General features: G+C 37.1%; 4 protein-coding genes and 1 non-coding gene across 6 annotated transcripts; 3 read left to right on the forward strand and 2 right to left on the reverse strand.

Annotated features, from left to right (window-relative positions):
• The first annotated feature begins 22,968 nt into the window (after positions 1 to 22,968).
• LOC110867012 lies at positions 22,969 to 23,604 on the forward strand. Its single transcript, XM_022116160.1, has one exon. It carries the CDS (start codon positions 22,969 to 22,971, stop codon positions 23,602 to 23,604), a length of 636 nt encoding a protein of 211 aa, XP_021971852.1.
• Positions 23,605 to 28,576: 4,972 nt separating this feature from the next.
• On the forward strand, positions 28,577 to 30,902 carry LOC110868768. Its single transcript, XM_022118023.2, has 3 exons — positions 28,577 to 28,773; positions 30,271 to 30,610; positions 30,692 to 30,902. Exons 1-3 carry the CDS (start codon positions 28,628 to 28,630, stop codon positions 30,755 to 30,757), a joined length of 552 nt encoding a protein of 183 aa, XP_021973715.1. The 5' UTR covers positions 28,577 to 28,627; the 3' UTR covers positions 30,758 to 30,902.
• A 2,744-nt stretch (positions 30,903 to 33,646) lies between these two features.
• Positions 33,647 to 34,121, reverse strand: LOC110867383 (low temperature-induced protein lt101.2). The gene is made up of 2 exons (XM_022116438.2): positions 33,955 to 34,121; positions 33,647 to 33,860 (listed from the first exon to the last, which is right to left on the reverse strand). The coding sequence occupies exons 1-2, from the start codon at positions 34,033 to 34,035 to the stop codon at positions 33,777 to 33,779; spliced, it is 165 nt and encodes a 54-aa protein (XP_021972130.1). The 5' UTR covers positions 34,036 to 34,121; the 3' UTR covers positions 33,647 to 33,776.
• Positions 34,122 to 42,924: 8,803 nt separating this feature from the next.
• LOC110868769 (probable RNA-binding protein ARP1) lies at positions 42,925 to 46,180 on the reverse strand. 2 transcript variants are annotated; one of them, XM_022118024.2, is made up of 5 exons: positions 45,826 to 46,180; positions 45,551 to 45,716; positions 44,901 to 45,091; positions 44,582 to 44,795; positions 42,925 to 43,226 (listed from the first exon to the last, which is right to left on the reverse strand). In XM_022118024.2, the coding sequence occupies exons 1-5, from the start codon at positions 46,015 to 46,017 to the stop codon at positions 43,180 to 43,182; spliced, it is 810 nt and encodes a 269-aa protein (XP_021973716.1). In that variant the 5' UTR covers positions 46,018 to 46,180; the 3' UTR covers positions 42,925 to 43,179. The 2 variants fall into 2 exon arrangements, with proteins under 2 accessions (XP_021973716.1, XP_021973717.1); XM_022118025.2 differs by having other exon boundaries at positions 42,925 to 43,250; positions 45,826 to 46,178.
• An 11,375-nt stretch (positions 46,181 to 57,555) lies between these two features.
• Positions 57,556 to 57,661, forward strand: LOC118480700. The gene has a single exon (XR_004863678.1). It is a non-coding gene; the product is annotated as a small nucleolar RNA R71 (small nucleolar RNA).
• Positions 57,662 to 72,089: the final 14,428 nt, after the last annotated feature.

Raw genomic sequence — 72,089 nt, forward strand, 5'->3', positions numbered from 1 at the left:
GATGAGAAATCCAGTTGACCTAGCTCGTTTAACAGGTGTCCCCTTAATCAACTTTCGTTTCTTCACTCGAGTTATCGATTCTGGTTATGATTGTGTTTATGGTTACGCAATTAAAACACTTAATTTACCAATTTCAAAACATTTGATATTGATGGTAAATTGTGATGCGGCAGGTTCGAAAAGGTTTAGGGTTTTGAAAACCCTTGACGCTGTTCAATTTATGAATTGCGGTTTAGAACTGGCTGCTAATTGGAATGCTAATTTGAGGTCCAACACGATTTGGGGTGGCTTGTATTTTCATATTAGTTGGGGGTTGTTGTGGAAGTTGTAGGCTGTAGGGGCAGGTTGGTGGTAGAAAGTGGTGTTTGTGGGTGGTAGAACGTGGTGCTTGTGATGGTGGTGGAAATCATCTTAGAGAGAGAGATATTGAGAGAGAGAGAGAGATGATAAATGGAGTTTTATATTATAACCGAGGGTAACAGAGAGTGGGTGGTTGTCGCCGGTGAACAAGAAGTATAAAGGGTTGTAAGGGTGCCGTTTGTCGGAGAAGATAGCCGGAGCTCCGATCTCCGGTCACCGGTGTGTACTCAAGAGAAAACAGAGAGTGGGTTTGTGTGCGGCTGTAAGTTTGGAGATGAGATTTAGAACTTTTAGGTTTTTATAAGGGTAAAGAAGAAGATACAGGGGTATTTTAGTCTTTTAATAGAAAACTAACAGAAAATATGGATGGTGTTAGAAATTTGGACTCAAATGGTTAAGGAAAATGCTTATAGGGACTCAGGTCGTTAAACTTTTTGCTTTTGGACTCAACTAGTTAAAACACATAAAACACAGGGACTCAAAAAGTAATTTACCCTATTTTAAGAAAGTAATTGCATACTTAATAATTTCTTTTTTTTTATTTTTCGTTTACAGTTACAATAATTTTCCTTTTGAATTTTTGTTTACAACTAGGGGTGAGCAAAAATAGGGCCGACCCGAAAATACCCGAGAACCGACCCTATTATTACCCGAAACCGACCCTATTATACTTATGTAGGTTCTTTTTCGGTTCTTAGAATTTATGGTTTTCGGGTATCGGGTCGGTTCCGGGTCGGACCACATAAGAACCGAGATGTACCTACTTTGGACCGAAATTAATAAGTACTACAACGAAACTGGGCCAAAGCCCAGCAGCTATAATTAATAAGTACTACAATGAAATTCAGTATGTGGCTGCCTACAATGTAAATCGAATGAAATGGAGGGGTTGCTCAAATATGTTGGAATCTTGAATCTAAATGCATCTCAAAAACACCAGCAGATTCAATTTTTTTATAATAAAAAGCATGATTAGCCAATAATTAAGCACAAATTGGAGGGCATTTTCGTCAACCCAAATCTCATATCAGACACAATTTAACCGTGAAGATAAAAAAAACAGCATACACAATTACGCATAATCCTTTTTTTCATGATTTCAACTTCTTTATTTTGAAAATACTCATTCAGGACTGGCTGAGCATTTGACAGTAAATCAGATTGTGATTTACTCTGAAATCAGATTGACACTTGAGAAGCACCAAAATAGATAGCAGTAACTCTGAAATGGAATGGATGTAACTGTGATTTATCGGTTTCGGATATTACCTAGGAACCGAGAACACCGAACATGGTAGGAACCGAGACCCGACTATCATCTAGGGTACTATATTCGGTTCCAGTTTTATGCTGAAATCGGGTATCGGGTCGGGTCGGTTAATTCACGGGTCGGTCCGGTTCCTGTCAGATGCTCAGCCCTATTTACAACTTTTCCCTATATGATTTTTTTTATTTATGGTATAATTCATTTGTATATTTGAAATTTAGATTGTAATCGAATTTTTTTAATTAAATTCACAATTATACTTTCCTTTATTCCTATACAAACGATTACATACCAATTAAGCAAAATGTATATATAATAGATTCAAAATTAAAACCAAAATTGTTAATCAAAATATATAGTTTCTTGTAGATGTAGTTGGAAGAATAATATGGGGAGAAAGAGTAGCTAAAAAAATTATTTAGATTATTACTACAGGATTTTACGTAAGTCAACATTTCTTTAACATAAACAACAATTGTTTCCGCATAATTTTTTATTACATCTCCATCATATTAAATTATTACGTATACTATCACTTAAACTTTACTTTGTAGTGAACATGTGATAGAAATGGAGTTGTATGACATGAAAATATGGCTACATATCTACTCTGTTGAATATTGAAAAGAAGACTATTATATATGCGGCACGTGTAAAGTTGGTTAATTGGAATTCAAGTAAGTTGTTGTTAGCTTTACTGGTTTACATAAATTATTTATTAGTTTTCTAACAATTATATCTTGTATCTTACATAATTAAACTTTTATATTATGTAGGAAACATTTTAAAGTCAACATATTTGACTAGCATCGTATACCACCCTAATATCTCTGAAGCACACATTATTGTTTTTAAAATTCTTTCATGCATTCCATGTCATTGTATTCTAACATAATTATCACATTTGTTCTTCCTTTATTATTTGATTTTTTAATTAAACGTTATCTTCAATCAATATTCAATATATGTTTATGTAAACATTTTTTTAACTATTTTAATATTCTAATAGTTATAAATTTTAAAATTATATATACAATTGTTTTGGTATGTATCTAGCCATAATCAACTCTAAAAAAATTATTTAAATAATAAAGCAATAATCACATTCCAAAAAAAAAATATACCTTGAAAGGTACAATAATTTTCGACAATTTGAATTTCAAATCAATAACTTGAAATGAAAGTATTAAAAATTCATAATCAAGGCAACCATTTAAGTTCTTTATTTATGTTTCTCACATGATTTCTTGATATTTATCATCTTTAGTATCTATGAATAACTTTATTTTAAAGATACAAATTGTTTGTTTGCCTAACATGTTTTTTTAAGTACTCTTTTTTGGGGGGGGGGGGTCGTTTTCTATGTCACTAATTACTGTGTGGTACATATTTTTTTACGAATTCTATAACCTATTTTAATGAAATATTAAATGATAAATTATTGTATAAATGATTCCATGTATCTAATCTCATAAGTAATTAAATAAATTAAAAAAATAAGTGTGTAAACATCAATAAAGATTTATATCATACCAAATTACTAATTTTTTTTAAAAAATAAGTGTGGAAATTGCATTTGTTTCATAGATGGCTGGATTAATTTTGTGTATAAACTTAAGTTGGCCTTTTGTGATACTTTCTGTTTTACAAATGTAAAATAAGACATTTTTTAAAACTGCAATTTTTAATAAAGATGATTGTGGAATATTATTGAGGAAATCAACCCCAGATGTCATTGATCTTGAGCATACCTATGACCCATACAACTTCACTGAGCTTCCTAATGATTCAAAGTATCATATTTTTAAAAGTTGTATGGTCGATACATTGGTAAATGACTCTATTGTATTAATATTTTTTGTACTGTTTTTATTAACTTTTTAACAATTTACATTCTAATATTACTAACAAATTGTTCTTATTTTGTAGTGGCTACCTGAACACATCGGAATTTTCGTTGGTTTACACAATAATTCCAAAATAATTATAAAGATGACTGGTGGATCTAAATAGAAATTGAAAATATCTACAGAAGAAGGGTTTTTCGAAACTACGAAGTTTATAATCTATTTATAATATATACTACATTTGTTTTTTTTATTTTCATATCTACATTTATTAATTGTTGTTTGTTATAGGTATAATGTTGTCAGTTGAAATGTTTTAATAAAATCTAGGAAGTTCCATGGGGCAATATGTGTATTTTCAAATGGTCAACGAGCCAAGGAAAGCTTTTGCTTGCAACAAATCAGGACCTTTAATATTTCATAAAATCATGTTTATCAAAATCATATTCGCATAACATTGTTTTTTAATATTCAGTTTGTTTATTTGTTGGTTGAAATATTTGAACATTATCATATGTCTTTTTTTTTTATCATAAGTCATTAATACGATTTTAACATTGTGCTACATGTTCAAAAACTCATGTTTAATTATACCAAAACTTTAAAATTCGTTTATAGATAACTTATTGTATTATTTTAAACACGATGTTACTCATAAAAAATTTTCTCGAACCCGGGAAACAGTCTCAGGTGATAACCTAGTATGTAAATAAACAAACATACACAATTATTCTTGTTCTTTGTGTTTCTAAAGTTCTTCAGGCTCATCATCTTCTTCGTGTTCTTTATGTTGAATGTGTTTCTTCGTGTTCATGAATATAAATAAAAAAAATGTGTGCAAACATATTGAAGAAACACATAACACCCTTTCAACATGCATCACATATAATTGAACTTGGAGTGAATTGTGAGAAACAATCGAAAAGTTTTTTTCAAAACTGAAATATAAAAAAATTGGAATAAACTTTGTAATCGCTGCAAACTGATGAAGAAACTAATAAAAATAAAAATAAAAAAATATTACGAGTTGAATAAACCGTATTGTGTGAATAAGATGAAAATTCGACTATCATATTTTGAAAATAAAACCAATAAAAAGGGGAGAAAAATCAAGAACATATCCAATAACCGCAAAGATTATGGTGTTGACAATGTTACATATGTAATAAGAAAATGTTAATTTTAAGTTATGTGATTGATAGTTATTTATGTTTGAAACAATATTTTCTCTTAATGCCTTATTTTTGTACACAAAAAGAAAGTGAATATGTAAAGCATGTCTTCGAATTATTCTTGCTGATTTGATGAACAGCAAAAGATAGAATAAAAGAAAAACAAAAGTTACTACAATCCAACGTGATATGTACGTTAACTTCTTGACACAGACGAGACTCTTGTCACCTCGGAATCAATCATAATGATTTGTGAATGAATAAAAGTGGATACAGGAAAAAGATAAAGTGTGGATAATAAAATTCTATACATAATGGGATTTATAAAAAAAAACATTGTAAATTATAAAACAATGATCAAAATATATTTGTTTTTTTTTTTCATCTTTACGAATTGGGCTGCAAATGAATCAAATGGTTCACGATATTTGTTTTTTTCATCTTTACGAATAGGGCTGCAAATGAACCAAAGGTTCGGCGAACAGTTCGTGAACCATTTGATGGAAAGTTCGTTTGTGCTCGTTCGTATAATAACAAACAAACACGAACAAGAAATTTCATCCGTTTAGTTAAACGAACGAACATGAACAGAGGCCACGTTCGTTCATTTATGTTCGTGAACATTCGATAACGTGTTCTTTTGTCTTCAATAGTTCATTAGTGTTTTTAGTTTTTACATTTTATTTATATAGACTTTAAAATTCCGACAAATAAAATACTTAATAAGTGTTTGTGTATTATATATTTTGTTCATGAATGCTTGTTTGTGTTCATTTATTTGCTTTTGTATTCATGAACATTAGTTTGTACCCGTTTGTGTGCATCAACGCTCGTTTTCATTCGTTGCCTAAAATTAACAAATACAAACGAATACGAACAAGTTCATTTCCTTAACAAACGAACACAAACAGAAAATCTCGTTCGGTAATTGTTTATAAACAGTTCGTGAACACATTTATTTCTTAACAAATGAACCCGAACAAGGATTTGTTCGTGTTCGTTCGGTTTGTTTGCAGCCCTATTTACAAATGCTATTGCCAGTTAAGGCCCTAAAACCGTATTAAAAAGTAGAGCTGGCAAAACAATACTTATCATGTGTAACAGGATAAAGATGAATACAACTTGTTTAAATATTTTGTATTTCATGTTTATAACACACTTATATGTTTTATATACCAAAAAGGAGAAATAATGGAGCCTAGCCTCGTAGTTATAATTATTTCATAAAATTATGTACATAGTGTACTTTTTTTTAAACATGTCATTGTGTCTTAAACAGTTAAGAAATATTCAGCCCTATTAAAACGGTTGTTGATCCCGAATATAAGTTAAATCATACTTGTAACATATGGATACGTCTTTATGTATGTATAGTTTCAGAAGAGATACAACTGTTTTGACACATCTATAAAAATTCGAAGTTAGGAATTCGATTTCACTTAAAAACTAACAAGCTTATAAACTTTTGAGGATGCGGTTTTTGATTTTAAAGTTGTTATTTCATGGAGAATTAGTAACCCTGGTAACGATATCTATCCCAACGAAAAAAGAACTTGATACATAGTTTTAATATTGGGGTAATTTCATATATGTATCCATGCAAAATTATAATTATCATATATAATCTTACAGAGTAGTTGAAATAACATATATACCTAATTCATTAACAATTTAATAAATGACAATTTTACAATTATTTTTCTAAAACTTTAAAATCTCATATATGACATTTAACTTCAAATATTATATTTACTGATTTTTAGCTTAATTATTTAGCTTAAATATTGTATATGGAGATAATACTATTGCTTATGGGAAAAAAATAAAAATAAAAATAGTAAAAATAAATTTAAGCCTAAAATGTGTTACATAAAAACATGAAGTTAAAAGATGGACATATTGGGTAAGATGATTATTTATTAGATTGTATTTGAAGTTAAAACAATAAGGGTAAAATGATTATTTATTAGATTGTATTTAATAAATTATTTAACAGCTTTGTAAAAGTATATATGAAAATGAAATTAATCCTAATATTATAGAGTTTGTATCTTAGTAGTATAAATTGGTGTTCCTCCAAAAGCAACTAAGAGTTCTAGTCTAATGTGAATAAAAATATAGATAAAGGGGTAGGATTGGTGCTTGGATGAGTTATTTGTTCTAATATATATGTATATGTATATATACACGTACACAGTTGTAATACTTACTTTTATTATTTATAATACGTTTGAAAAAATCTCCAAATAATGCAAATGCAATTATGATATGAATGAAATATATGTATTTCTTTTTCTTTAAGTGACAAGAAATAAAGATGATGTGAGAGTGATGCTCAATAAACCACACACACGTAACGTACGTAAGTCAGCAGCCATCCATGTCGCAACCTGTCCAGCATTCCAATTTTGTTTATCATCTTATCACACGGTTTCTGAAACATTTTTTTCTTAATTGATTGGACAACATTTTTTATATGCTATTGGTTTAAGATATTATATTATGACAACTCATTTGATTCATCAAAATGGGCGAGTCGGATCGAGTTGGTTGGGTGTCGAGTCGGAACTGGTTCGGGTTATTTGTATTGTATCAAGTTGGGTGGCTGGACGGAATGGGTTTGATTTATACTTTGTTCTCGTCAGAATGGGTAGATTTAAAAAGTTTCACTTTGGTTTGGGTAGGGTTCCGACTATAATTTAGCTTGGGTTGAAATGAGTTGTTTCAAAGAAAAAATAAAGGCATCAAAATAGGTTCACCAACTATAGTTATATTTATGGCGGCTAGTGACGACGGGTATCGGCGGCGGCGAAAACCCTAGCGCAGTGTTGGCCCAAGCCCAAGCCAAATGAGGCTAGGGCCTTAGGCCCCAAAATATATAGGGCCTCAATTTTCCAAAAAAAAAGTTATAAGTGTAACAATGGGCTGTTGTACGAGGTTTGTGAATTGTGATATACTTTTCCACTTGTGATATAGTAAGCTAAAAGGCCTTAACTGAAATTAATTTGCTAGTTGATTAATCCAGAGAAAGTGTAACATTATATTCGACTGCAAGTCTACAAAAGGTTTGTGTGGTTTTTTTTTTAATCCAGAGAAAGGGCCCGAATTTGTAACAAGCTTCGGGCCACCAAAATGGTTGAGCCGGCCCTGCCCTAGCGGTGGAGGTGGCAGCGACAGTGGTTGTGATCTTAGTGCCGGTAGTGGTGTCGGAAAGGTAGAAGTGGTGGGGTGGTGGTGCCGATGAAGGGAAATTTTGATTTGAGTTTTAAATGATCATGGGTGGTGTTCGCCCATTTGAACCTTTTTAAGTTACCATGTGCTTTAATATCGAACAACCCATTTTGCCCGTTGTTTAATTTGTGTCAACCTAAATTGACTCGTTATATATAATTTGAGCAGACTCAAATTAACACGAATGTAATTTTTCCATGATTGACATGCTAAATTTTTATGATAAGATCATGTAGTGTTGGGTGAAGTAGACTTGTCATCACGAAGTCGAAAATAACCAAACTTTAAAATTTGCACTATGAAAACATTTTTGGTCAGCCTCCATGTGTAATGGTTTCTAGCTTTTTTATCGTTTGGAGGCTGACCAAAACAAGCATTCTGCGCAACCTTGGTAGGACATACCACGGCTCGGCCGGTCTGGTAGGTCTTTGTTTTCTTCTTCATGGATCATATTTTCAATTTTCAAATGTATATAAGGGTTGGATGGCACTTCTCCTACCCCAACTCAAAATGTCTGGCCTTCTTATTTCAAAGTTGTATCTACAGTATGAACTTTAAGATTTGATTTAAACTATAAGAGATAGCTACTTTCATATATTCTATAGGTTTTATTTGTTTATACAATTTTCATCTTGATAACTTTATATATTACTACATTAAATGATAGGACCCACAAGGTAGGATCCACAAGATAGGACCCAAATTTTCTAATATTGTTTCATAGAAAGATACTGGGTACGAAAATGTTTTATTATTAAGAGTTGACATTAGCTAGAAATACAAAGAAAGTAGGTGTTGTTTGTCTTGACTACTTCTAGATTCCATTGGTTAATTAAGATAAGGTAAATAAACATTCTGAGTACCAATAGTTTATTTTCCTTCTTTTTTTCTGCTTACATTGTATTATAAAAATCAAATTAAACTATGTCATTTTTGTGCATACTTTGAATGGCGACTATTCTACTAGAATCATGAGATGTAGAGGGATCAAAACACAAAAGGCTACATTTGTCACTGGTTTAATGACAGAAAACATCTAAGATCATGTGTAGTGGGTAATGTGATCGGGCGTGAAGTGGCAAAGATCACGCCTCATAATGCCCCGTACACTGCTTCCTGGGCGTGATTTTCAGAAAATTGGTGTTGGTGTGATTGTGAAAACGTCAGTGAAGAAAAATGAGGGACTTAATCTTGAAGGAAGTGTCTTGATGTCACATGTCATATAACCCTCATATGAGAGACATTATCATAATGACCACGCAACATATAGAGGCAATTACCAATATGCATGCATGATATGAAGAGATTTAAGCGCGAAGAGGTTTTTTAAGGGTTGGTTTGGAAAAGTAAGCTCAACACATGGTGTAACTCTACCTCTAGTATAGTGGATTCGAAAAAATCGTAACATGTACATTTTAAGAGAAAGCTTGAAACAGAAGTATTAAGTCTTTTTGGCTCTGCTACCATAATGTGTCATACAAATAATACAATGAACAGTAAAAATATAAAGAAACGAAACCAACCTATATCTCTAGCACCATTAGGATAACATGATAAACTGGTCCCAATTCCTTGCCTACATGGCAGGGACCACACCTCCCTTTTGATCATACATGGCGCTTACATCAGCAAAGTAATCCATAAGCTTCTAAAGCTTCTGGAAGATGTCAAGGTGGCACCAAAGATGCTCTATCCGACAAGAAGGACAACACGTGTCACCAGTCGCAGAGTGCCACATAGGCCTGCGACAAATCAGGGGACAGAGCTGACAACACCAGTACGATGTTTCCAGCATGGACAAACGTAAGCGCGCCACGTGTACCACTACACCGGCTATGGCAGAGGAGACCAAGAGGATATTCCCCTTGGTCGGACAGCTGGCGCGCAACCACAGCTGGCACAGCTGCTCCTCCCTTCTTCACCATCCGGCTATAAATAGGACCCTTCATCATTCAGGTTAAAGGATCTTGCCCTCCTTATTCACAGACTCAACACACACTGTTTATTCTCCCTCAGAACAGTACTTATTCTCACGCCGGAGCCTGGTTAAGAGGGAAACCCCAATATTCCCCTCTTAACGAGACTAACGGTGTTGCTGTTTTGCAGGATTTAGGTCATTTCAGCGAGTAAGAAAGGAGATTGAACCCACTAGAGAAACAACCCTGCAGTATAACCTTGGTGTTATCCTGTGTTTCATCATTGGCGCCATCCGCTTTTTGCAAAACCAATTTCGTCTCTTTTTCTTTTTGAAAAACACTCGTCAAAAACGGCTGAACAAAACCCTTCACACCACGTAGACGGAGAAGTTTCTTCCTTTGAACTCGTTTCGGACACAGCACATGTCCAAAGGAACCAAAGGAACGAAATCATCCAAGAAGGGCAGACAAACAATGATCTTCCTAGTATTTTTGGAAGTGCATCCAGGGTTGTTAGCCAAACCACAACTGGACCCATTTTCCAAGCCCCCACTAGGATAATCACTCAGACCACAAACGGAGCCACCTTCCAACCTCCACCAAGAATGGTCCAACAAACACCTCCACTAGTGCAGACATCAAGCCATGGAGCTGGCCCCTCAGCTCCATCGGAACAAGCACAGCTGAATTTCTCTGTACTTTTAGGGCTACCCGAAGGAAAAACTCTGGCTTCCTGGTACGCCGAGCAGATAGCATCTATAAACCTTGTTTATACACAACTTAGCGCGCAATAAGCTTTGCTCCAAGCACAAGCTAACCAGTCGGCATTCGTGACCCCACCGCAACAGTCTCTGAGTACGCACACGACTCAGCAGATCAACGCGTGGAATTTACGCCCGGAGAAAGGACATGTGCCGCACATCAGAAAACCAAGCGTGCACGACACGCGCGACACTTATGGCGAAACGGAAAGCAACTATGTCCATAATCCACAAAGAAAGCCAATTCAAAGCCGTCTGGGCCCGCACAACATGAACACCGAATGGGAAAACGAAGAAGAAGACCCAACGTATAAAGGGGAAAGCACAGTGTTCAACAGGCTACATCCAGAACACGAGTCATACAAACTAACCAAGCGTGCAGGGTACAACCCAAAAGCAGAGCATGATTACACCTTGAGCTATCGTCCAGACGACATGGCTGAGAATTCAAATTCATCAGAGAGATCGCCACAGCCGCTATTGACAAAACGAAACTGCCACACAACGTGGGCAAATACAACGGTTTGACGGACCCAGACGATCATCTCCAAGTTTTTAATGGCGCAGGAGCAACAAGGGGATGGAATTTGCCAACTTGGTGTCACCTGTTTGCTCAAACATTCGTTGGCGCAGCGCGCATATGGTTTGACAGTTTGCCAGCAGGAAAAATTAAATAATGGGTCGACTTCCGAGAGAAGTTCCTCGCACACTTCTCTCAACAGCGACGACATACCAGAGACCCGGCTGGTTGTTTGAATATATGGCGCCGAGACCACGAAAGCGTGGAAGATTTCATCACAAGATATAATAAAGAATGCCTAGAAATCGGAGACGTGGGCGAAAAGATGATGCGCGCACATTTCATGAGGGCAGTCAAATGCGACGATCTAATCAAGCGCGTGAAAGGAAGAGATGAAGGACCCAAAGATTGGGAAACCTTCATTGAGGCAGCAAAAACCATTGCGCACACTGACAAACAGCTGACCGGTGATGATCACCGTCAGCGCGGATATACCCACGGAGACCGGAACAACAAAAAGGGCATAAGCCAATCATGGAAGGCGTCCGGTCACAGAGAGAGAAGCCCGGCAAGGGAAGATGCGCGCCACACAATCAATCAGATAGCCCACCGGAAAGAAGTAAAAAGAGAAAACAGAGAGAAACAGTGGACACCACTAACAAAGACTCCCTCCGAGGTTTTGGCCACTGAAAATCACCAGTTCAAACCACCCCTACAAATGCGCAATAAGAGGGGTCAAGATCCCAATCTCTTCTGTGAATTTCACAAAGACACAGGCCACCTACGGACAACTGCTTCAGTCTGAAACAAGAGATAGAAAGAGTTTTGATAGATGGAAAGCTCACTCATTTGGTTAAGGGCGGAAAGCGCGACTACCGCCAAATTCAAAGAAGAGAAGAAGGGTGGAATAACAAAAAATTCCGAAAGTTAGAAACCCACATGGTTCAGGGAGGCCCACGCAGGCCAAGAAAAAACTACAACAAGCGCGCGCAAGACGACTCATGGCGCGAGAGGCAAGTTATTTTCCCAATCGTAAGAGGTGGCCCGAGAGAAAAAAGACCCATCGTCATTTCCGGAGTAATTCGTCACTACCAGACGGATTACATTTTTATCGACCCAGGGAGCACCGCAGATATCATATACGAACAATGTTTCAACTAGTTTGACCAAGAAGATAAAGCGCGCTTGGAACCAGTTGATTATCCACTAACTGATTTCTGCAACGAAGTCGTTTTCCCTCTTGGCCAAATATCATTCCCGGTGCTGCTCTCAGACGGAAGAAACTCAAGAACAGACGAGGTCACATTCATGGTGCTGCCAGCACATTCAAGGCATGACATCCTCTTAGGAAGGGAATCCCAAGGAGACTTCAGTATGATATGCTCTGCGCCACACTCAGCTGTTGGATTCCCAACAGAAACAGGCATAGCATTAATATACGCAAGCAAAGAGGTCTTAGCAACGGATGAGGTCAGACCTGCAAAGGCAAGTAAACCAGCACCGCGTGGAGAAGCAGAAAAATGGGTACTGAACAGTACATACCCAGAACAGACAGTTACTTTAGGACCTGCAATGTCCGATTTAACGCGTGCGGCGCTTAAGAAGTTGTTGCACGAAAATATGGACGTGTTTTCCTGGACACCAGCCGATATGGTGGGTGTTCCACGGCACATAGCAGAACACCGGTTAAATGTCTCAGAAGAAGCGAAGCCAGTGGTACATGCCAAGCGCCACTTGGGCGATATAAAACACGATGCCATGAAGGAGCAGGTAATGGAGCTGTTGAATGCCGGCGTCATTAGAGAAGTCAGATACTAGACATGGGTGGCAAGCCCAGTGATGGTGAAAAAACCAAATGGTAGCTGGAGAATGTGCGTAGATTACAAGGATCTAAACAAGGCATGTCCACGTGACTGTTACGCCTTACCAGATATAGACGAAAAGATCGACTCTCTAGCAACATTCAGGTGGAAGTGCTTCCTTGACTGCTACAAGGGGTACCACCAGGTCCAAATGGCCATTCAAGATGAGGACAAAACCGCATTCCGCACGCCGACAGGGCTATACTGTTACACCAAGATGCCTTTCGGCCTAAAGAATGCGGGCGCAACCTATCAGAGGTTGATGAACGAAACGTTCAGCGATGCCATCGGCAAATACATCGAAGTGTATATGGACGATTTGGTGATTATGAGCAAGGAAGAAAGCATGATGCTGGTGAACATCCAAAAGACTTTCAACACGCTGCGCAGCGTAAGCATTAAACTGAATCCAGCAAAATGCTCATTTGGCATGGAAGAAGGGAAGTTCTTGGGTTTCATTGTCACAAAAGATGGCTTCAAAGTAAATCCAGAAAAAGTTTAAGCAATCGAAAGAATGTCTTCCCCATCAAACATCAAAGAGATGCAAAAATTAGCAGGACGTTTAGCAGCGCTCAATCGTTTCCTAGCTAATCACGCCGCAAAGTCCTTTCCGTTCATCAAAACATTGCGCAACTGTATGAAGAAAAGCCAGTTTCAGTGGACTCCGGAAGCAGAGGGCGCGTTCCACGAGATGAAAGATTGCCTCATCAGACTGCCTAACTAACCGCACCAATCAAAGGAGAACCCCTAGTACTATGTTTATCAGCTTTTGATAGGGTAGTTGGAGCGGTGTTACTTGTTGATCGTCAAAGTATCCAAACACCAGTCTACTATGTGTCACGAACCTTAACCGACCCAGAAACTCGGTACGCCATCATGGAGAAACTAGTCCTCGCACTGATCCATGCATCAAGACGGCTGCGAAGGTATTTCGCCAACCATGTAATACATGTGCTAACAAACTACAACATCGGCAACATCCTCGCAAGACCATAAATCTCAGGCAGGCTAGCTAAATGGGCAATAGAACTGGGTGGCCACAACGTGGTTTTTGGACCAAGACTAGCCATCAAGGGCCAAGTGTTGGCAGATTTCTTGACAGAGGTACCCGACGATAAGGATCGGGAATGTAAAGCAATGGAAAAAGCCGAAAGACAACAAGTAGAGGAACCATGGCTGCTATACACAGATGGCGCGTCTAACGAAGATGGCGCAGGCGCAGGGCTTCGACTGGTGAGCCCCGACAAACATGAATTCACGTACGCCATACGTCTGGATTTCAAGAGCACGAACAATGAAGCAGAGTATGAAGCCTTTCTTGCTGGCTTAAGATTGGCAATCAAAATGGGAGTCAAACACATCGAAGCGAATGTAGATTCCATGTTAGTGGCTGGACAAATCAACGGCCAATATGAAGCCAAAGGAGATGTAATGGCGCTCTATCTAAGTCAAGCAAAGACGTTGCTACAAACCTTCTATTCCTACAAGGTGCATCACATAAACAGAAGCGAGAACAAGCTAGCAGACGCGCTGAGTAAACTCGCATCTACAAGCTTCCAACACCTGGCGAAGGATGTGCGCATAGAAGTTCTGAGCAACCCATCTGTTCCACTCAGGGAAGTAAGCGTCATCCAGACAGGGACAACGTCTTGGATGACTCCAATAATCATGTACCTTCAATCAGTACAAGGCCGAGCATTATCAGATGGCCGATGGAATTTTATACAGAAAGTCATACCTTGGCCCATTGTTGAGATGCGTCGACGCTGAAGACGCAAGCTATTTGATCAGAGAGGTCCATGAAGGAATCTGTGGTATACATGCCGGACCAAGAATGGTGGTGGCAAAAGTGATGAACGCCGGGTACTACTGGCCCGGAATGCATTTAGACGCGGTAAAAGAGTTGAGGAAATGCAATGGATGCCAAAGACATGCGCCCAAGACGATGCGCCCCAAAAATGAATTGGTACCAGTCACAACCGCATGGCCCTTCCAGCGATGGGGCATAGACATGGTCGGCTCTTTCCCAGAAGCCCCAGGAGCGGTCAAATTCATAGTAGTCGCAGTCGACTATTTTACCAAATGGGTAGAGGCGAAGGCATTTGCATCGACTATGTCAAACGTCGTCAAGAGATTCATATGGGAACAAATCATATGCTGTTTCGGCCTGCCGCTCAGAATCATCACTGACAATGGAACGAACTTCGCCGCAGACGACCTCGAACGATGGTTCAAAGAATTGCACATCGAACACACCTTCTCTTCGGTTGCGCACCCGCAAGGGAATGGTCAAGTCGAAGCGGTTAACAAAAGCATTGTCGACGGCATCAAGGCAAGGTTAGGCGAGAAAAGAAGGAGCTGGGTCGACGAGCTGCCAAGCATACTGTGGGCCCACAGAACAATGCCAAAAACAAGCAACGGTGAGACACCGTTCAGTCTAGTTTACGGGTCTGAAGCAGTAATATCAGCAGAAATAGGATTGCCATCTCCACGAATGCTCTCCATGAACTTAATCGACAACGAAGAAGAAAGGAGAATCGACCTGGACCTCCTAGAGGAAAGGAGAGAGATGGCGGCAATCAATGAAGCGAAGTACAAAATGAAGCTGGAAAAGTATTACAATTCCAAAGTCCGAGTATGCACTTTTAACCAAGGAGATTACGTCCTGAGAGACAACGAGGCTTCCAACGCAGAAAAGCCTGGGAAACTGGCTCCCAAGTGGGAAGGTCCATATGTAATAGAGGCAGTACTCGGCAAGGGAGCTTACAAACTGCGCACCATCGATGACAAGGAGGTTCCACGAACTTGGAACGCCCAACAGCTGAGAAAGTGCTATATGTAAAACAGTCATGTAACTTTGGGTGAATTGCCAACACATTTATCGTAATACAAAAAGTGTTTGGCTATCTCTATTTTCATGCAAATTTCTTGTCACAACTGCATATATTACTTTGGGCGTACACGAAAACATCAATGGCTCGACCATAGGAAACGTTGTAGACCTCCAAGGCTCGTCACAACCAAGTGCACAGCCGGGTCAGAAACACAACCAAAGCCTACAAAACGCCAAAACACAACTTCGTGCCCACACAAACACGAAAACATCGATAGCAAGGTAAATAAACATTGTAATGCTCCCAAAGCTGAACACAGCTGAGCCCACACAATAACCTGCAACTCGATCACTTCGTAGTCACGAACCAACTCGCGCGCAAACACGACAGCATAAACGTTGTAGCTAACACAACATAACCTGTCAGCGCCATCATTCATTCGTGACACCTAATCAAAGTAATTTCACATGCACATATTATGACGATAACAAAATTCGCACAACAAAAGTCGCGTAAAAACATAAGCAAATATTAACATACCAAAGATCAAGTACAAGGCCGAAGCGAGGAAAAATCCAGTACAAGGCCGAGCATTATCAGATGGCCGATGGAATTTTATACAGGGACCACACCTCCCTTTTGATCATACATGGCGCCTACATCAGCAAAGTAATCCATAAGCTTCTAGAAGCTTCTGAAGGATGTCAAGGTGGCACCAAAGATGCTCTATCCGACAAGAAGGACAACACGTGTCACCAGTCGCAGAGTGCCACATAGGTCTGCGACAAATCAGGGGGCAGAGCTGACAACACCAGTACGATGTTTCCAGCATGGACAAACGTAAGCGCGCCACGTGTACCACTACACCGACTATGGCAGAGGAGACCAAGAGGATATTCCCCTTGGTCGGACAGCTGGCGCGCAACCACAGCTGGCACAGCTGCTCCTCCCTTCTTCACCCTCCGGCTATAAATAGGACCCTTCATCATTCAGGTTAAAGGATCTTGCCCTCCTTATTCACACACTCAACACACACTGTTTATTCTCCCTCAGAACAGTACTTATTCTCACGCCGGAGCCTGTTTAAGAGGGAAACCCCCATATTCCCCTCTTAACGAGACTAACGGTGTTGCTGTTTTGCAGGATTTAGGTCATTTCAGCGAGTAAGAAAGGAGATTGAACCCACTAGAGAAACAACCCTGCAGTATAACCTTGGTGTTATCCTGTGTTTCATCAAGTATAAATACATGTATAATAGAATAAAGGCAAATTGGGAATAAATAATCCCACCTAACTCAATTTGGCCGATAATAATTCTAAGTCAGTTATTGGCCGATAATAATCCGAACTGGTCAACTTTTTTTTTTTTGTAAAATAGTCCGCTGTTAAAATAGGTTAACGGAGTTAAGTTTTTTTCCGAATTACAAACCGATGTTTTAGGGCTTTTGATCAGAACGAGGACACGAGTAAAATGATGTAAAACTTACCTCGAAATACTGCCTCAACCCACGAAAACGGTGCTTCAATTCGGGTGTTTAAACTTCCAATTAACAAAAATCAAGTCATTTCGAGCACAATTTCGAGGTAAGTTTTACATCAATCGACTCGTATCCTCGTTCTGATCAAAGGCCCTAAAACATCGGTTTGTAATTCGAAAAAAAACTTAACTCCGTCAAACTATTTTAACGGCGGACTATTTTACAAAAAAAAAAATTGACCAGTTCAGATTATTATCGGCCAATAACTGACTTAAGATTATTATCGGCCAAATTGAGTTAGGTGGGATTATAAGGTAACCGAAAAGTCGCCGGAGCTTTTTCGTGTTCTTCTACCGCCGGTCAGGAACTCAGGTGTCGTATAACAGCCTGTAATTGATAGCACGAATTCTCCTGTGCAGATCATAACGAGATTGTTAGCGGTGTCGTGGGTCTCTTTGGTTCGGTTGGTGACGTCTCGAATTCTGCGTTCTTCGGCGACCATTCTGTGTTTCTCTTGCCGATCAGGTTTGCTCGACGGTGTTCAGTAGAATTAATTAGAGAGTGAGGTTTAATCGATTTTCTTTCTGTTAATCTTGAGCTAACCTCTATTTCTAATCGGTTTTTCTGTTTCATCCATTCGCGACTTGTCTCGGCCGTTTGGTGTGGTATAAAAGTTTATGAATCCGGATTTTGATTGCTTAGCGGGTCTGTTATTGATCGCGGCTATTTTTATAGTTCAGCTAGATTGATACGAATCCCGTTAACCTCTTAAAAATCCGGTATTCACTCGGGGTTGGGAATTTTATAATGGCGGAGTATGGGAGGGAAGATGAAGGAGGCCCTTGGTCGGAAGTACAATATCGGAAAAATAAGAGAACTCGTCCTGACGGTATCGAGATGACATTTTTAGTTCAAAACTTGCCAAATCGGGTGACTAAAACCCTTCTGTGGAGAGCATTTTACCCTCGTGGATTCATAACGGATGCTTACGTTGCTCGTAAAAAGGACTCAAAAGGGAACCATTTTGGCTTCGTCAGATATGTTGTTGCCGGCAAGGTAGACACTATCATTCAAAATATGAATACGGTAAGAATCTTTGAAGCACAAGTTAAAGTGTCCTTGGCAAGGTACGATAAGAACCACAAAAAGTTTATATACACTATGAATATGTTCGGGGAGAAAAAACAATGGAGGGCAAAGGAACCGGAGCCGACAAAACCCAACACAGCTAACAACAGCAAGCAAAACAATAGTGCTGGTCCGTCCGATTCAGCGTATGTTCGGGATGGCCAGTCCTTTCGGGACCTGTTCCGTGACAAGGACGTTAGTAATAGTCAGGGCTCGAAAACGATAACAATTGAAGGGAATGGTTCGGTATACACGTTGCATTGTATTGGTAGGTCCATAATAGGTGTGGCAAAAGATATTGATACTCTGAACAGAGTAAACCGATCCCTGGAGGAAGGTGGGTTAAAAGAGTATGGTTTGTCGTATATTGGTGGCTTGAGTGTAATAATTACCTTACATAACAGACAGGTGGCTAACGAAACCATAGCTGCGTTTGGGAATGTCTTAGCCAACATTTTTTCGAAGTATTATGTTTGGAATGGGGAAGACTTGCCGATGGAAAGAATAGTATCTGTCAGGATTTCTGGTGTGCCATTCATTCTAAGAGATAATACAGTTTATGAACGCATTGGGGCTTTATTTGGGAAAATAGTTAAACAATCAGAGTTCTCATGGCAGTCATATGATAATTCCGATGATGTGTTGGTCATTGCTACAAGCCAAGGGTCACGTATTGAAGAGTCGATTGTCCTGAATTGGAAAAACCGGAAGTTTGTTGTATGGGTCACAGAAATTCCAGAGTGTTGGTCGCCAGATTTTGTAGATGATGATTCGGAGGAGCAATCCAAGCAAGGCTCAGATGATGTCATGAATCAGCAGGAAGATGTCCAGTTGGAGGAAGGGGAATATGTCTCGGTGCCAGAAAAAGAGGTACCACAGGTGAAGACTGGTATTGGAGAGTCACCGGTGGTCGTCTCTTCATCGCCGGTAGTTGAGAAGGCGCCGGTCAAAGCTCCTGAGCAGAGTGTAAATTCTGAGTTGCATGGAATGCATGAAAACTTGAAATCGACGGTTCGTTCTTCAAAAATTATTAATGACTTTGTGGGCCCCAATGAGGATAATGATGTAAACGTGAACGGTGGAGTTAATGCACAACAGCCTGAGCCAAGTCATCAGCCCAATACCCCAGGTACTCTTTTTGACCAGTTTCAATCTTTAGGTAAACGGCCCAGAGCGGTTAGAAGCCCACCATCTATTGGATCAATGCAAGGCCCACCTATCCGCTCATGTTACCAAAATGAGGACCCTGGCTTTGAGAATTTTGACCTAAACACCCCCGCTACTGAAAATGTCAAAGAGAGTACAGCCGAAGGTAATGAAGAGTCGGAACAGATTAATACTCAAAGTTACCGGATCTCGTCGGAATTTCCCCCGGAATTGAACGCAGAACCAGGTAATGCTGCAGGTATTTCTGACCCTCCTATTTTGTCATCGGCTTTCAACCAACGGTTGGATTCTCTTGAGGAAGTTGAGCTTACCAAGGCAATTGGGAACAAGGTGGGTATTAACTTAGCGGGCTTTGATGCGGAAACCCGAAAATTGATTGAAGATGAATGTGCTAACAGAAGTTTACAATGAACTGCTTGTCGATTAATCTACGGGGGGTGAGGAATTCTAGCAAAGTGGATTGGATTAGGAATTTGAAAATGACTTATGGTATTCATTTTCTCTCTATTCAGGAAACTAAGCTGAGTAATTCTTCCAATTTCATGTTCAACTTTTTCTGGGGTCGGTCTGTTTTCCAATATGCAGTGGTTGAATCACAGGGTAGATCTGGGGGTTTAGCTTGTCTATGGTGCCCGACAATCTTTTCGTGTGAAAACGTAATAAAAAATCAGAATTTCATGGTGGTTTCAGGAAGGCTGATACAATCAGGTGGCCGTATTAATTTTGTTAACATCTATGCACCTAATGACGCGGGGAGACGGAGGGCGTTATGGAACGACATCTTAACAGTTAGAAATTCAATTCAGGGATTGTGGGTTTTGATGGGTGATTTTAATGAGGTTCGATATGTTTCAGAAAGGAAAAAATCAGAGTTCAATTACTCTAATGCTCAGGCTTTCAATCAATTCATCTTGGCAGCAGGGTTATCGGAATATAACATGACTGGTGGTAAGTTTACTTATATATCAGACAATGGAGTTAAGTTGAGTAAACTTGATCGTTACTTAGTTTGTCTCGGGTTTATGGAAAAGTGGCCGACGACGTCGGTGCTCGCCCTGGATAGAGTAGCATCGGACCATAGACCCATTATTCTTTCCACGGTTCAATCGAACTTTGGTGCCACCCCGTTTAGGTTCTTTAACTCATGGTTCGAACTACATGGGTTCTTGGATTTCGTGTGTCAAGAATGTAATAATTTCTCCTTTAATGGCCCAGAAGACCTGGCGATCGCAACAAAATTGAGATGGCTAAAGAATATTATTAAGGCTTGGTTAAAGGAGGAAAAAAGCCGATCAGTAGGTATGTACAGTGACAAAAAGAACAGGGCTTTGTCTTTGGATAATCTAGCAGAAGAAAGGCTTTTATCGGAGGATGAGTTACGCGAAAGGGCGGAATGTAAAACTTTTGTGTCAGAACAAGACAGGCTTAAACATCTAGATTTAAGACAAAAATCTCGGGCAAGATGGGCAATCGAGGGTGATGAAAATTCTGCCTTTTTTCACCAGATTATCAATTCCAACATCAGTTCTAATCGGGTGAATGACCTGAAAATAGACGGAGTCTGGGAGACTAATCCATTGGTTATTAAAGAAGCCTTTTTTGACTTTTTTAGTAATCAGTTTACGGAGCCAATGGGGCGCAGACCAGGTATTTTTTGTCCGAATCTGTCTATTATTTCTGAGGTGGAAGCTAACATGTTGGAAGCGCCGTTTTCTGTTGTCGAGATCAAAAATGCAATATGGGATTGTGACGGGGACCGAGCCCCAGGTCCTGACGGGTTCAACTTCACGTTTGTTAAAAGGTGTTGGGAGTATCTTAAAGATGATTTTATTGGGCTGTTTAATAAATTCTATAGTGAAGGGAATCTTAATATCAGTTGCACCTCCTCCTTTATTGCATTGATACCTAAATCTAAAGATCCAAGTTCTCCAACAGATTTTCGTCCCATCAGTTTGATTGGAGTAATCAACAAAGTAATATCGAAGGTGTTGGTTAACCGACTAAAGGGAGTTATTGGAAAACTAATCTCGGACGAGCAGTCGGCATTTTTGGCTGGGAGAAGTATCATTAATGGACCGTTAATGTTAAATGAGATAATTGGGTGGCTCAAAAAATCAAAGAAGCAGGCTATGCTTTTCAAAGTAGACTTCCACAAAGCATACGATTCAGTTAATTGGAATTTTCTTGATTCCATTATGATGCAAATGAATTTCCCTAGCAGATGGCGGAAATGGGTTATGGCGACTCTCTATTCAGCAAAGGCGTCGGTTTTAGTAAATGGTTCCCCCACTCGTGAATTTGTTTGTACACGTGGTCTTAGACAAGGGGATCCTCTATCCCCATTCCTATTTGTCATCGTTATGGAGGCTTTGTCTGGGATGATGAAGAAAGCAATCTCGGAAGATTTATTCAGAGGCATAAGATGTGCAAATGTCGGCCCATATATCTCTCACCTCACTTACGCGGATGACGTCATGTTTCTTGGCGAGTGGTCTTATAATAATATTATGAATCTTAGAAGGATCCTTAGATGTTTTTATCTCACTTCTGGGCTCAAAGTTAATCTCTTAAAATGCAATGTCTACGGTATTGGTGTAAGTGAGGCGGAAATCCAACATATGGCGAATATAATGAACTGCAAGAAAGGGTCGTTTCCTTTTAAACACTTGGGGCTGACTATTGGAGCCAACATGAATCTTATCCGAAACTGGGATCCCGTGATTGAAATCTTTAGAAACAGATTATCGATCTGGAAGGCTAAACATTTATCGTATGGTGGAAGAATCACACTACTTAAATCCGTTCTAAACTCTCTACCTACGTATTATTTTTCATTATTCAAGGCACCGGCACAGGTTATTGATTCCCTTGAGAGGATTAGACGGGTTTTTTTCTGGGGAGGAGACGAGGAGAAAGCAAAAATGAACTGGGTAGCATGGGAAAAAACAATAGCTCCGATTGAGTATGGAGGTCTCGGTTTCGGTGCACTCAAAGATGCTAATCTTGCTATGTTAGCAAAATGGTGGTGGCGCTTCAGGGTACAGAGAGAAGGATTATGGAGAAATGTTATTTGGGCGTTTCACCATAATAATAGATCCTGGTCAGCAATCCCCGCTAAAGTTTCTATTACCGGTCCATGGAAACAAATAGTGGGCATCAATGACGCTTTAATCAGACGAGGAATAGATCTAAGGCTGGCTATCAAAGCAGTAATAGCCGATGGCTCAAATACTTCCTTTTGGCTTGATAATTAGGTGGGTGAATCAACATTAAATCTGAGGTTCCCTAGCCTATTTAACCTTGAAATTAACAAGCTGTGTAAGGTGGCTGACCGTGTAAGTCTTTCTAGTCCTAGTCCACTGTTTAATTGGGATTGGGTTAGGCCCATATCAGTCGGGCTGGAAAGTGACGAACTGCATAACCTGATGGGCCTGCTAAGCGCTATTGTTGTTTCATTTGGAGTAGACAAACAGATATGGAACCTGGATAATTCAGGTTTATTTTCAGTTTCAAGCATAAAAAGATTTCTAAGCACTGCCGATAGAGTTCTACCAAGCAGGGTTTTCTCGTGGAATAGTTGGATACCGAAAAAGGTGGGCTTGGTGGCGTGGAAAGCAGAAAAGGATCGACTCCCAACCCGAGAAGCCTTGAGTAGGAGACAAATCGATATCGCAGATGCGACATGTGTTTTTTGCGGAGATTATGTGGAATCAAGTGAACACCTTTTTGTTGCTTGTCAGTTCAGTCAAACAGTATGGCAGAATGTCGCTTTATGGTGCAATATTCCTCCAATTGTGGCGTTCGAACTCAAGGATTTGTTAGATCTTCATGACTTCAGTCCGGGATCACGGAAAAGAAAGAAGGCAATACAAGTAATTATTCAGATAGTTATCTGGTGTATTTGGAAGACACGTAATGAGGTAATCTTTAACAGCATTCAACCTAATGTCGTTAAAGTCTTGGAAGAAGTTAAGTCGCTTGGCTATCTTTGGGTTAAAAATAGATCCAGGGAGACGAGCCTGTCGTGGGAAGTTTGGAGCAGATTTTCGGCGTTTAATTAGTGTTGGTTTGGCTTCGGCCTAATTGGTGTAATATGATATTGTACATTTGGTGTCTAGCATCTTGCTAGTTAATGAATAAAATTTATGTCGGCCGTTCAAAAAAAAGAATAAAAGGTAATTGGTACAATTATTATTTGCTAAATACTTGAGAGCTAGTGGGCGTGTGGAGGGTCAAACATGTCTTAATTAATTTGCTATTGATTAGAGACCAACTATGAATATTTAATTATCAAGTAATCATATCATCTTTGGATCAACACAAGAAATTATAAACTTGATGCCAATAAACGTCTACAATCATGCTATAAATCTGGTAAAAAGTAGGATGGCCATAAAGCATGCCTCTTTGCTGGTTTAGATTCACATGTACTTATCCATGCATGTATCAACGCTCGTGTTATTTTGACTTGATTCATCATTCATACTTAATTTCTCCATCTATAAATCCACTTTGGGTCTGGATATGTAACTAATAAAGGAAGTATACACTCATGAACTTAACTTTCTTCATGCCTGATATGATTATGATCAAAAGGTGGCTTTACTTTTAACATACATGAATCCTTTATATGACCTAATATACCCATCACTCAATAACGCATGTTACACAACGGGCATTACGTGTTGCTACACTGTGAGAAATTAAGAGCATCTCCAACGTTGGGACTGGGGTTGTTTTCAAACCTCTACCTCAACATGCTATATCTATCGACATCCACCTTAAAAACTTTCATTTTTTCTTTAACCACAAACCTCCACCTCACACTCTGCTTTTATATAAAAAATTATTAAAAAACAAATTTGGTTGTGTGTGGAGCCCACACCCTTGGTATGCATGAGTCCTTGGAAACGGACTCAATGCTTTCAGGCCTCTCCTTCCAATAGCGGTGGGAGTTCGTGGCGTGAGTCTGAAATTTCAGACTTTGCCACATGTGTCTCAAGTCCCAATCGACAATCAAACCGAATAGAAAAGATGAAGAAGAGAATTTAGATCGAATAACTCTCAATCTTATTAATCAGAAAATAACTCAAAACTGATTACAGACTTTTAAACCATATCTCGGTTTCTCTCTAGTCTTGCCTCTTAATAATGTCTAACCCTACCTTGGTTTATATAGGCTTACCCTAACTTGGTGACCAAGACATTACCAAATCACCCTAACTTGGTGACCAAGACATTACCAAATATAATTATAATCTAATTAGGAAACTTAACCAATTATGACCAACTTGTCAACATTGATCCCTCAAGTTCACCGACTTGTGATGAGTCGGGAATTACCGCCAACAATCACCCCCTTAATTTCCGACTCGAAATAGGTTGGCTCCAACATGTCTTCTTTGTCTTGATTCTCATAGAACTCATCTTGATCTCTAGCTGTGTTTTTTGGCTCCTTCCTAGCTTGAACATTCTTGCGACCTTGTACTCGACTAGTCCTTTTTCCAAGACTCGTCCTTTGGTCAAAAGAACTCGCACCACCATTGACTCGGCTGCGACCTTGAGCAAACACTAGCTTTCTTGGATCATTAAATGTACCTCCTTGGGTTTGAATCCATTGCTTAACCTTTTCTTTGAATTTTTGAACATTTTTCTTTGGATTTTGAATTTTGGGTTTCTTCACTAAACTTGGATCTTTGAGAAAATTCTGACTCGTACTTGCTGTATCATCTTTCAGTTCAACTCTATGTAGATCCCTACCCGCAAAATTCTTTATTCCAATCATGTTAGCTTGTGTACCGGGACTTGCTATCTTGAGCTTGATCTTGTACAAACGGTTCTTGGTCCTTGTCACCTTCATCATAAGTTTTCCTGTATCATCATGAATGGTTAGCAAATCACGTTTCATGTGAATGTCGCATCCACCTTCCGTTGCTTGACCAAGACTTATGATATTGCTTTGCAAACTCGGTATGTAGTAAACATCGGTTAACAGGCGCTTCTCCCCCGTTTTCCCTTCAAGTAATACCGATCCCTTTCCCCGTATATCAATACAAGATCCATCTCCAAACTTCACCTTTCCCGTGACACGTTCATTAAGTTCAAAGAAATAAGCTCGATTACCCGTCATGTGATTCGATGCTCCGTTGTCGAGATACCAAGTATCTTTCTCCATTGGCTCAGTCTCGAAACCCTTTGGATTCACCCATTCTTCATTCAGAAAAACCGTTTCTTGATCACATCTCATCATGAATAATGATGGATCAAAATCATCGTTTTTAGCTAAGTTAGCTTCATCTTGTTTCTTCATACGATCCGGACATCCTGACGCGAAGTGACCAAATTTATCACAACGGTAACACTGAACATGTGATCTATCTTTCCTTCCTCTTTGACGATCGTTGGTTCTTCTTTGACCCGTCTGCTTTGACCCATGATCTTGACCATCTCGACTTTGGCTTCCATCTTGGCCCTCATCATCCTGGTCTTGACGTCTGCCTCGGTAACTTGAACCGCCTCGCCCACGCCCTCGCGTATTTTCATAGGATTTGGATTTCGAGGATGACTCACCATTGGCAAACATTAGATTACCATGATTTTCTGCTAAAGACTCGATACCCTTAATCCTGTCTTCGAACGTCTTCAGTCTACCGACCGCTTCTTGAAACGTCATAGTCTTCAAATCTGCGAATTGTTCAATTGAAGCTACAATTGGAACATACTTCCCTGGAACAGAGCCTAATAACTTTCTGGTAAGCTTTCTGTTTTCATAGGTGGTTCCCAAACTGGCTGCCTTGGTAACCAACCGACTTATTCTGCCCGCGAAAGAATCAACTGTCTCTGTTTCTTTCATCTTCAAGGATTCGAACTCATTCTCCAGTTGCTCAAGCTTTGCCTCTCGAACCCGTTCAACCCCAACATACCGTGTCTTCAACGCTTCCCAGATTTCCTTTGCAGTCTGAAATTGAGCTACCTGAAACACGAGCTCTTCGGGTATTGCTTGAAGTAGAAGTGCAACTGCCATGTCATCCTTTTTGGCATCTACCTCCTTTTCGCCTGGTTCTAAAGCTTGCTGTATTCCATGAACCTTGAATACTGCCTTGATACGAATCGCCCAGATGTTGTAATTTGTTTCGGTTAACATTGGACACTGTAAAGTTGTGGTACTTTGATCCTTGACCATAACCGACGGTGGTCTGTTCCCGTCCGTCATTGATTTCTGAACAACTTTTCAGAATCGAACGTGTTTGCTCACAGAAACCCGGTCACGAATACCTCTCGAAACCGAATAAAAAATGAATCTTGAATCGAACCCACTTGTTAAACTCAAAACTAAAATCCAAGAAAAAAACAACTCTGTCTTTTCTTTTTCTTTGAATTTCGATGACACCAAAAAACAAAATTAAACCAACTTAATTTTATCTTTTGGATTTTCGAAGCCAATAACAAAATAAATCAATATTGTTCACTTTCGTTCAATCAAACAACTTTGAAAGAAAATTTTGTTTTTTTTTTTTGGACCAGTATTCAAAATTTGCTTTATGCCTTCTATTAATTTCTCACCGACAAAAGAAAAAAAAATGAAATTGATACCCTCGTAGTTTCGACCAGAAAACCAGCTTGTTTTCCGATTTCGTCGATCAGCAACTCACCTATGGTGCCGACGCATGTACTTATTGCCGCTACTCCGACAATAACAATACCGTGTTTGCTCCGATCTCAAGCTTCTTGATCGTCGACCCGTTAAACTCCTTAGCCGCCGATTAAGAACCCGAGTACCCGTTGATATCGACGATTGAACTTGGCTCTGATACCAATTCAAGTCCCAATCGACAATCAAACCGAATAGAAAAGATGAAGAAGAGAATTTAGATCGAATAACTCTCAATCTTATTAATCAGAAAATAACTCAAAACTGATTACAGACTTTTAAACCATATCTCGGTTTGTCTCTAGTCTTGCCTCTTAATAATGTCTAACCCTACCTTGGTTTATATAGGCTTACCCTAACTTGGTGACCAAGACATTACCAAATCACCCTAACTTGGTGACCAAGACATTACCAAATATAATTATAATCTAATTAGGAAACTTAACCAATTATGACCAACTTGTCAACATTGATCCCTCAAGTTCACCGACTTGTGATGAGTCGGGAATTACCGCCAACAGTGTCGCGATGGAGATGCTCAAATAATCTATGTATCAACAAAAAAACTCATCATCATTTTTTTAAAAAATGACACCAATAAAAGTAATTCTAGGTTTGCTACAATCTATACCTAATAAATAAGTAACTAGTTGCACCACGTGTCACAATTCTGTGAGTTTAATATTTTTTTCCCGCTTTTCTTATTTAACCACTTTGTAAAAGATTCCTTAATTTAAAAAAAAAAATTACCTTTCAAATCATATCTTATCCTAAAATATTGTTTTATAATTCCTAAATGTTTATCACTTAGTCGATCATGTGAAGTCTTGATTATATAGAAATTGTTGCATTTGACCATTGAACACGTCCATTGTTTCCTCTCGTTGATCCATATATTTTGACATCCCATTGCGTTTTGTGGTGCTTAAGTTCTGTTTTTTAAGCAAGCCAAAGGTGTAACCGTAACCTCCTCTAATAGCAGGTCTTCTGATCTTCCCAAATCGATCAAAGCTCTCGATACATATCCTTCAAGTCTGTCAACTTTTGGGAAAAACTATTTAATATTTCATTTATTCAACCCCTAACACACATACTTCTAACCTAGTTAAGTGTTTAACATATACAACCATGATCGCAAAAGTCACTAGGCGCTCCCTAGTCGGATTCGAGAGTACTCGATAAGTACTCGGCCTAAACGAAGAGTACTCAGGCCTCGACAACCTACCTTATAGCAAGTACTCGGGGAGTACTCGGCCTTCGAGACCTTTGTTTTTACAGCCAAGTACTTCTACCAAGAATGTAACAAAAACAAAAACATAGGGTGTATTTCTAAACTAGAACAAATACAAGGGTGTAACATAAACAAAACTAAAGTACTAAACAAGTCTTATCAGATCCTCCTGCAACACCAACGGTTTAGCGTCAACACATCAATGGAACCAACGGTGGTGAAACTGAAGCCGATCGAAGCAACACCGGAGACCTTCAAAGACTTCGGTCAAGTGGTTCAGGCGTCGCCGGACGGCGACCAGTTCGGCCCTCACGATGCACAACTCGATCTCTCCCAAGGCACTCCTAGGTTCTCTCTCTCTCTCTCTCTGTTAATTCTAGGGTTTTGTTTGAGCTTGAATTCGGTTTTCTGATACTAAGTATTGAAATTAGTTTGTAGAGTGTATTGAATGATTTCTGTAAGATTTATTGATTGTTGATAGGATTGGCATAACAAGTTAGACAAGACATGATAAGACACGATGACACGACACTATAATTATTTTTCCAAATACGAACACACGACTTGTTTAGAAAAAGGTAAATACGAAACAATCTGTTAACAAACCTCTTTAGGGACACGATGTGATATTTAGGAATCTGTTTAGTGAAACAAAAATTGCCAAAAATTCATAAAAGTCAAATCACAACATCCATTACAAATATACAAGGTTGGAAAACTCGCTAGTCGCTAGTCGATCGGTGAGGTGGGACTAGCGACTACCCGGGATTACTCGGGATTAATCGGATCGGGTTTTTTATATGTAATTTTCAGTTTTATGTATACATATACACATTTTTATACGTAAATATTTTAAGTAGCTAGGTTTTAACTCTTACTCAACTCATTTTTTAAGTATACAAGATTAATTGTTGGAATTCACATGGTTTGGTTGGAAACCGGCCGGAATTTAGAGGTTTTGGCCGGAATATACAGGTTTTTTGCCGGAATCGCCGATTTTTGACTGGCCGACTAGATCTGACTAGGTCCGACTAGCAATTAATGGACTGATTAACGAAAAGTTACTCAGTTACTGGCCAACTAGAGATTAATCGCCGACTAGTCGCGATTTTTACAGCACTGCAAATATAAAAAGGTCACTAGTAGGTCTTTGACCTGTTTAGACACAAATTTTATTGTATCCTAAACGTGTTGACCTGTTAAGAACGTGTGAACCATCGAATTATTTCAGTCTGAAAGTGATACCACGACTCAGATTTATCCAAGCGTTTATTTAGGAATCCCCTACAGTTTCTGAATTATTTATTAGTATTTTTTCCTGTAAGATTTACTAATTGTTGCCAGCGCGGTTGATAATTCATATATATTGGCTTGTTTATTGATTTCAGAATTATATAATTGTTCTAGTTTGAATTCAGTTTTTCGTATACGCTGAATTGAAACTAGTTTGCAGATTGTCAGGTTTCCGAATTATTTGTATTGTTTCTTGTAAGTTATATCGATTGTTGCTAGCGTGGTTGATAGTTGATATCAGTTGGTTTGATTATTGATTTCCTAAATCACATAATTGTCACTTATCTATAGAAAGAGGGGGGGGGGGGGGGGGGGGGGTGGGTGTTCTCTTCAAAACCAATTTTTTGTTGATAACTGCGAGAACCACATAAAGCACTTGTACGTGGTTCCAACTGTGTCCCTTTAACGCTAAAGATACAAGTGTATTACGTGGTTCTCACAGTTCTCAACGTATTCATGGTCAAATAAACGCCTCTCTAGAGTCTAGATTAGCGTTCATGATATATGCGTTGTTAGCATTGGTGATTTTAAAAACTCGAAACTGTAATTTAGGTTTTATATCATGCATCTTCAAGATCGCGCTCTCAAGTTCTCCAAAATAACACATCACGCAAGTGTGACCCAATGCCTCGGTTCAATTAGCGGGGATGTTTGGTACCTTGGAGTCGCAAAGTCATCGATAGTTGATCCAAATGCGGATGAAAAAAAGGGTGAAAATGTTTTGCAATCGAACAGGGGTCACTTGTTCAAGCCTCCTGCAGTTGACAGTGTTCGCGTGTTCAAAATTTCTGGTCCGAAGTTTTTGAAGCTGAACCGTGGGACTTGGCATGCTGGCCCGTTGTTTAAGCCGGACTCAATGGATTTCTACAATCTTGAACTCAGCAATACTAATGTGAGATGTTGAATATGATTGCTGTTCGTCTTCGTGTTTTATTTGTAAACTTAACGGTGACTGGAATTCGTGTTTGTGCAGGTGGTTGATCATACATCTCATGATTTTGAAAAGGAAAACGCGACTGTGTTTGTGATTGATGAGTAGTTATAAATGGGATTGTTATCTTTTAATTTGATTGTTTATATCTGTATCTACAAGTCATGATGAGTCGATGGCCCATTTTGTAGAATATGGATTGTTTGAGTCGTACATGTCGATGTTTATTTGAATATGCTCGAATTATACAATGGATCAAAACGGGCACGTGGTATGACGTAGAATGGTCCAAATGGGTGAACATCATCTATGACCGTTGTTTGTCCCACCACCTATGCGTCGTCGGCCACATTGTCACAATCATTACCGCCAAGAATTAGCGTGGTGTTTACAGTCTGGTTCGGCTGGTTTTGATGGAAAATTTGGACAGAACTAGTAGACCTACGGTTTTCGAAAAATACAAACAGAATCGGTCAGGCTATATGGGTCGGCTGAACCGATTTTCATGTTTGGTCTTGTGGTTTAGACAAAAAAAAATATTAAATTAAAAAAAAACATAATTTTGTATTATATTTGAAAAAAAAAAAAAAACTGATAATGATTGTTCATGAATATAAAATCATAACTTTGTATTCCTAAAATAGTGTCTATTTAACCTATAGGATGGAGATACAATAGAAAGTTTATTTGGCTAGGAAGGCTAGGAAGTGATCTTGACCATCCATCAAGTTAATCAAGGGCTAAGATTAAATCAGAGAAATTGAAAGGAAAAAAAGAGGTGCGTGATTTTGTTCAAGGACATTCTAGTCAATCCAAGCCAATAGTTTCTCTCTCCTCCAATTCCCCCCATTTTTTAAACGTTAATAACTCTTTCATACGACATTATTTTTTTATAAAAATTGCACCAAAAAACGAGCGTTTTTTTATCTTTAAAACGAGTATACTATTGCTATATTTTAAAAAAAAAATTAAAACCCAGTTGCGTAAAACGCAATAGAAAAACCACCAGTTACGTAAAACGCAATGAAAAAAAAAAACCTAAAAAATGAGTTATTTGTAAAACGCAATGGCCAGAAAACACAAAGAAATGTCTTATTTGTAAAACGCAATGGCCAGAAAACACATAAAAAGGTGTTTTACCTAAAACGCAATGCACCAAAAACACAAAGAAATGTCTTATTTGTAAAACGCAATGGCCAGAAAACACTTAAAAATGACTCATTCTAAAACGCAATGGACCGAAAACACCTAAAAAATGTGTTTTACCTAAAACGCAATGACTAAACACACTTAAAAATATGTTTTTTTCTAAAACGCAATAGCCAGAAACCACATAAAACTCTCTTATTTCTAAAACGCAATGGACACATAAAACTGTCTGTCACTGTGAACTGTCTGAATTGTCTACGAATTACTGTCTTTGAAATGAGCCAATTTCTGGAAAATTAATTTTTCTGTCTTCGAAATGAGCCAGGGGCTCTGCCCCTTGGACCCCGCCAGGGGCTGCCGCCCCTGGGACCCCGCTACCGGGGGCTGCCGCCCCCGGACCCCTGCAAAGATCGTAAAACGCAATGACTAAATAAAAAACCCAGATCGTGAAAATGAAATTAAAGAATTTCTTACATGGATCGAAGCCGATTTCTTCATCAATTGACGAAATTTGAATGATAGAAACACTTATCAACGCTTGAATCGAACGAATCGAGTGATTATCTCCAAAATCACCGGAAAAAACGAGATTTTTTTATGAAATTAAACTGGGTTTTCTTCAAAAAAAAGCTGAAGAACACGTTGATCGGGTTTTGAATCATTGATTGGTGATGAAAATCGCACTATAATGTAGTGATTATTGAGATAGAAAGTGAAGAAATGGTTGAAGATGGTGGGTTTTGAAAATGATGGGTTTTGAAGTTACTGGGTTTTGAAAAAGGAAGAAGAAGGAGTTGGATTGACTAAAATACCATTTTTCTTTATTTTAAATGTTGCCACATGTCATAATTCTATGGCTTCCTATCCTTCCTAGCAAAAATTAACTTCCTATTTGATCTTTTCCCTTAACCTATATTAATTTACAAAATTTTCTATTCTCACAAAAATACTATTTATTTTTCTTATATTTTAACCCATTTATTTTTTATCTTTTACATTTTTAACCCAATAATTTTCATCTTATACATAACTCCCAAAGTTTTCATTTTTTACACTTTTGATCCTATAGTTTTCATTATTTACATATTTGTCACAAACATTTTCTATTTTTAATCTCAACACTTTTCCGTTTTCAACTTTGGTCCCTTGTACTTTACATCTTTTACAAGTTTGTCGATTACGATTCGTTCTAATTTTTTGCGAGTTAACATGTTGCAATGCGTGCGTGTAGTTCAACGTTTTTGCGTCTATTTTTACGGTTTAACGGCTCCCTCAAAACTTGCAGGTCATATGCCAACTAAGTTATTCTTTTCTATATTTTACTAATGCACGCGTGTGGTTCAACGTTTTTGCAACTATTTTTTTCGGTTTAACGACTCCCTTGAAACTTACGGGTCCTAAGCTGACTTAGTGATTTTTTTCTATGTTTTAGTTTTTCAATTTAATTTTTGCGAGTTAACAAACCATAACGTGCGTGTGTGATTCATCATTTTTACTTTTACTTTTTATTCAGCTTAACAGTCCCGCTGCAAAGCTTAGGTCATAGATACTAGTTGAATAATAAATGATAATGGTTAGTTCGGTTTACACGGCTAGATCCAAGTTTCAAATCGTAAACTGGCAAACTGTTAAAACCGAACTTGGGCCAAGCCGTACGTATTTCAAATCGGCAGACTTTCATCGGTTTGGATGATTTGGTGAGTTTTGACAGTTTATGAACACCCCTATTGGTAAGTTTTGACAGTTTATGAACACCCCTATAAAAACCGAGATTTTGTATAAGATGTTGATCAACTCCTCTTTTCCTTTTTTCTTTATCTTAAAACAATAAACGAATAAAAACCTTAATTCTTAAACCAACTAATAAATCAAATAACGTGTTACAGGATCACACACTAATTTCAAAACAACAAAAAAAGTCTCGAGTCCTTGGATCACTATCATTTTCAAACCATCAAAAGCACTAAATTCCGAATCGCTACACAACCAAAACATAAATTGCGTATATAATCCCCGGAACGTACCCCAAAAATGTCAGCAATAAGCATATCCAAAACTCGATCTGCATTTAAAACAAACCCGAACATCATTATAGTCCATCAATCCGTACATTTAAAAAAAAAAAAGTTGAATACGTAGGAATGATGATTACTTACACCACAACCATATCGAAGAAAGACGCCAATAGGAGGCAAGATGATTGCAAGAATGATTTCCACGAATGTTTCAGCACCCATGATTGATTGATTGATTGATCCTGTAAGTTTTAGTATTTTTCAATGTTGTGGGTAGATACAACACAGGGGAACAAACGTTTGCATTGACGGATTTCAAACATCAAACAAGTGTTTGATGGAAACTTAAAATGAATATATGCCCCACATTCATCTTATTAATATGAGCTTGCCACGTGGCATGTAACACGATTGTACCAATTGAATCATAACTGAAAAAAAAAAAAAACAAATGTAAATAAGAAAATATAAATACTCCAGACTAATGCTTAATTAAAATATTAACTTTTATTGATTTCATCTTCAGTCGTCTTTCATATCTTTGGTGCAATTTTTACTTCATTTTTTTAACTAATACATATATTATTATACATATAAAAAGGGGTTAACGATATATTGTTATGTTTATTATCGTTTTGATTTAGTTATTCCTTTATATATGATAATGTTTAACGTTTCGGTCTAAATTATAAGAGTTACACGTCACAACGCGCGTGCATTGTTCATCTTTTTACGTATATCTTTTGTTCGATTTTAAGTCCCACCGCAACACGCATTGCGTGTGTGCATGGTTCAACGCTTTTACGTCTATTTTTGTTCGATTTAACGGTTCTGCCGCAATGCATGAGTCCAATATTCTAGTTTGTTCTATTTCTAAAATTTAGGGTTAGGTGTCTGATTAGTAAAAAAAACGAAATTAATTGGTTACTAGAGAGCATTCAAATGCTTTGATACCATAAGAGAGGACGGGGTGGTCCGTTATACCACCCCTCATCACGCGTTGTTGTTCTTTGCACACCGCCGCCTGCACCACCATCACGCGTTGATTGTATAACGCGTTCTCAATTCGAAAAATGACCATTGATGGTGACCGTTGGGGGGCGTAAATGAACGTTGATTTCAATTCTCCGTTTGATTTCATAAATAATTTTACAAGAAACATGGAAGGTTCAAGCAAAAGAGGTGGGGGTTCGAAAAAAAGAGGTTCGGGTACGAAGAAAAATCCTGTAAGACCCAAGGTTCGAGCGAATCTTGGCGAGCCGACGCGCTTTAGGTTGCAAGACGAACCCGACCAAGTCCCACCCTTTCAAACCCAACAATATCCACCCTTTCAAACCCAACAATATCCACCCTTTCAATCGCAAACGTACCAAAACCAACCGTTCGTTCCACTGTTTCAACCTCACCAATTTCAACCCCAAACGTATCAAACCCAACCCCACACACTCGACCCACTACTAGAAGACACCACCCTCATCCATCATTTTGCAAGCGCGTGGCGTGAACCACAACAAAGTCTTGACGAGGAAGAGGAAGAAGAAGAAGAGGAAGAGGAAGAGGAAGAGGAAGAAGAAGAAGAACAAAATGATGACGTTCAAGAAATCGCTCCAATCGGCCGACAACTTTGAACGAGCGAGGAGGAGGTGTCCTTGGTGAAGGCGTATTTGCACATCTCGGAGAGTAGGAAACATGGCAACGAGCAAAGAAAGGATGCGTTTTGGAGACGGGTCATTAATCATTTTAGGCAACTTCCCGGTGCAAGGATACGAAACATGGACCCAATGACGTCGAAGTGGACGGATTTGAACGGGAAAATTAGCAAGTTCAACGCTTGTTTCATTCAAAAGGTATGTTTTTTTTTTTAAATTACAGAAACAGTTTTATATAAAAAAACAGTTTTTAAAAAAAAAAAAAACAGAAACAGTTTTTAATTAAAATAAAACAGAAACAGTTTTTTTTTTTTTTTAAATTACAGAAACAGTTTTATAAAAAAAACAGTTTTTTTTAAAACAGAAACCGTTTTTAATTAAAATAAAACAGAAACAGTTTTTTTAATTAAAAAAAAACAGAAACATTTTTTTTAATTAAAAAAAACAGTAACAGTTCTATAAAAAAACAGTTTTTTTTTAAATAAAACAGAAACAGTTTTTTTAATGAAATAAAAAAACAGTGTTAAAAAAAACAGAATTTAAAAAAAAAAAAAACATAACATTGTATATTTTTTGTAGAACCGAAACCCACAAAGTGGAGCGAGCGAGGCGACGATCATGCAACAAGCCACCGAAGAGTATTGCCGAGTGTACAAAAAGAGAACTTTTCCACACGTGGGGGCATGGGAAGTTGCGAGACATCACCCGAAGTGGGTCCCCGTTGAGTTGGTTGACATGCGTGGTCCTACGGCCCCAAAAAAACGAGGCGGTTCGAAAAGATCAAAGACATCCGATTCGGGGAACTACACGACTTCCGCGTCGGATAACTTGCCCGAAATGAACTTAAACGACGACCCCCTTGACTAACCCGATCAACCCGTTGACGACCCCGTTGAAGAAGATACACCCACAAGGCCACGGCGCAGAAGAGGTGGTGATTCGTCAAGCAAAGGTAAGGAAGCGGTGGCGGAGTCGATCTTCAGAATCAAAGAGGAGAAAATGAGCCAATTCAAGAAGGCCGAACAAAGAAAAGAAACAATTGTGTCCCTAAAAGTTGAACGCGAGCAGGCGTACAAGGAACACTTGAAAACGATTGAAAGACAAAATGATTTAAAAATCTTGTGTGAAAAGCACGCCCATCTCGACGAACCGTTCAAGTCAGTTGTCATTCAACAAAAGCGCGCGATTTACGCAAAGTGGGGTTGGGAGATGCCACCCGTTTAGTTGTTTTTTTATTTGGCTATGTAATTTATTTTTAAAGTTTAATGAAATTTATAATTTAGTGTTTTATTTTTAATTTCTAATTTTAAAATGAAAATTAAAAAATTTGGGAGTGATAGAATTTCATCACTAGTGATACCACCCCGCCTACATTTCTATCACTAGTGATAGAATATTGGGTGATGACATGACATGATTTAATTGAATAGTGGGAGTGATAGAAACTATCACTAGTGAACCACCCCTCCTCTTCTAAAAAGGAAAGTATATGTTGCTGCAAGAGCATCATAGGATTAATAGTGGCCTTTTGATTTAGTGGGTCATTTGATCTGAGTAATTTCTAGTGTGCGGGATTGGGCTCAAAAGGGAAGCTTTGGGCTCAAGGAAGAAACAATTTGGGACGTATTGAAGATGGTGAATAAAACACAAGAATATATATTTAAAACACAAGAATATATAAAAGATTTTTTTCTTATCTTTTAGTTTATCATTTTTTTGTATCAACTAGTTTTTTTATTTGTTTAAGTTTAGTGTAAATACCAAGGTTTATCATTGTTTAGTTGGTTGATTATTTTCTGATAAAAATTATGAAGCTTCAAGCTTGATATTTGAATCTCTCGGTTCAAATCAGTAGAATATATTTCTTAGTGTTTTAAGTTATTTGAAGGTGCTTCCGTATTTGCAGCATACGTGCTTTAAATTATGCTTAATCTTACAAAATCGAGTTATCTTTTGTCAATCAAAACGTCATGTGCGCGCACACACATTTGCCCACTACGTGTTGCCCATGTCACACCCCAACCGATGGCGGAAACATCGGGGCGCGGCACTGAGCGAAACAGATTTTCCAGGAAATCCATAACAACTAATATTACCAAATATTTAACGTTACGTCCCATACCATAACATATCAAGCAAAGTAGTTATTACAGACATAGTATCTCAAAGACAATAAATTGTTCCGACAACTCAGAATTAAATGTGACGTTTCTAGACCTCCTAACTTGATTTCATTACAGCGAGCATAGCATAAGCATCCTAAACACCTATCACATACGTTAAAATAAAAGTCAATACACATAGTGTAAAGGTGAGCATACAAGTTTAATAGTATAATAGTAGCGAAAGTGATTTACGCATAACCAGCATGTAACACGTAGTAATGTGAAGCAAATAGGTTATCGACAATGAAATATGCACAGACATGACTGCGAGTTGTAGAATGCGCAACACATATCACCACTATGACACGTGAAGAAATACCCTTAACAACCCCTGTCCACGACAGGTGCTGAGTCCAAACTATAGTATTGTCGTTGCTAAGGTGTCAGGCAACAATCACTGTGTAAACATAACATACAAGCATTCATCAAATAACACGTATAACATGTGAGAGAGGTTGGCGTATAAAAAGTGTTGCGTTGTGTGATCGATGTGATTTTGATACAGGTAACGTATGTAACACCCAAAAGTGCGTAAAGCAAAAGGGGATCGAGTATACTCACAGTTCGTGTTAAATAAATAACACAACCTTGGATTGAAGGGAGCGCTTGAGAGATTAGCCTGATCACAGTACAACAGTATAAGCGTTGAACAGTGCGTAAAACGGTGTCGAGTGAGCTGAGTAACGGATGGTGATCCGATCGGATGACCGTCCGGACGGATGGTCATTCGGACGGATGACCATTCGGTCGGAGGGTCATTCGTTTGGGAAGGATGTGTTTGTGTATGAACTTTGAAGTTTTCGTGGTAGCATTTATAAAAATGAGAAGTGTTTCTATAGATCAGGTCATCCGGTCGGATGGTCATCCGGGCGGATGACCGTTCGGTCGGATGGCCTTTCGTTGAAACTGACATTCTTTGAAGTTTTGCAGAAATTGTTTAAGTGTTTGAAACCACAAGTCACCTGGACGAATAGTCGTTCGATCGGATGGTGATCTGATCGGACGGCGATTCGTTCGGATAACCTACTTGTTTGAGAACTTTGTAAAATCCGTTAAGTTTAGAAAGTTTTGCGATTTAACCGAGACGGTATGACTACGTGTCAAACAACGGAAACCTCATCAGATCCAACTCATCCGGTCGGACGGGAATCACCCCGTTCGATCCGAATCAGCTGTTCATGACGGTGTTTCATGTTCAAGCCGTGAATCGGTTGTCTCTCCGATAGTAATCCGTTCTCAGCTCGGTTCTCTACCAGAGAATGAGTAGAACATCCGAATGAGTCCAGATTCTAACAGTTTTGAGTGAAAAGTGAAGAATATTTGTAGAAAAGTTTGATACACTTGAAAGATGTTTAGCTTTAGGGTAAATCTATGTTTAAATACTGTGGAAATCCTTTAGATCTGAGTTTTTCTTGGTGGAATGAGGTCACACTTTGGTGTTCATGAGAACCCATGATGACAACATCCTAGAACAGCCCAAATCCAGAGATTTTCATGGTGAAAAGTTGTGATTTGATGGTGAAATTGATGAGAAAGTGTGTAAAGATCAAGGAAGTACAAGATTCGGGATGAAAACTTACAAGAATCGCGAGGAATCGAGGGAAAGTGGCCTGAGAATGCGTGGGTCGGAGGAGAGTTGTCACATCATGAACAGTGATGTGACTACTGGGTATTTATAGGTGAAGAGGAGAGAAAGGCGGTGCAAGATTGTGGGTCGGAGGGCCTTTCGATCGGATGGCCATCCGATCGGATGGCTCGAGTGAGTTGGTTTCCGACTTTTCGTTTCGTGCGTTGAGCGTTGAGTTTCGTTGCGAGTAAGCGATGCGATAGTATTAAACAATAGTTACACAAATAACATAACTACTAATAACCACAAAAGTAAACCTTAACTTCGAGTTCGCGATGTGATTGCGTTGCGATAGAGTTGCGATTGCGTTTGCGAATAATCACCTCAAAACAAATATAAACATGCACAAGTAACACGTAATAGCACACACACATAAAAACAATACCGAAAACTACGATTCGAGTTGCGAGGCGATAGCGTTTAGTAGATAGCGTTTACTTACGTTTATCGCATTGTTATTTCACATAATACAAATCATACAACCAATTAGCGTAACTAACATACATCCATTATCGAGGTCCCGAGAGTACAAGCAATAATCAAGTAAGAAATGACAGATCTGATTAGCAATATTTTCTTCCTTTGACTTTGACTTGTACTTTGACTTCAAAAGTCGGGTTGTTACAGCACACTATATAGTAAATAACTCATTACGTGGTTTTATAATATAAAGTACATAAATTTAATAGTGGTTTGATATCTTTAACAAACTACGCATCTTCATTGTGTTCCACACTCACTCAACTTTTTCTATTGTGTTCCTTTCAAGGTGAAATGCGAGAGAAAATAAGTTGTGGTTTTATCGTCTTGAATTAATTGAGTTTTATCTGCATATTTTTCTTGTATGTATATTTGGTCATTTGTATGATACACGAAAAAAAAAATATCTTGCTAAAATATACATATAAAAAAAATCGTATTTCTGAGGATAAAAAAGCCCTCCAACTTTAAATTCGCTTTAGGTCCCAAATAGCCAAGCCGTTACAGTGTCACCGATATAGAATCAACATAGATATACTGAACCGTAACTATAAGTCACCTTGTGATTTTTTTAACCTTCATAGCCGAAATGAAACTAATTGATAACGGTAACCTAAAAGTCGAAACATCAATTGTAGTTACATTAAATCAAAAGGGACTTATATTTACCCCAACAAGTAGTAGTTCATCTTTTAAACTCTAGCATTCGCATTAAAAACCATTATTTAACCTTTTACTTGCCACATTATCTAAATAATCTATGCAATATTATAATGTATGAGGGAAGGGTATTTTAAGATATCTAAAAAAATAAGAACTTCTTCCCTCTGTATTTATAAAAACACCCCTAAAATGAGGGTAACTTGGCATTCTAAACACTAATTAAATTTTAGTCTCTTATATTATTACACCTAAATCCCTTTATTTTAATAAAATTATGGCTAATTAGTTACACTTATCTCCTTCCAAAACAAACTTATAATTATTTTACGTATTCTTGTCATATCTTATAAACTATAATGTTTTAAAAAAATCCAAAGGTACCGTGATGACCTACTCATTTTTGTTGATGTTTCGATAGTTGTCTTGGTCAGTATTGTTGTGCGGAATAAAATGTACAAGTAGATGATGCATTAGTGTACAAGTGATTAAAGCAATGTGTCCTATCATATTTCAAATGCTGAAGACTCTCTAGGTTGTTGTCATTATTGCCAATTTAATAATATTCCAACCCTTTTCACTTTGATTTTTGTTTGATTGATATTGTTCACCAATTTGTTCCGGCGACTTGAAATCTTGCACATACGGGTTTGATATGAGCTTTGTCCGTATTCTGTATGTTTGTGTATTTACTTGGTTGGGTGTACACACTTACATGGGTTAGCAGGTAGTAAATTAACATAAAAAAACCTCACTTTTTTTTTATCTAATCGGCTATATTAAAATACTTTATATAATACCATATTCAACATAATGGAATTTTAGTTTTCATAAAAAAAATTATAAAAACGTTTTTAGAAGCATTTTCGTTTTCATAAAACTTTTTTTATAAACATTTTTTTAGAAGTTTGGTAAATCAGTTTTCCACCAACAAACTTTTAGGAAGAAACTCTATAATCTAAACATAATACATCTTCAAAAACTGAATACCAGATTGTGTTGCATTTTTTTAGGAATTATAAGTTCAAAAATACTTATATAGATAATATTAGTTAGATAAAAAAAGCTACAGGTTATTTAATTCATTGGTTCTATATATAGTATAATTCATTAGTTTTTTTTTCACTTCAAGAAATTTATTGTTTTTTAGAATTGTTGGTTTACAGGTACTTCAATTTTCTGTTGTATATAACTTTGATTTATTCTTCTATGCTCACACTTAACATTCATCTTATTTATTATTTTTGGAGCTTCAATATTCATCTTTTCAGATTTTTACCCAGGTATGAATGTTTCTAAAACATGATATATTGTTTGTTTTTTGTTTTTATATTATCTTTAACTGCGAACGTTGTTTTTTATCCTATATTATTTATAACGGTAACATGATAAAAATATGTAACTAAAATACTTAACATTTTTTTCTAGTTCTCCAAACTACTCCAGCTATTACTGATGTATCAGTTAAAGAAGAGAACAGAGAAGAAACTCATCCTTCAAAGGATGTAAAAATCAAACAGGAAGAGATAAAAGAAAATCCAGAGGACGTTGATCTCGATGATGACAAATGGTTGTGTGACAAAAATAGATGACATCCTTGAGATTTCTAAGTCGTATGATTACTAAATTGATCTCATCATGATGCAAAGTACTTGATACTCGAGCTTTTAGTTTTCAACTTTTATATTTAAGACTTATATTTCCTTATTCGCGTGCTACTTTATATAACTTTTATTTATGTTTAAGACTTTTTTTTTCTTATTCGTGTGTTACTTTATTGCATCAATGGTTTCTTGAAGTACTTGATAATTTAAATTCTAAATTTAACAATTACTAGACATGTGTAATACTTATGACATATATCCACCACAATAATGCTAACACAAATATTATACGAATAAGAAAACTACCAGAAACGAGTGCCGCAATGCAAAGTGTTGTCCCGGCCGAATCGCACGGGAACCCTACTAGTATATAAAAGTGTATAGATGAACTTGAATATAGGTTGGTAAACACCTAATAGGTTCTAGGGTTTTATGTTTCACAAATTATGCGTAACTCATATATCTGTCAATAAACACATATACAACAATGAAAGTGTATTAATTTTAACGTTATTTTACTAATTTTGTGAAAATAACGTTAAAAGAGGGGGATGGTTAATCATGCATCATGCGGTAGCTTTGATAGCCGAAAAACAAGGGAGTACATACACTAATCGGCCTTTGTCTTAATTGTTGCTGAGTGTTATGTGTCTTATGTCCAAGGCTTGATGCAAAACTACTATCAAGTCGGGGGGTCTTACTGGAATCAATCTCTCTATTCCTACGAGATAGAGGTAAGGCTGTCTATATCTTACCCTCTTTATACCTTACCTTAGATTTGCTATTGGTAGGATTTACGGAGTATGATGATAATGAAACACGTATACAACAAATCTTACACGTATACAACAAATCTTTACTATTCAAATAAGTTAAGATTTCTACATCAAAATATCAATATAAGATGAAATTTTAATCGGTATTCGTTACAACAATGCCTATTTTAAAATGTTTTGCATCTAAATGGAGAATGAGTGTTATGACAAATGAATGAATCTAATAAGTTATTAGATTTGCCTAAAGGATGAGAATGTAATTAATTAATCAAAATAATAAAGTTAAAATAAAAATTAAATAGAAAAAAAATCATGTAAATTAGAGGAAATAAAAAAAAGTTGGTCATTGCAGATCAGATAAAATATTGTTGGTCCGAAAAGCCACTCTAACCCCCTTCTCTTTTGTTATTTGCCACTTTTAGCCACATTTGTTGCTCTTCCCCCAACTGTACCTATTCATTCAACAGCCAAACAAACTGTACTTGTATCATTAGTAGTTCCAAAGCCACTCATAGTACAACTATCAAAGCATGTGGTACACCTTTTTAACAAATTAGTAACTTCACTTTAAAGTGCTACTAAGATTTAGCATTAGGCATAGCGTAGGGGCCATTAATGGAATTAGTAAAAGATGATAACTTATATAAGTTGAGATGCCCCATGTGTGTGTAAGTGATGGGTAAAAAGGATGAGCATGTGATTCATTCTGCCACAACCTTACTGGCAATATGGTCAAACATAATGTCCAAAAGTAGCATATGTACAAGTGATGAGATTAATAAAGTTAATACGATTCTTTTATAAAATCTATTAGTTGCTTATAGGTCATTGATTGGTTCAATGGATTTACGTTGTGTTACCGAGTTTCATTTAACAAAAAGAAAAAAAGGATTTGGATGGATTTTAAAAAAGAATTTGGGTTTCACAGTTTTTTTAAGGAAGAAAATGAAAAGAAATGAAAGGAAAACTTAAGTAATTTTCTTTCATTTTAAATCCTTCTAAATTGGAGAGATTTGGAAAGAAAACATTTTTAACAAACCAACCGAATTGCTTGTTTGGTTTTAATGATTTAAAAACATCCTAGTAATAAAGATACATGCAATATGAAAGATGGTGTACTTTATATAATGGTAAATATACATCTAAATAATTTTCATATTTTTTTAGGATTAATTTCATATATACGCTTGCAAACTTGAAATTTTTCATATATACCCAACAAAAACTAAAAATATCATAATTGCCCTTAGAAATTAGTTAAAATATCCAATATATCCAATTCACTAAAAACAATCTAATATATGATCATTTTACCGTTATTTTTTAACTTCAAATTTTAATATATACTAATCTTTTAACATCATATTTTTTGTAAAAATGTATGTTTACCTATTTTTTTATTTTGACATATAAACAATAGTATACTCCATATATTATATTTAAGCTAAATAAATTAAACTAAAAATAAGTGAATACAATATTTGAAGTTAAAGGTCATATATGAGATAAAGTTTTAAAAAATAAGGGTAAAATTTTCATTTAGTAAATTGATTTTAATGAATTGGTATATATAATAATATTTCAACTACTTTGTAAAGGTATATATGATATTTATAATTTTGCATGACTATATATATATATATGATATTTTGCAAGTTCGTAAGGGTATGTATGAAATTGCCCCAACTTTTTTATGTTAGTATAATTTATTATGACATAAAACTATAGCTACTTTCAGATTTAAAATTTAGAAAGCAAATTCAAGTAGCATAACTGTGTAAGTATTAAAATTCAATATAATATATACCTTGAGCTGGAGCAATTTGTGTAGGCTTTGATAGAATAGCAGGAACAGTAGCTATTGGGCCAGCAGAAGTTGGAGCACAAAAGAAATGGGCCGGTAAGCCCATTGCTTGAGAAGGATGATATTGATACATTGGGTAAGTTGGCGAATAATGTCCATTATACATATGCGAGTAGTGTCCTCCACTCATGTAGGCCCCACCAGTATACCCTAATTTCTACACAATTTAAAAAATCAAAATTATCAATGCTGAATATTAAATAATATCCACGTGGATAAATAATGGCAGTTACAGCTGATCTGGATCCACTCATCAACTTACGTGATTGTAACTGACATCCGTTGTTGCCACGTAAGCAGCCGGAGCATAACCGTAGTACGGCAGTGTTGCCTGGTGGTGGTACGGTGAGGCCGGCGGTGGCGTTGGTGGATAGTACCATTGCACATGACTTACAGGCGGTGGTGTAACCGCTCCGGCAGATCCAGATCTCGGACCTACGATCACATTAGCTCCTACAATCATCAAATCAAATTATCAATTCACAATTCTAATCAGATCATAAATAGCAAATCGCTCAACAAACTGATTCAGATCAGAAACTCGAATAACATGAAGCATAAGTTTACTGTACGATTGAACTAGAATCACATTAGGTTTTACAATCATCAAATCGATCAACAATTTGATTTGTTTTTATAGCTATAGTTTAGGTAACATGCATATAAATCATAAATTTAATGTACGATTGAACTTCAATCACATTAGGTTTTACAATAATCAAATCGATAGATACACAATTTGATTCGATTCGTTAATCTAATCTACTGTACGATTGAACTACACTCACATTAGGTTTTACGTTCATCAAATTAATACACAATTCTAATCAATCAGATCAGAAACTCGCAAAACAAAAATCATAAACGCATAATGCATAAATCTACTGTACGTTAGAAAAACGAAAAACCTACCGGATTGTTGGTGCGGTGGCGGTGGAGGCGACGGCGGAACAACGGTTAACGTTCTCTGACGGCGAGCACCGAGTGACGCTAGGTTACAATTCGCACGACGGCCGTTAATCACCGGTGTCGGATCTTCACACGCTTTTTTCGCCGATTCCGGCTGCTTAAACGTAACCTAACGCGCACGATAGCAGAAACAGAAAACAAAAATTAGGTCAAAACTCCAAAACATCTAATCGAAGAGTAATGCATTATAAAAACGATAAAACGAGATCGATGCATACGAATCCGTAGCCTTTGGATCGGCCGGTGGTTTTATCGGAGATGATGACGGCTTCGAGAATGTCGCCGAACTTCTCGAAGTGATCTCGCATGGCTTCCTTTTGAGTCTCCCAGGCTAAGCCGCCAACGAAGACTTTGGTCAACGTAGTGTCGCCGAAGGGACCTACTGCTCCGGCATTGGTCGTCATTGTCATTGAGAAGATCGCCGGCGATGATGATGATGATGATGAGTGGTGGTATGTATGTATGTTAATGTACGTATAGGTGTGCAGGTGATTGTTGATGTGAAAGAGATGATAATAATGAATCGGGATTTGAGGAAGAAGGATTTTGGTGTGTATTTAATGTGTGTGTGAGAGAAGACAGCAAGACGAAGATGGTGCTAATTGTTTTATGGTTTTTCTTTAACTTACCCTAGAACCCTTTATTACCGAGCTGAATAAATGTGAATTTATATACTAAATAATAAAATAATTTATCTTTAAAAACTTTATTTATTACATAGATTGAATACATATAATTTTATATACTAAAAAATAAAAAGTTATATCTTTAAAAACTCATTGTATTGTTGTACATGTTGAATAAATGTAATTTTATACATCAAATAATGAAAAAAAAACTAAATAATAAATTATTTATATATTTAAAAAACCACGTGTATTGTATCGGTTGAATAAATCTAATTTTATATATCAAATAATAAAAAAGTTATATTTTTAAAATCTCATGTATTACACAGGTGTTATAAATGTAATTTTGTATAGTAATTTATAAAAAAAAAGTTATATCTTTAAAAAAACCCCGTGTATTACACGAGTTAAATTTATATATCAAATAATAAAAAATTATATTTTTAAATACCTCATGTATTACACGGGTTGGATAAATGTAATTTTGTATAGTAAATGATAAAAAAAAAGTTGTATCTTAAAAAACCCCGTGTGTTACACGGGTTGAATAAATGTAATTATATATAGTAAATAATAAAAACTTATATCTTTAAAAAACCTCGTGTAATACACGAGTTGAGTTCTGATTAATTTCAGATTTTGATTTCCTGCATTTTCTCTCCTTTTAAATAATAATAATTTTTCTCTCCTTAAAATTACATCTTAAGTCATATTCTTATTTTTATAAAACATATTTAAAAAATATATAATATTTTATTTAAAATAAATATATTTAAAACATTTACTAATTATAAAAAGTTAAATACATTTAAAACATATTACTGATTATAAAGAGTCACGGACAATTTAAATATGTTACCTAAATTTGGATGTAAAAGTATAAACGTAAATATTAAAATAAAATCTATCTACGATATAATAAAACTATAATGTAACCTATTCCTATATCTAAGGAAATATATTATAAAAATAATAATTTAATATTAATAGTATATTTTCTAAATAAGTTTTTAATCTATACTATATCTCTACGTATATCTCATAATTATATATATTAAATAATATATCTCTACGTATATCTTATAAATAATTATTTAATTTTAATAGGCTAAAAAATAGATGGCTCCAATGAGTGACATGTCTCCCTAAAGTGGTTTCTTTTATTATATAGTATAGATTTGTTACAATTTTTTTTTTGTTACGGCTGTTTGGCAACATTTGAATGGTTAAGTGCTAAACCAGTAAGTGGTCTGAACCATTAAAAGTCAGTATAATGCTTAATCATTCAGAGACAAATGTCTGACCAATTCAGATTATAGTTCTTAACCATTCAGAAGCAAATGTCTAAACCATTCAGACATCTGCTCGCGAAACAAACAGTCTGAACCATTAAATGCTGAATCAGTGGTCTGAACCATTAAGAACCTCATTAAGAGGTCAACAAACAGCCTCTTAGATATAAAAAGTGTATTAATTATCCCCCCCCCAAGGTATATTCAAGTATATTCATAGGCAACAAACCTGAAACCACCCACATTTGTGATTGTAGGCAGCATTGGTAACCAGGTACGTCATCAATTCTGGTTATTTCTAGGGAATACTCATTGTCTGAAAACTTATTTTGGTAAAACTTTTGTCTTGTGCGTGCTATTTTGTCATAAACAAGACTTCAACCGACAATCGCCCCTAAAGAAAATTATCTGAATACCGTTAAAAATTGGCACTTTGGTGTCGGTTATTACACATTTCCCCTATATTAATTACCAAAATTACTTTGTGAGACGAATTTACTGTTCAATTTTAAGGAAATTAATTGGGCCAAATGTAACATGTAGACTATATACATATTTTCTATTTTGTGGTAAGTTTCACTCTTTCTCTCTCAAACACATGTCATTGTAGTTTTATATAGAGGTTATCTTCTTTCTCTATCTATGGTTGGGCTATGCAAAAAGCTAAAATAAAAAACAATTTTAATATAATTTTAGATCCACAATAGGGATTGAGTGACAACATACTAGAGTTTTTTTTTATTTCTGCTTTTACATGAATTTGTTTCTGTCGACTTTGTGACCTTTTATTGCGATAATGTTTTACGTTTCGGTATGAGATTAGTGAGTTAAAATGCTTACTAAAGTTTTTTATTTCTATTTTTACATGATTTTGTTCCCGTCGACTTTGTTATCGTTTACTACGATAATGTTTTACGTTTCAGTCTGAATTTAGTGAGTTAAAATGTCACAAAGTGTGTTGTTCAACGTTTTTATGCTTATTTTTAGTCGATTTAACGTTACCGCCGCAACGTACGGGTCCTAAATCCTAGTAAGTATTAAAAGACAACAGATAAAATAAATCTAGCTTTAGATTTACTTTATCTGTTGTTTTTTTTTTAATATTTGAGTGTAATGTTTTTATTTTTTAAATTATTAGAAATAAAACTCTTTTTTTGTATTAATAAAACAAAATGACAATGACAGTGGAAAATGGAACCACAAGCCACTTTTATAGTAAAAGAAGGTGAAAATAGAATGAAATCTAATATGACATTAAGGTAGTGATATGAAAAATGTAACCACACCTTTAGACTTTATATTAGTTTCTTTGTAAAATACTAAAATCATTTAAATTGGTAAATATTCCTAGTGAGAACTAAAAATCATTAATCATGATTAAATTAACACATGAAAAACCCTGAGCCGAAAATTATTTGGTATATCATACGAAAATACCACATGACAACTAAAAAAATGAGCCTATATCACATGACACCTATTTTGCTATCAAAATTTATCCTTGGACATTATAATATATTTATTTATTTTTATTTATTAATTCACTATCAGATTTAATGAATCTATAGCATATAGATCATTCACCATAGACCGTATTTCATCTTATTGTTATAACTTTTTAATAATTATGTCAAAGATAATCAAACATGTAATAGATTGTAATAGAAGTACTCATATTTGAATTGGAACTTGCGAAAGATAAAAAAAAATGTTACGGGGTCAAAATTTTAGTGTTGTATATTGTTAAATAGACTATGAATAACAAACCCTATCCTGCTAAACATAAAATTCTGCTCCTTAAAATGTGTTGTGTTACTGTTTATCACCTGCTGAACCAGCTTGAGGAACCGCACCGCATTGGTTCTCAATGCAAGCTCGTCTCCGCCTTGGTTATCGCGTAAAAATTAATAGGTAGAAAGGCAAATATTCCTATCTAGAATATTCTGATTCACATTATTACTTGTTAGCACGTACGTTAAAAATTATGGCAGCTGTTTGGGCTCACAAAATTCACTGGTATATGTTGTTCAAAGGTGGGGGATATAGTCCGAGATGATGCGTGAAAGGGAGTGATGGTAGAGGTGAATATTGCTTCTTCATATTCGTTCGTTAAGGAAATAAATGTATTCATAACGGTTCATGAACAGTTACTGAACAGTTTTTTATGTTCGTGTTCATTCATTAAGAATATGAACGTTTTCGCGAATGGTTCACGCACACATACGAACATACATAAAATCGGCGAAAGCGATTAAAGCCATAATCGTGGAATGGAGGTCGATGTGAATATTGAGCAAGAAAAGGAGAATGATGCATAACATAGTGTGAATATGGTTTACTATTTTACTTGCCAGGGTAATAAAATGAATAAAAATATTAAAATGAAAATAAAGTTTAGATAAACTAAAACTAAAAAAATCTTTCAAGAACAACATAAAATAAGCAAACATGAACGAATGTTCACAAATACAATAGAACGAAACAAGACTTGTGTTCATATTCGTTCATATAACTAATCGAACGAAATTTCTTTTTCACATTCGTTCGTTTATTAAACGGACGAACGTAAACGAACATCCCGCCGAATGGTTCACGAACTGTTTACTAGGCGTTCGGTTCATTTACAGCCCTATTAAATCCATCCCGAACTAAAGATAAATAGAGAGTAGGAGAGGATGCAGGATCGAAACCGAATGCGAGAGAATGAGAGCACCACCCCATCTATCGGGACAACAAAATGGGGGAGAGCAGGTTCACGTTATCCGTTCCCTCCACCCTAATAGCCTTTTTAAATAGTTATTAATTAAAAGCTATATAGTAGAAGGCATGTTGTGGACCGGGAGCAAGGTGGCGTGAGCCACGTCATCGTTTATGTGACTCGCGAGCTCACCAACGGGGTGCTGCGAGCGGGGACGCAAGCGATGTCTGTCGTTAAGAACATGCAAAAACCAACTAAACTATGTAGATAACATAAGTCGGATATCGAACCAGAGGAGGATTGTAGAAAGTGTTATAATTGTCAAGTATTGATTAACTAATGCAGAAAAGTAAATTCTTGTGGTTTCGATTTGTGTTTAACTAATTACGAACTAAAAAGACAAAGTTTTTATCAATGGAGGAAGAATGGTTCCTCCGAATTTCAGGTTTTGCAGTTAACTTCAATTATGTGTTTAATCGAACACTTACATAGACATAAGTGGACTAACCTAATCAACTAATTGTGATAATCAAAGACTAAGTACTCCGGTCAATAAATAACGGGAGGTTATCTAATGGTTACTAATCACAATTACCAACCCTAATCCCATAACAAATATATCTCAATTACTAGAACTCTCGGGAATGGAATGATCAAAGATTAAGGTTAAGCAAATGCAATCGATTACAATTGATTAACTAAATCATAAGTGAAAAGCATCGAATGCTTAGATCACTGAGTTAAACGATCGTCACCAAACACATAAAATCTGTTGACTTACAAAAACCCTCCATCCGGAGGAAACCAAGAAAGTTTAGCCGCTCATCGCACAAGTGAAATCGCCAAAAGTTTGATAAACGGATGAGATCATGATCATGGTTGATCATTCGGTGGAAGGAATGATGGACTGGATGCGAAAAAACTCGAATCCCCTTGCTCTTTGATGCCCTAGGTTGAAGTTAGATGATGAGATAATGATTGCCTCCTTTAACAAACCCTAATATACCCTAAAAAGTCCAATTTGCGCATCTTTCCATCAAGAGAACCGTAAGCTACGGTTGGTGAACCGTAGGTTACAGTTCCAAAATTCTGCTTCATATATCAACCCAACCGTAACCTACGGTTGGTGAACCATAAGCTACGCTTCAATAGTTTTGATCAGTTTTTACCCATAACATGCCAACCGTAAGCTACGGTTGAGGAACCATAGCCTACAGTCGCGAATCATATCCCCATTTCACCTTTACAAATAACTTTCATTTAATGATCAATCACCCCGTAGACTTCGTTCTTTCTCGTTTCTTGCACTATTAGGCCTGAAATAACTTACAATTAAGTACCAATTAACCCCTGAACTTTGTTCTTCCTTGCTCCTTGCATCTTCAAGTCACATTTTCAACCGAACACATCCCGAATCCGTACCAAAAGCTGTAATGGCCATTCCCATTCACTCCAACTCATCTTTAAGCCTCGTAACTCCTCCAAATTACATGCTTAACCTGCAAAGCAATGAATACTTATAGTTATCCCATTCAAGGCAAGTAAACACATAAAACATGTATAAAACTCACAAGATAAGCACATTTAAGCTCGGGTTTCACCCTCTCCATCACATTCCCACACTTACCTTTGATTGTCCTTAAGCAAACCAAGCTAGAATTACTCACCACAGTAACAATACCTCTAAACTCCTTAACCGATTCAACATAAAGTTCCCAAGTCATACCCGTCCCATAGACTAACACATTCGAGATTGACAGTCTGACAAGCAAATCATGCAACTTCAAAAACTTAAGACTTGACTATCTAAAACTAACATGTTTACAATTGGACACATGCTACACACCCCTCACAACGTACTCTCCTCTCGGTTTAATATTTGGACTAGCGTGTCATGTGCTAGTGTATAAACACTCAATAAGCAAACATGAAATCCTGCAATCATAAGCTTGTATGACAATCACACCTCCACTGTATCATCTAACATGGCACATATCAAAAGGACTTTCGAGTTTTGGGCTTAGGCTAAGGTAGGGAATTTGTTTTTCTATGTATGGCTCAGAAACAATCAACCAAACCGTGATAACTTTATTCAAACACACAATAATTCATACCTTTTGGGTTGGTTTCTACCCAAACAAACAAACGACTCTCTTTTTTTTCTTTTCTTTTCATTCTTTCTATATATTCTTTTTTTAATCTTTTTCTATTTTTTTTCTTTTTCCAAACTCATATAGCATTGTCATTAACGGTTGGTCTTACAAGATTCATATCGGGTGGACAAACGAAAGGTAATTAGGCTCAACAGGGCTACTAAAGGATTTGAGTGGTAACACAACAAACACAAACACGAGGGGTGTAACGAGAAATCCTAATGCCTTTATCATATACGTGCACATGTCAAATCCACAATCTCAACATGTATCAAATCACACAAGTTCTAACACAGAATAACACGTAGCCTGCACTCAACAAATGAATTCATTGTATAAATCATCCTATCAGTTCTACAGGCTCAAGATCTCACCAAGAAGGGGTAAAAGGTTACCGACATGTAGCATATGCAATCTAAAACATGTTACCCCTAGATAGACATCTCTTTTCAACTCATTTTCTATAAAAACAACTGTCAGACCTACTCTCATGAAACTTAAAGGGGCAACCATGACAAGGGACTAACTTAGTTTACTACCGGTAAGAAGCCTATTAGTGATTGAAACCTTAGGTTTTCATAACTAATTAGAGTGCTTAAGGCGATGAAAAATTTTAAAAATTTCCATTTTTTTCAATTTCATCGATTTTAATCACTTTTCAATCTCTTTATCCCTGTCATCCCTTCCCGGGCTTCCACATCCCCACACTTGGGATACATTGTCCCCAATGTATGGTGCTTTTAAAACTAACCCGGGAATACCAACCAAACAAACCAATAACGGCTAACTCTTAAGACAACTAAAGAAAACACATTCCCTAAACAAAACAAAGTTTCACACCACCAAAAACAACAAAACACACCAAAAATAAGCCAGGTAGATAAACACATGCACCTGATCATGTGTCTGTAGTGATGCGGTTGTTGTGCTTCAACCGGAATAGACGCATTCCATAGATTCTTTGATATCTCACCGGGGATGTTGCAAAACATCCCCACACTTGAATTATTGCATCCGTGATGATTGAATCAAGAACCTGTCAAAACACAACCACACCAAAACGAAACAAAACAAAGTACACTACTCTATTGTCACACCCCAACCGATGACGAAAACATCGGGGTGAGGCACTGAGCAAAACAGATTGTCCAGGAGAATCCATAACAAATATTAAATTACCATATATTTAGCATTCACATCCCATACCATGAACATATAAAGTAAAACAGTTATTACAGACATAGTTCTCAAAGACAATAATTGTTCCGACAACACATAAATTATTTAGTTTGTTTCTAGACTCCCCTAGCTTGATTCCACAAAAGCAAGGCATAGCATAGCATCCTAAACACCTGTCACATATGTTAAAATAAAGTCAATACACATAATGTAAAGGTGAGCATACAAGTTTAATAGCATAATAGTAGTGAAAGCGATTTACGCATAACCAACATGTAACACGTAGGAATGTGAAGCAAGTAAGCTATCGACAATGACATATGCACAGACATGACTGCAAGTTGTATAATGCGCAACACATATCACCGGTGTGGTACGTGAAGAAATACCCTTAACAACCCCTGTCCATGACAGGTGCTGAGTCCAAACTATAGTACTATCGTTGCTAAGGTGTCAGGCAACAATCACTGTGTAAACATAACATACAAGCATTCATCGAATAACACGTATAACATGCAGAGCGGTTAGCGTATAAAAAGTGTTTGCGTTGTGTGTCGATGTGATTTGATATAGGTAACGTATGTAACACTCAAAAGTGCGTTAAGTAAAAAGGGATCGAGTATACTCACAGTTCGTGTTTAATAAATAAACACAAGCTTGGATTGAAGGGAGCGCTGGAAAGTTAGCCTGATCAGATAACGACAATATAAGCGTTGAACGGTGCGTAAAACAGCGTGTCGTGCGAGTTGAGTGACAAAGGGTGATCCGATTGGATGACTGTCCGTACGGATGACCATTCAGTCGGAGGGTCGTTCGTATGAATGAATGTGTTTGTGAAATGTTTGAACTTTGAAGTTTTCGTTGTAGCATTTTGAAAAGTGAGGAGTTTCTCTATATGTCCAGCCATCCGGACAGATGGCCGTTCGATCGGATGGTGATTCGTTTAGAAACCGATAATCATTGAAATTTTCCAAAACTTCAAGTGTGGAACTTATAAAGGGTAGCCACCTGATCGAATAGTCATTCAATTGAATGGTCATCCGATCGGATGGCTATTCGATCGAGCAACTGTTTTGTTTGAAAAACTTTGTGAAATCAGCTAAGTTAAAAGTTTTGCGGTTCAACTGAGACGGTATGACGACGTGTTAAACAACGAAAACCTCATCAAGTCCAACTCATCCGAATGGACGGGAATCACCCCGTTCGATCAGTCTCAGCTGTTGTTGACGAACATTCATGTTCAACCCGTGAATCGGTCGTCTTCTCCGATAGTAATCCGTTCTCAGACCAGCACCTCACTCGAGAATGAGTAGAAGGCCTAAACGAGTCCCGATTCTAACGGTTCTGAGTAAAAGTTAAAGATTGTTGAAGAAAAGTAGAAATCAGTTGGAAAATGTGTAGATCTTGCTAAAATTAGTGTAAAAACATGTAGAAATCTGTTAGATCCGAACCGTTCTTACTGAGATGAGGTCATACTCCGGTGTTCATGTGAACCCGTGATGACTTTCACCCTAGAACAGCCCTAAATCAAGCGATTTCATGGTTAAAATGAAAGATTTGATGGTGGAGATGATGAGAAAGTGTGTGCTGATTGTGAAAGTACAAGATTTAGAGTGAAAACTTACAAGAATCGCGAGGAAATCGAGAGAAAAGAGCTTGGGAGTGTGTGGGTCGGAGGGAGCTGTCACATCAATGAACAGTTGATGTGACAGGTGAGGTATTTATAGCCTTATAGGTGAAAGGCGGTGCAAGGTTGACGGGTCGGACGGCCTTTCGATCGGATGGCCATCCGATCGGATGGTCATCCGGTCGGATGACCATTCGATCGAACGGTCGTTCGATCGGACGGTGCGTGTGAGTTAGTTTCCGACTTCCGTTTCGTGCGTTGAGCGTTGCGTTGCGTTGGAGCGAGTTGCGAGTAAGCGATGCGATAATTTTAACAATAGTTACACAAATAACATAACTCACACATAACAACATACAAGTAAGTAAATCTGCGTTTAGCGTTTGCGATTAGATTGCGTTGCGATAGAGTTGCGATTGCGTTGCGAATAACACCTTTAAACATATACAACATGCACAAGCACACATAGTAACACACACACATGGAACAATCAAATAACTGCAATTCGAGTTGTGATACGATAGCGTTAAGTAGATTATCGTTCAATTACGTTTATCGCATTGTTACTTCACATCTACAAATCGTAGTATAAAATAGCGTCAACTAATATACATCGATTATCGAGTCAGAGAGTACAAACAATAATCAAGTAAGGAATGACAGATCTGAATAGCAATCTTTTCTTCCTTTGACTTTGACTTTGACTTTAAAAGTCGGGTTGTTACATCTACATCCTCAGGCTGCCTCCCGAGAGCGCTACGTTTTAGGTCTTCAGCCATACCGTACCTGACATTCAGGGTGGTTTAGATGCACGCTTGCCCTCCCATTTCTATCTGTACATCTCCATCCAATCTTTCGGGATGGTCATAGTTTCACTTCGGTTGGGGTTGCGCCCAGTTTGGTCACCCCATCTAAACCCACCATCAGGTGGTTCCCTTTCCTCAGCTCTCCTTCTTACATCCACCTTCCTTGCCTGATTTCCATCTTCCTTCAATTCAGATCTGTAAACACTACCACTAGAACCAATCTCATTAGTAGCACCTGTGAGATTTACATCATCAAGCAAATCTTAAGAAATAGATTTTAAAAACACATTGAAATACAACTTATGATTCTGGTAGCTCAAAATGATAATCCCATTCCTGCAATCGATTTGAGCGTTTGCTGTATATAGGAATGGACGTCCCAAAATTACATGCAGCTGCGCGTAGGTCTGTGCTGGTGCATAATCGACCACCATGAAGTCGACTGAGTAGTGGAACTCGCCGAGTTGGATTACCACATCTTTTACAACCCCCCGGGGTTGTTTCAAACTCGCATCGGCGAACATTGCCATACTATCACACGCTTGCAGAGGACCAAAGTCATATTGTTTGTACAAGCTACCGGGAAGAATGCTCACCCCCGCTCCATAGTCTAACAACGCTCGGTGGATCTTGAATTTTCCAACTCGAATAGGAACAACTGGTTCCCCTAGATCAACTCCATTTGGCTCTTCATCAGTATCCGTTACACCTGCAATCACATGAGACACAGACAAACCGTTATCAAAACAATTATTTTTGAGAACAGGATTTACCCCACTGATCGGAATTTCTTTGAATTTTTAGGGTTCATATGCATGTCACTTGGCAGCTTCACATTCTGCCGCTTCAACTCTGCTATCTCAGTCACGAGTTGGCCCATTTGTGTAGTCAACGATTGGATGGCCTTATCCCGTACTTCATCCTTTTGCGCCCTCACCTCATCCATCTGAGTACGCTTTTGCAAATCAAGCTGAATTGCCTTCAACATTTCCACCACATCATTACCCCCTGTAGTATTTGAGGGTCCAGTTGGTCCTCTCTGATTGCTCTCATGCTCTGGTAGCCACCTTGGACATTACCTTGAAACCTATTCTGATTGAAGTTCCATTGACCACCAGATTGATTGTTCCCTTGAAATCCCGGATTGAGCTGATTATTTACATTCCCATAGCTCAAGTTCGGGTGATTCCTCAGGCCTGGGTGATATGTGTTGGACTGCATGTTGAAGTTTCTACCCCCACATCCACCTTGAACGAAATTCACATCCTCACCTTCACTATGAATAACCGGGCATTGATCCGCGATATGCCCTATATCCCCACAATGTCCACACACTGGGAACTGTCCACTAGCGTCAGGTGGGTTCTCTACCGCTTTCACCACCGAATGTCGTGCACTTCTAGAAGATTGAGCTTTCCATTTTGACGTCCTCGCATTTCTTTCTAAAAATTCCTAATCGCCCTCTTCGTAATTTGTCCCAAAAGTACCATTAGATGTTGAACTCACATCTCGTGCATCCTCATCTGTTAGGCCTTCGTGGAATGCATTCAGAAGCTCCCAAAGTTGAATGCCATGGTGTGGACAATTCTTGAGCATCATCTTAAAGCGATTGAATGCTTCGTGAAATAACTCACCGGGCTGTTGTCGGAAACCCCGAATATCCTTTCTGGCATTATTAGTACGCAACGGAGTATAGACTTCATCTAAAAATAGCTGTTACGTCTCGTTCCACGTAAAAATCGAGGCTGATGGTAACGAATGGAACCATTGCTGAGCTTTGTCTTCAAGGGCAAATTGGAAGAGTACCAATTTCACATCATCTGTTGAAAAACCTTGGCCACCGATTGTGTTACAGTGCGCATCATAGGCAGCAATGTGCAAGTAGGGCTCTTCATGTGCTTGACCATGGTACTTGGGCAAGCTGGATATAGAATGAGCACGAACTTCAAATGATCGCCCTTCTTGTAATTGCGGGATCACAACCGGCGATGGTTGTTAACTATGGCGGGCTTGAAGTGGCTCTCAATACCGCGAACTGGACCATAATTGTTTCTTCGTGGAATACCTTCCGGTAGATTCACCGGTGGGTGTAAGTTTCGGGGAAGCGGTCTTACCTGACCCGGCATCTGAGGTACCGGTGGTGGCAACGGAATGTCTAGAGGTCTTTCCGGGATAGGTTGGTGGTTGATCGGTTGTGGTTGCTGATATGGAATTTGTTGCATTGGTACTTGCTGTTGCTGTGGTACGAGATTAACCGGCGGCTGATTTGCTGGTATGGGTGGTTGCTAAACATACTGTTGCTGCACAAACGGTTGATAACCCGGAACATTCTAATTTCCCGTTTCCATAGAACCGAACCCTGTAGCATACCTCTCAACATTTGCTGTTCTTAACACTTGGCGATCACCTTGATGCCCATAACTATCTTATTCCCCGTACCCATCGTCGAACTCTCTCGAACTTGTCCCTTGATCAACCGTTGTTGCTTTGTAAGAAAACTGCTGATGATCGGTTTGATAATGAGACGGTTGTGTTGATTGAGGAATCGTAGATGATGAATTAATCAGTCGGGTGTGACTTGGTGATGCGGTGCTATCATCTGGAATGATTCTCACGTATGGAGATGACTGTTGTATGTTGGCTGTCTGAGTGGCAGACGGGTATTGGGAAGAAGTAGCTTGGGTTGAAGCTTGTTGTAGGTTATCGAGATTGGGAAAAAGGAATGAGAATGGTGGTACTGGAGGAGTAGATGTAGGTTGAGTGGTTTATGATGGTGGTGGCGGAGCTGGCATGGTAGTGTTTGGTGATGGTTGGTTAGGTGTTGGTGAGAATTGTTGCTGTTGTAGTGGGTTTTCCGGTTGTTTTTCCAGAGTTGCTAAGTTCTCCATTGTTTTGGGTGTTGGTGTTGGTGATTGTAGGATCTTGTTCTCATGATGTGTACTCGCTTTGTATGCTTCACTGTTCTCTCGATCTCTGGGTCGAACACTAATGGTGATGACTTCCCGGAATTCAGAGTATGATGCATACACTTTCCAGATCACCTGCACAAACAAAAACAAGAAAACCTCTCGCAAATCCGAACAAAACAAGGTAAAACTATTTTTGAATTTTTATCTATTTTTATCTAAAAACTTAACACTAAACACTTTGCGCACGCCTCCCCAGCAACGACGCCATTTTGATGTCTGTCATTAAGAACATGCAAAAACCAACTAAACTATGTAGATAGGATAAGTCGGATATCGAACCAGAGGAGGATTGTGGAAAGTGTTATAATTGTCAAGTATTGATTAACTAATGCAGAAAAGTAAATTCTTGTGGTTTGGATTTGTGTTTAACTAATTACAAACTAAAAAGACAAATTTTTTATCAATGGAGGTAGAATGGTTCCTCCGAATTTCAGGTTTTGCAGTTAACTTCAATTATGTGTTTAATCAAACACTTACATAGACATAAGTGGACTAACCTAATTAACTAATTGTGATAACCAAAGACTAAGTACTCCGGTCAATACATAACGGGAGGTTATCTAATGGTTACCAATCACAATTACCAACCCTAATCCCATAAAAAATATATCCCAATTACTAGAACTCTCGGGAATTGAATGATCAAAGAATAAGGTTAAGCAAATGCAATTGATTACAATTAATTAACTAAATCATAAGTGAAAAGCATCGAATGCTTAGATCACTGAGTCAAACGATTGTCACCAAACACATAAAATTTGTTAACTTACAAAAACCCTCCATCCGGAGGAAACCAAGAAAGTTTAGCCGCTCATCTCACAAGTGAAATCGCCAAAAGTTTGATAAACGGATGAGATCATGATCATGGTTGATGATTCGGTGGGAGGAATGATAATCCCCTTGCTCTTCGATGCCCTAGGTTGAAGTTAGATGATGAGATAATGATTGCCTCCTATAACAAACTGTAATATACCCTAAAAAGTCCAATTTGCGCGTCTTTCCATCAAGAGAACCGTAAGCTACGGTTGGTGAACCGTAGGTTACAGTTCCAAAATTCTGCTTCGTTTATCAACCCAACCGTAACCTACGGTTGCTGAACCATAAGCTACGGTTCAATAGTTCTAATCACTTTTTACCCGTAACATGCCAACCGTAAGCTACAGTTGAGGAACCATAACCTACGGTCGCGAATCATATACCCATTTCACATTTTCACCTTTATAAATAACTTGCATTTAATGATCAATCATCCCCTAGACTTCATTCTTTCTCGTTTCTTGTACTATTAGGCCTGGAATAACTTCCAATTAAGTACCAATTAACCCCTGAACTTTGTTCTTCCTTGCTCCTTGCATCTTCAAGTCACATTTTCAACCGAACACATCCCGAATCCATACCGAAAGCTGTAATGGCCATTCCCATTCACTCGAACTCATTTTAAGGCTCGTAACTCCTCCAAATTACATGCTTAACCTGCAAAGCAATGGATACTCGTAGTTATCCCATTCAAGGCAAGTAAACACATAAAACATGTATAAAACTCACAAGATAAGCACATTTAAGCTCGAGGTTCACCCTCTCCATCAGCGAGCGGCTGTTTTGGGGTGTGGTAGCTTGGGCGAGTAGAGGTTAACCACAACAGGATCAAGTGAGAAGAGGCGCGAGTGGGCAAGGTGATAAGTAGGTGTCTAATCAGTGCCATGTGTCGCAATATTAAAGGATGAATCCGGGTTGTCAAGTGAGCCACAACATACGGTCTTAATATGAAATATTATAAGGTCGGATAAAGTAGACTAATCTTGTAAAAAAATAATGAAACTGAAATATATTAAGGTTAACAAATAATCTAGTAATTACAATATGTTTTTTTTATGAAAATTAACTTCACTAAAACAAACGCCACCGACCTAAAAGGGTAAGAGGCCAATACAAGACACGCCCCCGACCTAAACGGGCAAGGAATCAAACAATTACAATATGTAATGGATATTTACACCAGTCCTCTCATTGTATGGATCTAAACATAGACCTATTCTTCAACCACACATAGCTTTTTGATTTGACTTTCCCCATAATGTCTTGAGGCGAAACCCTTTTACTTTTGAATACCATCTCATTCCTACCTTTCCAGATGCACCAACATGTTACCATGATGAGGCCGTCGATGATCTTTTTTCCTTTTGAGCTTAACTTAAGAAAACTATGCGCTTCCATTAGATCTCTAAATGTAAAAACATATAGCGGGGGAATGTTGCACCAAGCACTTAGGGCCATCCAAATACTATTCGCAAAAAGACAAGCCGTAAACAGATGCTCACACGTCTCTACTTCCTCTTCACAAAATACACAAGTTGTCGAATAACTATGTATATTTCTTTCACGTAGATTCTCCCCAGCAGCTAGTCTATCCATGTTTGCCCTCCATGCCATGATATTTTATTTATAACTTAGGGGATGTTTGGCAGCATCTGAATGGTTAAGTGCTGAACCAATAAGATGTCTGAATCATTAAGTGTTGAACCAGTAAGAGATATGAACCATTAAGAGCCTGTATAATGCTCGTTCAGAAGCAAATGTCTGACCAATTCAGATTAGAGGTCTTAACCATTCCGACTCTGTATAAATCTTAACCATTCAGAGGCAAATGTTTGAACCATTCAGACATCTGCTCGTGAAACAAACAGTCTGAACCATTAAATGCTGACCAGTAAGAGGTCTGAACCATTAAGAGTCTTATTAAGAGGTTAACAAAGAGCCCCTTAGAAATGTAATAATTTGGTGTATGAGAACACATGTTTGTAAATAAAAAATGTAGCAAACTTGAAACTTCGACGGTCGGTTTTTAAATTGTTAATGTGGTCTGACACTAGGTAGTAGTTATCCATTTAATAACATGAAATTAAAACAACTTTACTTCAAGTAATTATCCCTCACCAACTTGAAGACACATTTATAGGTTTTGCGTGTGAATTTATTTAGGGTTTTTTAACCTAAGTTATAACAAGCAATCTTAGCATTGTGTGATGACTTATGACGATGGTTACACATATAGATGTATTTTGTTGTATATTTGTGATGATGATCAAGTTGTCGTGTTTGCTTTATATGTGTGATCTTTGCTTCAACAAAGGATGTAGATGGCAAGTTACTTGAAATGTAGATGGGCAAAATACAATCGCTACTAGGTTTGGGTTTGATCAATATATAAGTACAATACAAGCCAGCTACATAGACGTAATATTAATCATAGGAACTAGGAACGATTCATGCAAAACAACACCAGGAGCCCTTTCCCTTTTCCCAACTGCATTAACTAACTGTGGAATTGATACAATCATGTGATTGACTATGATTCGTCTCCCATGTAAAACGTAACAGAAAAATGCAATGTCTAGCAAGTGTCAACACATAAAAGTTTGTATAACCGTTGAAATCAAATGCTATGCCCGATTGTAATAATGAGATGTTTACCTGCTCACGGACATGGTTGGAGGACGAATAGTAAGTAAACATTTTAAAAAAAGATTTGTTTTGACTAATTTTCTTGATTTGGAGGTTGTTGCAGTTGACGACGAAAAATCTCTAAGAACATTCACTTGATTTACATAAATATTATAGGGAAACGGTTAAATTTTAGATACATTTTGGCTAATTTCAACTACATGCGAATATTAGAGGATAAATTTGGAAAGTCCTTTAGGATGAATGTGGTAACGACACTCGTCCAAAAGAACAAATATAACATATTAAAGAAACATCTTTTCTTTTTGTTACGGGAAGATCTAAATTCTGTAACCTTAAGTGAGATAGATAAGTCGATTTTAATATTCGCAATATAATTTTGTAATTCTGAATTCCAGTTTCTTGCTCACCCCATTTCTATAATTTTTTTAGAAGTTTCGTTGTAAATATATATATATATATATAGGGAGGGGCTCATGCGAGAACCACCCTTATTGTGAGAACCTTGAGAACCAATGTGAACACAACCTAAAATAGCTAAAAAAACCTAAAAAAACCTAACCCCCACCCCCCCCCCCCCAAACCTAAACCCCCCCCCCCCAAGCTAAATGCTAAAAAAAACCTAAAAAAAACCTAACCCCACCCCCTCCCCCCCAAAAAAACCTAAACCCCCCTCCCACACCCCCCAAAAACCTAACCCCCCCCCCCCTCCCAAGCTAAAATGCTAAAAACTAAACCCCCAAAAAACCTAAAAAAATCTATAAAAAATCTAAACAAAATCTAAATTTTTTTTTGAATTTTTTAATATTTTTTATGTTAAAATCGCTACTTTTAGAAGCCAAAAAAAAAACATTTTTAAAAAAAGAATTAAAAAACTTTTTTTTTTTGGCTTCGAAAAGTAGCGATTTTTTTATAAAAAATATTAAAAAATTCAAAAAAAAATTTTTGTGTGATTTTTAGCTATTTTTAGGCATTTTTGGTGTGTTCACATTGGTTCTCGCGTTTCTCACAATAAGAGGTGGTTCTCGCATGATCTTCTCCCTATATATATATATAGGGGAAGAATGTATAGAAAACACACTTTAATTTAGAAAACCCGGGAAACTCAAAGCTCCCGATGTTTTTTTTTTCTTGAAAAAATTTACACATGTTATATACATGTTTTTAAGGGTTTTGGGCAAAAAAAATCAAAAAAGCGCCGAGTAGATATTTTTAAAAAAAATAAACAAGTTTTGGTGTAACACATGTTACATTCATCTGACATATTTGTAACATGTGTTACACCAAAACTTGTTTATTTTTTTTAAAAATATCTACTCGGCGCTTTTTTGATTTTTTTTGCCCAAAACCCTTAAAAACATGTATATAACATGTGTAAATTTTTTCAAGAAAAAAAAAACATCGGGAGCTTTGAGTTTCCCGGGTTTTCTAAATTAAAGTGGGTTTTCTATAGATACTTACATTATATATATATATATATATATATATATATATATATATATATATATGTATATGTGTGTGTGTGTGTGTGTGTGTGTGTGTGTGTGTGTGTGTATATATATAATGTAGGGATATGGTAAAAAGTGTCTAAAATGTAAGAAGGGTAAGAAGTGTTTTAAACCATTGAATATTTGATCTAATGGTTGAGATCAATAGGGTATAAAATGTAAATTGTGTTTTAATTAGAAGGACCTTATGTAAAAATTGAAGGGCAATAGTGATGTAACACCCCGAAAACGGGTTTGGTAATTAACCCACGTTAATACTAAAAGACGGGTAAAGTATCGCTAGTAGTAAAAATAACCCGGTAAATATTTGGGATTTAATAAGAAATCCTAATATTAAATACAAGCGAAACAAAGTTTTAAGGAATTGAGTTTATAAGAGCCCGAGTTAACGGGATTTAAAACACTACGGATTATAACTCCCGGAACCCACCAAGTTAACTAGGTAAAATTAACCTAGTTAGTAAAGGGTAATTAAATAATAAACTATGAGTTATGGTTTCATATATGAATCTCTAAACTTGAGGGACTAAACATGGGCAATTAGAATAGTGTTTTATTAAAACACTTATAAAAAAAAATAAATAATAGAAATCAATACACACACATACGTATGCGACCAGAGGAAAGCTCCATGGGAGCTCAAACCCTAACTTCAACAAATCAACAAAATTGAAGGATCAAACCAAGTTCAAATCGAAAATGGAGCATAGATTACTGATCCTCATCACAAGAGGATCACAAGGTATGTAAAATTTCATAAAAACTCTCAACTTGAAATTCTCATGTAATTGGGAAAATCTGAAATTATAGTTGCATGTATGTCATATGATGATCTAGGAACAACTATAGTGTCTAGGGAGAAACCCTAGACAAATACAAGTTGAAAATCATGTGAAATTGTAGTGAAACCTATGAACACCATTGTAGGTGATTGATGGTTTATGTGAAATTTGATGAACACTAGGAAATAGAGTGTTGATCTAGTATAATGTGACAATTTGAAGTGATTTCAGAAATTATGGAAGTTAACAACTTTGTAAGATAATTGATTTATGTAAAATTAGGGCTAAGAGATAAGCTAGAGACTTGATAAATAAACATGTAAAATTCTGCCCTCAAAGTGTTTGATGAAATGCCTCAAAGAAGGCTCGAAACTAGAATTTTCGTAGTTAAAACACTTAATTGTGATGTTTTGGCTAAATTTTGATATGAAATTGGTAAGGTGGAATAATCGTACTAAGTCATGATTAAACTAACCACCTTGTGAATGACGAATAATAGTTGGCGCGTAACAAGCTAGGTGGAGCTTGGGGAGAAAGCGGGTCAACCGAATCAAGAAGGAAAAGAAAAGTGTAGCTTGGATACGAGGTAAGTGTAACTTACACCTTTCGTAGAATAATTAGTTATTCTATAAGCTTTCTTTTAATTCGATAAAAACAATATTGGGAAATATGGATTCCCGACGCAATTGATACGAGTCGGGGCATATGCAATATTTGGTAAAAACCATGATGAAGGGTAAACATTGGAAAATGGTAATATCACCGTAAATGATAAGCATACAATGAATCTGGAAATGTTACCGTATGGGGTAACTCACGATAAGGAAAGGGATAAAATGGTAATTTAGTTATGTGCCGACAAATATAAGTAAAAGTAATAAGATACCCTACGGCGTAAGTCGAAATGGGGTTAAATAACGAAATGGTATATATATGTAAATATATACCATTCTAAGTTCAAATGCAAAATGTTTGGTCGTTTAGACCAAACGGGTCAAAGGGTGACTTGTAGTGCCATTTGACCAATGACAACTAATAAGTATGTGTCAAGTCTTATGCTTACAGGATAAAAATGGTTTATGGACTTAAAAATGCTACGAATTAGCATATTATAGAGGCAAGGTATCGTAACGGGTCAATAAATTGACCCGAGCCAGGTACGCGTAATTATAGTTGTGGATAATATACTTTATGGCTTTATATGTGGCGAAAGTCCTTCGTAGTAAATGGGGGGCTAATGTTGACTAAAATGCCCTCGGAGGATAAATGAGGCAAACAACCCATAAAGGTTGTTTAGGAACTTATATTAAGATCTTGTAATCCTTAGACGCGTATGAAAATAGTAGGTATAAACTATCAAGGGTTAAATGCCTTAAAATACGTGTTGTTGCTAAATAGCATATTTGAGGGGTAAGACTCGGGATAGATAGTCTATTACATTATACTCACCACATTCATAGTTGTGGTGGGAAAACTAATCAAAGTAAACGGGCGGGATTATGAAGCATAGAAGAAATGAGCGAAATTAGGCTTAAAAGGACATAAATGTCCTTAACGGGTCAAAATAAGCACTTGAGCATAAACGGGTTTAGAATGTGTAATAACCCATGATTTGAGCCTTGTACAATAGGAAACAATCACAATGTTATGTTTACAAAAGAAATAGGGACCGCAGACAGGTTGTTAGATGAAATCACAAACGGGTCAAAAGTTGGTAAAAAGGGTAATAAGCCGAAGAGTTAAAAGTCTTAAATTTTGATAATCCGGATGCTGGATTTTAACTCTAAATGATGGAGGATCAAGTTACAAGTACGTAGGAAGAAACGGTAGGTCAAACGGACAAACGGATTAAACGTTATGAACGTTGCCGTTTTAGAAAACGGCAAACTTGGAGAATTCTGCAGAGGCCACCGTAAATTACGGTAGTTACCGTAATTTACGGTAGGCCATATCACTTTACGCCATGAACCTCCTGAATTACGGTGGAGGAATAAACATTCAGGGGTTACCGTAAATTACGGTAGCCACCGTAATTTACGGTGGACCCTGAACGAAAATGTATTTTTGATCAGTTTTGTTTCCGGGACTCGTTTAGATACATATTAAATCCCGTATGACTAAATCATTTCATGTTTTTATGAAATGTAGGTACTTTTTGGATGCCGGAAGACGATCAAGCTCAACGCAGGACCGAACACGATATAGTTACATGCTTCCGCATTTTGCCACGTTGTAAATTTTAAACAATAAATTTCCGTCACGTTATGTAGAATAAATTAAAATTTGTAAAAGTTTTAATAAACCCGAATTTTTGTATTATGTGTTGTCTTAGTTACACACTAATTGTTGGTAATTACATACAAAATCGTTAATTAGTAACTAGGGTGTTACAAGTTCGTATCAGAGCCTTGGTTTAAGAGATTCAAGTATAGTGGGAAAACTATGCTTGGACTTAAACCTTATGCTCTTGATAAAGAATAGTGTTCGGTTCGAGGCTTGATCGCAAATCCGGTAAGTACGCGTATGTTAATAGTTTAGTATGCTAAATTGTTGCAAATAACACATAGGGCTATCGTGTAACGCATGTTACCCCGATTAAACGATAGATGTAGTTGGCGAAAATGCGCGCGTTGACGCGTATAGTAGAAAAAGCCTTGTATTATAATACGGGCGATTATTAAAGTTGACGTTACTAACTTTTGTGAATGTTATAATTGAAGGACACTTGCGTTTGAAGACGACGAGAATCAAACAAATTGTGGATATGATGATGGAACGGTCCGAAGTATACAAGAGGAGCATGCTCACCAAGGACTAAATCGCGCAACGACCGTGAACAAGGTTATTGGCAAAAAGAGTCTGTTAAAGCAAGCTTTATCAGGTGCACACTTTTAAATTTAAATGCACAAGTAGTAATATGCAACAAACACGTAAGTAATGACGGTTGCATACATATACGATAGAACTTGGAAAACCTGATTTCCAAGAAAAATTTAATAGAAAATGTGTTATTCACGACGATGAATAACAAATGAGTAACAAGATTTGTTCACATGGAAACTTGGATTGGGGTAATTATCCAAGTGGAAAACTCTCAATTCGATGCTATTGAGAAAAGTAGCAATCACGTTAACAAATGTGATTATATATATTAGTTTGATAAAAAAAAAAAAAAAGAGAGAAACATTGTATATGTTTAGGAATGAAACCTATAAATCTAATAATTGTTAAATAGTAACTGACTAAATGGTTGCCAATGAAAGTCAAGAATATAGAAAGATTAGAGGCGTCACTTACATGGGGTGTAGTGCGGAAATTATGAAAAGGTCATGTGCGTCATGTGTTGATCGCTTACTCTGGCCAAGTAAGTAGTGAACACATGATGTTATGAACTTTTTATGATGGACATACTTACATTCGATGTAGTAGGGACGGGGTGAATGGGACTAGCATAAAAAGTACCCAAATGAATCAGATAAGCAAAATATTTGATTATCATGTAAACGCACAGCTGAGTGACAGAAGCGTATTATATTAGAAAAATGAGCCCGAGAGAAGGGGGCAAAGAAACATGTAAAATGATTAAGATATGCATTGGGAAGGAGTGTACTTACACTCGAACCCGGAAAATGCAAACATGTAGAATGATCAAGATATGCATTGGGAAGGAGTGTATTTACACTCGAACCCGGAAAATGCGAATACGTCTCCAAATGGGTCGTTTTTGTAAAACGCCAAATTCGAGAACAAAGTAGGAATATAAAGGAGAAAGGAAGTCATAATGCATACCGTAAAGGTTGCAATAATAACGACTTCGGTAAAACACCCGGTTGGTGGGTAAGGATTTAAACACATGCGTGAATCGAGAAACGGGAACTCGGATGGAAAGTTAAAAGACTCGGGTTTTGAGTCTTAACTAAAAGACGACAAAATAATGTAAATAGAAATTTTGAATAAATTATGTTCAGCCATTTCAAAGCTGAACAGGTCAAACAAAGACTGAAGTTTGGCATTCGTAAGCGATGAATGTTCACACGAACAAGTCAAACAAATTTAATAAAGGATGACACTTGCTAAATTAAGTAAGTGCGAATCGAATAAATAAAAGTGCAAAATATTAATAAACCTATGTAAAGGAGTTAAAGGCGTTAAAAACACTGAAATAAAAGAACCCGGGTAATGGGACGTAAGGAAGTACAGGTAAGAACCGGGTAACGGTAAGTGTATGGAAAACCGACGTGTAATTGACGTTAGAAGTCGAGAAGTCGGAAAGATGATTCGAAAGAAAAAAATGTAGCCTTAGACTACGGTCAAGGTCAAATGAAATCCAAAAAGTAAAAAGATAAATGATTATAAACATAAAAAGGGATGCCTTAACTCCATATGCGTATATAAACGTATACACATTTGAATAAAGACTAGAATAAAAGATGATCTACGGGATCATCATAACCTACGGGATGTTAATTAGGGTAAAGGTCTACGGAGCCAAAATGACCCACGGGACATGAATTGAAGCAAAGGGATCATAAAGGCCTCGTCTTAAAAAGGTGAAAAATCTAAAGAAATAAGCCTACGAGGCTGAGTGAAAGAACCTATGGGTCAATAACGTGAAATGAGGAAAATGGTTAAACTTCCCGTGTAAAATAAATAACGGAAGGTAAAAGTAGTATAAAAGCGAGGGGTTTCGCTAACTTAACTAAGTGAGTTAAAAGCTAAGGGATCGAGAAAGGCCTGGTTGACAAAAGTGAGGGATTTCACTAAAACATCTAAACGGACAGAAATATTACCGAAAAGACAACGGAAAGAAATGAAATTTCAGACGAAAAGTCCTGGAAATGAGTAAAAGATGTAAGACAAGGAGAAAAAGGGAAAGCTAAACAAGAATTTAGTTTTAGTAAGAAATAATGTTTTAACAAATATGGATATTACGAGAGAGATTAGAAAATAGTTAACATCAAAGAGCATGGGTCTCGACATTGATAGGTGCGAGACAATACATTCGAAAAAGAGAAGTATGATGAAGAAACGTTAATATAAATTAAACATGACGTGACACGATCGCGATCAAGAAATGTAATGTGAAGTAGAATCACATTATAGCCAAGCAAGCGGTAAAAAGTAACTGGACTAATAAGTCGAGTAAGCGAGACCAGTTAAGGTCATTTAAGTAATTTGGTTGTTTGTAAGCGGTGGATTCGGTATAACTAAACCGAATAAATGAATTAGAAAATAAAAGAAATTGTTGCTAAAAGTGAAAGATTTCACTAAAGACCTTTAAACGGTTCAAAGTAACGGATTCATAAGGAATTCGATGGTATATGAAAGCGACGGATATCGCTAAGTTAACTAAACTAGTGGAAATAACGAGATTACGTTATTTCGAAGTTATGTTATGTCATAGGAGATACGTAGAGGTTCTATAACCAAAAAGGCATTACCATAATTTTTCCTGGTAATGCTAACAATTGGTTAAAGTATGAGTAATGCTTAAGAGATTACTCAAGTCAAACGCATTGAGTTTAGAAACTCAATGAACTAGGTAAGCAAGGTTTCGAGGACGAAACCTCTTTAAGGGGGGTAGACTTGTAACACCCCGAAAACGGGTTTGGTGATTAACCCACGTTAAAACTAAAAGACGGGTAAAGTATCGCTAGTAGTAAAAATAACCCGGTAAATAAGAAATCCTAATATTAAATACAAGTGAAACAAAGTTTTAAGGAATTGAGTTTATAAGAGCCCGAGTTAACGGGATTTAAAACACTACGGATTATAACTCCCGGAACCCACCAAGTTAACTAGGTAAAATTAACCTAGTTAGTAAAGGGTAATTAAATAATAAACTATGAGTTATGGTTTCATATATGAATCTCTAAACTTGAGGGACTAAACATGGGCAATTAGAATAGTGTTTTATTAAAACACTTATAAAAAAAAATAAATAATAGAAATCAATACACACACATACGTATGCGACCAGAGGAAAGCTCCATGGGAGCTCAAACCCTAACTTCAACAAATCAACAAAATTGAAGGATCAAACCAAGTTCAAATCGAAAATGGAGCATAGATTACTGATCCTCATCACAAGAGGATCACAAGGTATGTAAAATTCCATAAAAACTCTCAACTTGAAATTCTCATGTAATTGGGAAAATCTGAAATTATAGTTGCATGTATGTCATATGATGATCTAGGAACAACTATAGTGTCTAGGGAGAAACCCTAGACAAATACAAGTTGAAAATCATGTGAAATTGTAGTGAAACCTATGAACACCATTGTAGGTGATTGATGGTTTATGTGAAATTTGATGAACACTAGGAAATAGAGTGTTGATCTAGTATAATGTGACAATTTGAAGTGATTTCAGAAATTATGGAAGTTAACAACTTTGTAAGATGATTGATTTATGTAAAATTAGGGCTAAGAGATAAGCTAGAGACTTGATAAATAAACATGTAAAATTCTGCCCTCAAAGTGTTTGATGAAATGCCTCAAAGAAGGCTCGAAACTAGAATTTTCGTAGTTAAAACACTTAATTGTGATGTTTTGGCTAAATTTTGATATGAAATTGGTAAGGTGGAATAATCGTACTAAGTCATGGTTAAACTAACCACCTTGTGAATGACGAATAATAGTTGGCGCTTAACAAGCTAGGTGGAGCTTGGGGAGAAAGCGGGTCAACCGAATCAAGAAGGAAAAGAAAAGTGTAGCTTGGATACGAGGTAAGTGTAACTTACACCTTTCGTAGAATAATTAGTTATTCTATAAGCTTTCTTTTAATTCGATAAAAACAATATTGGGAAATATGGATTCCCGACGCAATTGATACGAGTCGGGGCATATGCAATATTTGGTAAAAACCATGATGAAGGGTAAACATTGGAAAATGGTAATATCGCCGTAAATGATAAGCATACAATGAATCTGGAAATGTTACCGTATGGGGTAACTCACGATAAGGAAAGGGATAAAATGGTAATTTAGTTATGTGCCGACAAATATAAGTAAAAGTAATAAGATACCCTACGGCGTAAGTCGAAATGGGGTTAAATAACGAAATGGTATATATATGTAAATATATACCATTCTAAGTTCAAATGCAAAATGTTTGGTCGTTTAGACCAAACGGGTCAAAGGGTGACTTGTAGTGCCATTTGACCAATGACGACTAATAAGTATGTGTCAAGTCTTATGCTTACAGGATAAAAATGGTTTATGGACTTAAAAATGCTACGAATTAGCATATTATAGAGGCAAGGTATCGTAACGGGTCAATAAATTGACCCGAGCCAGGTACGCGTAATTATAGTTGTGGATAATATACTTTATGGCTTTATATGTGGCGAAAGTCCTTCGTAGTAAATGAGGGGCTAA

Source organism: Helianthus annuus, chromosome 7, assembly GCF_002127325.2.
Source record: "Helianthus annuus cultivar XRQ/B chromosome 7, HanXRQr2.0-SUNRISE, whole genome shotgun sequence".
Lineage (NCBI taxonomy): Eukaryota > Viridiplantae > Streptophyta > Magnoliopsida > Asterales > Asteraceae > Helianthus > Helianthus annuus.

Bases quoted from the DNA above. Each gene is read 5' to 3' on its own strand.
- LOC110867012 (XM_022116160.1), top strand. From the start codon at position 22,969: ATGGGCCTGCTAAGCGCTATTGTTGTTTCATTTGGAGTAGACAAACAG.
- LOC110868768 (XM_022118023.2), top strand. From the start codon at position 28,628: ATGGAACCAACGGTGGTGAAACTGAAGCCGATCGAAGCAACACCGGAG. The intron at 28,774-30,270 runs GTTCTCTCTCTC...ACTGTAATTTAG, and splicing joins CTCTCCCAAGGCACTCCTAG to GTTTTATATCATGCATCTTC. The intron at 30,611-30,691 runs GTGAGATGTTGA...GTGTTTGTGCAG, and splicing joins TTGAACTCAGCAATACTAAT to GTGGTTGATCATACATCTCA.
- LOC110867383 (XM_022116438.2), bottom strand. From the start codon at position 34,035: ATGGGTGCTGAAACATTCGTGGAAATCATTCTTGCAATCATCTTGCCT. The intron at 33,861-33,954 runs GTAAGTAATCAT...TTTTAAATGCAG, and splicing joins TTCTTCGATATGGTTGTGGT to ATCGAGTTTTGGATATGCTT.
- LOC110868769 (XM_022118024.2), bottom strand. From the start codon at position 46,017: ATGACAATGACGACCAATGCCGGAGCAGTAGGTCCCTTCGGCGACACT. The intron at 45,717-45,825 runs GTATGCATCGAT...CGTGCGCGTTAG, and splicing joins GATCCAAAGGCTACGGATTC to GTTACGTTTAAGCAGCCGGA. The intron at 44,796-44,900 runs GTAAGTTGATGA...TAAATTGTGTAG, and splicing joins CGGATGTCAGTTACAATCAC to AAATTAGGGTATACTGGTGG.